At 38.8% G+C, this 67851-nt stretch overlaps 2 protein-coding genes across 4 annotated transcripts; one reads left to right on the top strand and one right to left on the bottom strand.

The window, feature by feature from the left end:
• Positions 1–5834: 5834 nt before the first annotated feature.
• LOC127353755 (zinc finger protein 771-like) lies at positions 5835–12195 on the bottom strand. The gene is made up of 3 exons (XM_051383294.1): positions 11962–12195; positions 9691–9813; positions 5835–7920 (listed from the first exon to the last, which is right to left on the bottom strand). Exons 1-3 carry the CDS (start codon positions 12131–12133, stop codon positions 7019–7021), a joined length of 1197 nt encoding a protein of 398 aa, XP_051239254.1. The 5' UTR covers positions 12134–12195; the 3' UTR covers positions 5835–7018.
• Positions 12196–40723: 28528 nt separating this feature from the next.
• On the top strand, positions 40724–67376 carry LOC127353745 (paired box protein Pax-6-like). 3 transcript variants are annotated; one of them, XM_051383271.1, is made up of 12 exons: positions 40724–40867; positions 47162–47215; positions 49804–49827; positions 57388–57518; positions 58541–58756; positions 59609–59771; positions 61836–61988; positions 63241–63323; positions 63824–63974; positions 64514–64623; positions 64829–64970; positions 66271–67376. In XM_051383271.1, the coding sequence occupies exons 1-12, from the start codon at positions 40855–40857 to the stop codon at positions 66354–66356; spliced, it is 1326 nt and encodes a 441-aa protein (XP_051239231.1). In that variant the 5' UTR covers positions 40724–40854; the 3' UTR covers positions 66357–67376. The 3 variants fall into 3 exon arrangements, with proteins under 3 accessions (XP_051239231.1, XP_051239230.1, XP_051239232.1); XM_051383270.1 differs by having other exon boundaries at positions 47162–47216; positions 49799–49827; XM_051383272.1 differs by lacking the exon at positions 49804–49827 and having other exon boundaries at positions 40725–40867.
• The last annotated feature ends 475 nt before the right edge of the window (positions 67377–67851 follow it).

The raw sequence follows: 67851 nt of genomic DNA, 5'->3' as shown, positions 1-67851 counted from the left end.
ATGCAGTTTTTCATTGTTCGTTTACCGCTAGCACATGCTAACCATTGTTAGCTACAGGAGCCTCAGTGAAGCTAACGTAGTAATTGTTTGTTAAATGTTTGTTAAATGTGTGCAAGATGAACATGAAACTTCTAAGGTGAGGTTAATTTATTAAGCCAGCTGGTGCAGATGTCTCCATATTCTCCTCTGCTGCTATTTTTTATAGAGATTCACGCAAAGTTTATGCCGTGAATCACCAGTCTTCGACTGCGGTCAAGCCAGCCGCAACTTCGATCCCCGTGGTCAACTCAGCCACATGTAAATTTCGACTGTGCAAGTATTCTCAGCATTACGGTGTGACGGTAGTCTTAGATGTGTATAAGTCAAATATACCATCCATAGCCAGGAAATATTGAGCAATATTATTTTACAGTAGCTCAAATATGGTCAAATATGCCACTTGGAGGTACAAATATGGACTTTTAATCTTAAATTTCTCCAAATTGCTGCAGTAAAAATGCTTGATATTAAGTATACTTGTAGTCTTAGATGTGCAGAAGTCAAATATACCACCCATAGCCAGGAAATATTGAGCAATATGTTTTTACAGTAGCTCAAATATGGTCAAATATGCCACTTGGAGGTACACATATGGAATTTTGTTCTTAAATTTCTCCAAATTGCTGCAGTAAAAGTGCTTGATATTGAATATACATGTAGTCTTAGATGTGTAGAAGTCAGATATACCATCTTTAGCCAGAAATATTGAGCAATATTATTTTATAGTAGCTCAAATATGAGAAAATATGCAATCCCTGGAGGCATAAATATGGGACTTTTATTTTGATATTTCTCCACACTGGCGCAGTAAAGATACTCAAGTTAGGTGTTTTTTATTCATCATGGGCGCATGAAAAACTTTAATGCAACATATTTTATTTTAAATGTTGGTTCGAATTATAGCTTAATGTTCATAATACCTTTATTTTGAAAACCGGAAGTGAATGTGCTGTTTCTCCGCCTTTATCGTAATGCTGAGAATACTCGCACAGTTGAAATTTACAAGCGGCTGACTTGACCACGGAGATCGAAGTTACAGCTGGCTTGACCGCAGTAAGCTACGTGCTGGGGGGGAATTGGTTCGTCTGTATTTTGTAGAACAGGGAAGATAACGTCAGTTAAGTTTAATTGTCTTTAACCTGGTAACTTACATATCTGCTGGGAAGCTAAGTATCTGTTCACCGTGTGGATCAATACAGCTGTGATCAGAAGACACCGTACTTGTACCGTGTATAAATTCAGCAGCGGAGGTCATTAGTTTGGTAGGATTGTAGCTTTGATTAGCACACAGCAGCTCTGTGATTTCACTGTTACTATAGTTACTGAGTCTGTCGGACTTTACGTTATAATATGAGTGGCAGTGTGATCGATAACCCTCGTTAAAAAACTACCAAAATACCGGGAGTGAGTTATGGTGATTCTTTTCTGTTTGTGTAACTTGCTAACGTGCTAACCAGCTCGGGCTAGATTCGTTGTTTTCTGTGTGTGTGTTACGGTGTGTGTGTGTTACGGTGTGTAAATGAACTTGATCTACGTGCACCGGAGTTAACGATAGAGCTACTGTGAGAGAGAAATAGTCAAACTGCAGGGATTCATTAGTTTAGTAATATTGTGTAACTTCGATGCTGTTTTCTGATCCATATATTTAGCGTTACTGCAGTACTGGTATTTAAGTGCACCTCCAGTGTAACATCTCATACTAGTATCATCTCCTATTGTATAATAAACAACACTGAGGCTCACTGCTAAATGTCTGTTATTGCACCAGCAACTTGTCACAACATCAGTTACAGTCACAGTAAATGTCCTGTGTGTGTATCTGCTGCCATTAGATAAACTAAACTCAGTAGCAGTGAGGAGCTAACTGGCAGCAACACTGAGGTGGAAGTGGGAGGGGCCGGAGCATCATACGCGTCATAATACCGACCAATCAGAGCAGACTGGGCTTTTCGGGAGGGGGGCCTTAAAGAGACAGGAGCAAAAACCAGTCGATTCAGACAGAGGCTGAAAAGAGGTGCTCAGCTATAGGCAGTATGAGAAAAATAATGTGTTTTTTGAACATTAAAACATCTAAACCTATTGTAGGAGAGCCACAAAATACAATTATGAACCTGAAAAGGGGCATAATATGTCTCCTTTAACTGAAGTACGTTTAAAAGCATTTATTAAAAAGATAAAGTAAAGACACACAATATGATCAAACTACAATGCACTGAATCAAACCATGCAATGCTGCTGAAGCAGAGAGATTGTGGGACGACCTGGAGTTTCCTTACTGCTGGTCAACATGTCATCAGAGAGTATCCGGTTACAGTCACAGGAAGTGAACATCATAATAAAAGTTAAGGTTAAATCACGCAAAAATGTGCACAGGAAGTCAATACAATCACACCATTGTTATGTTCTAGTTTTGATAATTGCATTAAATCTGCTAATCTTAAACTCAACTACAAATGTGTATTACTGTACATTTTACACTTTACCTTGTGTATATAGATATGTTTATATATATATTTATATATAGATATGTTCTTAATAATATTATATGTTCTATGTAAATATGTTGTATGTAGATTTGGAGTTGTAATAAAAGTAATTTACCCCTGGGATTATTAAAGTATTTCTGATTCTGATTCTGATTCTGAAATGCATACATAACCAGAGGTTCAAGCTTAGTAACACATGAAGAGTTCCCTGGCATCTTGGAAAACCTATACATTTAGAGACTAGTTTTCCAGTCATGGAAACACCAGGGAATTGATTAAAATGACCAAATATTGTGGAAATAATCACTCAGATCACCAATATAATTTTTCCATAGCTGTGAATAGGATTTTCAAGGAAGCCCAGTGGAATATCTACATGCATACACTCTATAAATGATCAAATTGGTTGCTGTGGCTGATAAATACATGCACAGTGATGTTAATTGTACGTACAACAACTTTCACTTTTTAGAAGATGGATTTTCTGTTTAAGAAATTAAATTCTATTTGATTTGAACGAGAGGAATTAGAGCAGAACTGTAATAAACTGTAGTCAATTCACAGAAGACTGCTCCGCTGAGACCGCAGAGGAAAATGTGTCCAATAAACGCTGGCCACCTACAATGTCTACCAGTAAATTATATGACAATTTGTGTGTGCCGTCCTGTACAGTTTAGAAACCTCTTGGAAAATTAAATATAAATTATATTCTTAAGAATGTAATTACCTGTTTTAAAGGAGACATATTATGCCCCTTTTCAGGTTCATAATTGTATTCTGTGGCTCTACTACAATAGGTTTAGATGTTTTAATGTTCAAAAAAAATTTTTTTTCTCATACTCGGGCCGATCGCGCCAATCAGATACCATCACCTGCCTGTCATCGTTTGACTCAATGTTAACTCGGTGTATTGTCATGCTGTGCCGTGCCGTGCCGTGTAAACTTAGTCCAGAGGTTGTAGCTTGATAGCATTATCATTCGCTAGCATGCTAGCTAACAATAGTTAACTGGTAAATCCTAATATAATATAATAATATAATCTATTGCCCCGTTCAGATACCATCACCTGGCTGTTAAGTGAAGAACAAACTCAAAATAGTGACTGTATTTCCAGCTAGCAAATGCGCATCTCTCTCCTCCCTCCATTGTTGTTTATGTTTGTGTCTGCGTAGCCTACACGTGAACTGTCCTCATGCTGAAAACGTGACTTGTCACACAGGCTACGTGACTTCACTCCCAGAGACGCAAGAAGAAAGCTAATATGTTTTTATTAAGGAAAATGACAAACATAGTAACGCACAGTGACTTGGATAAGTAACTTTAATCTGATTACCAGTTTGGAAATAGTAACTCGTGAAAAAAGTGGTCAGATTGGAGTAACGTTACGCTAAAATGAGTGGTAGCTTGCTAGCGGTTAGCCACTTAGCTAACAACTCGTACCTAGTCAGAGTAAACTACCACCAAAATCATACTTTTTTTTAAATATAATACTTCACCCAATACCTTACATTTCCCATGATTAAATATAAATCCTTGGTGGCCAGGTGCCGCACTTTCACGTCTTTCACCCATCCAGCCACAGCATACTGATAAGCATCGGTATTATTGCAAGCCTTCAAGCTATCCCCACTGTACGGGGAGGGGTTATGCACAAGATAAATGTGTATATCATGGAAAGCCAATTGGGGCAAACCTGGGGCAGATAATAAGGGACAAAAGAAAACTGGGGGTAACAAATTGAAGGTCTAAAATTGAAATTGTCTCCAGATAAATTTGGTTGTGTCTCATTCCGCATACTTCCGTCAGTACACTGCTAATGTGCACTGACCACTTACTGCCGTAGTGCCCACTTTCGATGGTTAGTATTATCCCAAAAGGAACACTTATGTTTGAACACTTACCGGAAATGACAAGCAGGATTAGCGTGACGAACGCAACACACGTGAACGCGATTTTCCAGCCCGCCAAAAATATATGCCGGCTTTTGTTTACAATCATTTTTCTGCACGTTCATTTACCGCTCAGTTCACAGCATGTGGAAACTACGTCGCCTCCGACACCAACGCAGGTTAGGGTAGCTAGGTAGCTAGGTAGCATTAACATGTAACGTTACGCTAATTAACTCGCCAAATGATTATGTCTGGCTTCAGTCAGTGTCAGTGAGGACATGTAAGTAATGCATTAGACGACAGTAAAACGTTTCGTATTACCGCTGTTACTGACATTAATACGATAGAGTTCACATTTATGGTCCCTAATGGTCCCTCCCCTTCTGCTTTTTTTTTTTTCACCGTTTTTAGGGGGGTCGTTCGCGTACTTTCAGTGCACTGACTTTTTGTGTTATCTACACTATATACATAAAACTAAGTGTTTGAAGTGTGCAAGCAGGCGGAATGAGACACAGCCTCTGTCTCTCTCTCTCATTCAAATGGGCAGTGTGGGCGGCCATACTGGGCGAGATCGGTCGTCAATATGGCGGCGTTCTATTTGATAGTGACGTAGGTGGCATCTATGAATAGCTGAGCAGCTCTTTTCAGCCTCTGTCTGAATCGATCGGTTTTAGCTCCTGTCTCTTTAAGGCCCCCCTCCCGAAAAGCCCAGTCTGCTCTGATTGGTTGGCATTATGGCGCGGTTCACGCGGATGACGCTCCAGCCCCTCCCACTTCTGCCTCAGCGTTGCCGCTGTTTTCGGCAGTTAGCGCCTCACTGCTACTGAGTTTAGCTGCATTTCTACCATCAATATAATTCAATAACTGCTTCTAAACCAAAAACTTCACCAGCGGACATTTTAGAGCGGGAGTCTGACCTGAAATCACAGAGAAATGAACAACATCAACAATCAGGATTACAGCTTTCTGTGACGTTTTCCTCAGGTAAATACTGCTATAAAAACCTCTATCTATCACATAATGTTCGTGTTTAGACCTTAACTATGAGAACCAACACTGTGTTTTATGCTTGTCTTTACAGGTACAGCAGTGAGCAGTGACCTACAGTCTACACTGCCCAGTGAAGTTAAAACATATTATATGCCTGGAATACTTTATCCTGTACAACATGTCAACATAACATAAATGTAGAATAGAATTTAAAATCCTCCTCCTCACCTATAAAGCTCTTCATGGTCAGGCCTCTTCATATCTTAAAGAGACACACACACCCTACATAATTACCCCTTAAATTGGTTGTGAAATGTGATGTAGCATTTTAAATTTTGTCACAATACAATCGAAAACCACTGATGAAAGATTTTTTCTGTATTTCCATATTTATTAATAGGTTACAGCATATAGTAAGTATATAATCGGATGAGTCATTGAATGTCTGGATCTTAAGTTATCAGAGAAACAAGCTGAGCTAAGGTTAGCAGCAGCTCGGCTCACAGCTGCTTTATTCAGTGTTTTCTCCAGTTTTAATCACCAGGTCCATTTGTCATGGAGAGGAGGATGCCTCTGTGGATAATTGGGCTCCTGGTAAAAACCTCCGGAACCTCTGGATCAAGTTATCAGAGAAACAAGTTGAGCTAGCGTTACACAGAACAGCATTGGCTTGCTAACAATGCTAACGTTAGCAACATGAGGTGATGAAAGGTTACCTATTATCCATTCCCGCTCTTTTCTCCATGTGCTTAATCCGCACATCATCAAACTGGTTCTATACACAAGTTTAATGTTACATACATTGCACTGCATGTCTAATTTTCGAAATACTTCCAAACATCACTGTTTGTGGTTGCACGTGCAGATATAAATGCAAGTACTCGATACATAGAACGAATACCAACGTCCTGAACGCAGCGAAACCTAAATATTAGTGCTGTCAAACGATTAAAATATTTAATCGCGATTAATCGCATTAATGTTATAGTTGACTCGCAATTAATCGCAATTAATCGCACATTTTTATCTATCCTAAAAATCCCTTGATTTCTTTTTGTCCCATTATTTTTTCTCATTTTAATGCTCTTATCAACATGGAAAAGTGGATCGGCTTGCTTTGTGCAAATGTTGTTTTTATTGAATAATCATCCATTGTCGCCTGGCTTTGTCGAGGGGGCGGAGAATTCGCATCAGCTGTGTGCTTGGCCATCAAGTTTCAGACTGGGCGTGCGGCGATGATAGCTCAGTTCACAACGACAAAACACACTGATCACTTTGGTCTTGTCAATGGAACCATTTGGCAACTTTTTAAAAGTAAACTTTCCTTTCAGAATATTATTGGCATCCATTTCGGCGTCTCGCGCTCGCCATCCACTCAAAACGTAACGTCTACTTCTCTTAAACAAGTGTGTGCAGCGTGCCTGTTGTTTTGTTTCCGGTCTAGCTAGATCCGGTGTGGTGTTGTAGTTTTTCTAACGTTACTAGTTGTTGCAACAGCATGTGAAAAAAAACTACAAAGTGTGTTAGGCCAAAAAGAACGTTAATCTTGCGATAAAAAACGCGTTTAACTGACACCACTACTAAATATCAATTTGAAACATAAACCAGGCAGCTTCACTTGTTACCGCTCACCCCACAGCACTTATGGCTTTTAACATGTGACAGCAGACTAAAATTCCGTCCACAAACACTGCAACTGTATGGTTTCTCTCCTGTATGAACTCTAATGTGTCTCTTCAAAGTTCCCTTTTCACTAAAACGTTTTCCACAGAACGAGCAACTGAACGGTTTCTCCCCTGTGTGACTTCTCAAGTGTATAACTAATGTTTTCTTCTGACTAAAACTTTTGTTACACACTGAGCAGCTGAATGGTTTCTCCCCAGTGTGACTTCTCATATGAGTCTTCAGATTGACCTTTGCACTAAAGCTTTTGTTACAGACGGTGCAGGTGAAAGGCTTTTCCCCTGTGTGGCTTCTCATGTGGGCGTGCAGATTTCCTTTGCAGCCAAATCTTTTATCACAGACGGTGCAACTAAATGGTCTCTCACGGGTGTGGGACTTATTATGATTCACAGTGCTCTCATTTTTCAGTGTGTCAGAACCGGACTCTTGCTCTCTTGTCTCCTTCCAATCATCATTACTATCCTCAGTCTCTGATTCACAACAGTATAAAGACAGAACCTGATGACTGCTGTCTGTCTCTCTTTCCATCTGTACAGCTGAGCTGCTGGCTGGAGGCTTTGCCTCTCTGTTCTCCTCAGTTTGTCTTTGATGGAGATGTGAGGACGGAACTTTCTCTTCATCATCTTCACTCTTCACAGAGACAGCAGTCAACGGGAACTTGGTGATATCATCCTCCTCCAGTCCTTGTATCTGCTCTCCCTCCTGACTGCTCCAGACCTCCTCCTGTTCTTCTTTAATGTGTGGGGGCTCTGGGTGCTCCTGGTCCAGACTGGTCCTCCACTCTTGCTGCTCTTCTTTTCTAACAATCAGTTGTCGGACATCTGGAGGCAAAACTGAAATACAGACAAACAGCTGTTAATATAAACCTTAGCAATACTTTACTAATTGGCAAACATGCTTTTCATTCTTATGTCCCAGGATGCTGTGCTGTGGCAATTGCTAATGGTTAAAGGTTCATAAAGCATAAAGACAGTCCTTAAGTGAAGAGCACCTGCTATCAACAAACTGATGTAGTAACATAGCCTAGCATGCTAACATACTCCATGGATGATTGCTGAAAAGAAAGAAGAGTATAATGCTTTCTGCAGTAAGCAGTTGAAAGCCACATATAATATTTACCCACAATGTTAAAGCTACAGTAGGTCAAATTTATTTAAAATGTTTTTTGTCATATTTGCTGAAACTTTCACTATATCCTGACAGTAGTACATGAGACAGATAATCTGTGAAAAAATCTGGTTCCTCTGGCTCCTTCTAGTGGCATTTTCAACAATGGGATGGATAATAAAACAGGCTAATAAGTTCTTGCACATATAGTCATACTGTACCCTGAAATATTAGAGCAGGTACTTATATAAGTAGTACTTTATACTTTGTTAAAATGATATATTCTAAAATATCCCCCCCAGTTCACACTGCCTACCTGAGCAGCATGTGACGGCTATGGCGCTGAACAGCTGTGTCTGGCATGCATGTCTACTGCAGAGCTGCTGCTGCCAGCCCTATATTTCTATACTGAGTTTGCCTTAAATACCATACCATAATAAAAGCTTTTTTAACATGTGAATGGATTCTGTACACACAAATGCCAGAGAGCTTTTAATCCGAAACAGATACAGGAGGTGTTGAATTTAAAAAATAAATTTATATTTTTTGTCGTATGCTAGAGTGTATATGTATATGTAGGGACGGCTGGTATGGGCTAACAGGGCTACGCCCGACCCTCTATCTTTTACAGTAAAGATGAAAAACTATTATTAAAACCTTAGAACATATTGTTTTGAATTTTGGCGAAACCTAGAGCAGCAATAGCACCAAACAGTGACAGGAAAAATCGAGGATATATGATATATCTTGGGTTTTTCCTGTGAAAATTAATTATTTCAGCCCAAGCACAGTAGCGTAAACTTCAATTCAATTTTGATTGACAGGCGTCGTGACACACCCCCTTCATATGCTGCCCATTTGGGCTAAATTCATTCAGCCCAAAGGCCAGTGACCTTCGACCAATCACAGCGCAGTAGCAACAGTACAGTGACCTTCGACCAATCACAGCGCAATAGCCACAGTACAGGGCTAGTTCATAGTAGAACGTGAAGAGAGGGAAGTGAACAACTGTAGTAATGGCAGGCATTAGCATGAACAAGAACGAAGTGGATTATTAACGTTCTAATACATTTTCTTTAATTTCTTTGGTGGAAAAATTGGAAGTGAAGAGATTGGGGACACATTATCCAAATGATGTTCAAATAACACAAAAGGACAAACGACAAAATCGTAACTTTTGTGTTACCTGGCTTCAGCGAAAGGACTGGCTAACGGCAAGTAGCTAGGAATTCACTTTTCTGTTTCCCATGTTTGCTTTTTGGAGGAGACACGGCTTGGACCCAACAAGGAATTGTGGATTTGAAACATTTATCCCACAAAATTAGGAAACATGAATGCAGCACGAGCCACATTGGAAATAGCGTAAAGCTGTCATTGCTGGGTAAAGTGAACATCGCCTGTCAGTTTAATGAGGGTCACTGCATCGCTGTACAGAGACACAACGAGCTTGTAAAGAAAAACAGGCATTCACTATCATGGATTGTGGACTGTATTACATTTTGTGGGGACACGAGCTTGCCCTGCGGGGGTCCGACGAATCTCCCTCTTCACTCCAGTGGTGCGTGTTTCTGGACCTCGTCGACCAGTTCTCTTTTTTAGACAGTCAATTGGACGATCACCTGTCAAACACACAGGTTGCAAAGTACACATGTAAGACCACAGATTCTCTCAAAATGAGACAGGCCCTGGAGAATTTTTTGTGCTCCGTATCTGAACTGAAGGACAAGCTGACCACAGATGACAATCAGCCACATCCAGATGCAGACACAGCTGCAGCCGCTGCACCGGGATGCAGCACTCTGATAATGTGTTAGTAGCCGCACAGTGCTGTCACACAATGGTCGAGCAGTCAAAGGCTCGCTTTGAGAAAGCCAGGCACTTGGTGTCTTTCGAACTGATTGACCCGGAACTCTTTCCGCTGTTTAAGAACACTTTCCAGCAGAAGCAGCTGGTCATTGCATGTGGACATTACCCAATGATCTGCAGAGAGAAACTGAAAGGTGAGCTGATGGTAACGCACAGCAGTGTGGAGTTTGCAGGCCTAACGTCCGCAATGTCACTTTTAAGGATGCTGACTGAGAACAATCTTCAGAGCACTTTTTCTGAAACACTGAAAGTAACGCAAATAGCCATCACAACCCCCATGACATCTGCAGAGTCAGAGAGGTGTTTCAGTACACTGAAGAGGATCCTTTCTTCTGAGTACAATGGGACAAGACAGGCTAAACGCACTGGCTATGCTGTCCATTGAGCGGGACATAACCTGTTTGTGTCACAGAAAGACTGTCGATGTGAGCTGCTGTTTAAATAAGGTATGCCCAAGCTCTACAACAACTCTCTCTTCTACAAATACTGTTATTTTTGCTTTGGTTTTGTAGATTTATTTTTGGTACATGGTGTTGCAAATTGTTGCTGGTACTTTTCTATAATGTAGTTGTAGCGCAATTGGCATTTTTTTTTTTGCATTTTTAGGCCAATCTTTTGGGTATGTCTCCCCAGTGTTGCTGTACCTTGATGTGATGCTGCTGTTGCTGCTGTTGCTGCTGTGTGACGTATTGATGAATGTTATGCATTTGTTAGCCCACCCACCAGCCGTCACTGTGTATATGTATATATGTATATGTTGCTGGTATAATGTCAGTATCACTATGAACAGACCATTTTTACTGCCTATTTCAGCTGGGAACTCGCAAGAAAAATAGGCGAGATCTCGACTCTCTAGTGAAGCACTGCTGCAGCCACTAAGGCAGGCAGTGTGATGGCTCTAATCTGTTAACCAGGGCGCCAAAAATAAAAAGCAAGACGTTCCGCCACGCAATGCTCAGGTAAGCAGTGTGAACTAGGGCTGTCACAAGAACCGATACTTCGTTACCAAGTCGATAGCATAATTCTGAAAACGTGATGGTACTCATTTTTCTACAGTACTATACCAAGGATTTAATTCTTCCAGACTTGACGGGGCAGCATATACACCTACAAATAATCAAAGACAGCGACAAGTGCAGTTATACAGGTGATTTACTAGTGGAACTTTGGTGCACAGCCCTCCATGTCTCTGTCGCTGTGCTGTGTGTGTGTGTGTGTGTGTGTGTGTGTGTTGCAGGAGCCCCGCCCCACCCACTGTGAAACATCGCCACGGGCAACGCAGAGTTATTCACCTGTATTATTAAGGAAAGTACAAGTACAGGATCAGGACTCTGTATCAGCAGATATTAAATGGGGATCGGGGGCGAACAAAACTTAATTGGGACATTTTGAACGTGGTATTAAATTGGAATTGGGAATCATGGATTTTTGCTGGTATTAGTAATGACGACTACATTTTTGGTATTGTGACATCCCTAGTGTGAATGAGCCATTACCGTCTTGTTTTGTCTGACCAGTCCAAAATCCAAAGATGGTAGAGATATACTTGGCTCCATTGGTTGTTTTCTCATGTACTACTGTCAGGATATAGTTAAAGTTTCAGGAAATATGAAAAAAGGTTATTTTCATAAAAGTTCCCCTCCTGCAGCTTTAATCTAGCAATATAATTACATTCTTTAAGTCTTTGCTCTGGCTCTGCGCTTTTATTGTGAAGGTCTACATTGGTCAACTTCCGACTTTAGTCTGTCTCATGAAACGCGGCAGCAGCAGGCTAACAGCCCTTCGCTAACAGACTGACACACTCTTGTTACTGCTGTTCAGTTAGCTGTTTGAAAGCAGTGTAAACGGTTTTCAGCTGACACTGCAGTGGAACCAGTACAACAGTGGAAGCATCCACCGACCTGCGGTGTCTGTGGGGGGGTCAGGCTTCACAGCATCCTCCAGCAGCCTGCGCTGGCGACCGAGCTCCTCTTCGTAGTTTGAAATGGTTGTTTCCAGCAGCCCGAAGATCTCATCTACAGCCGCACTCAGCCGCTGGGTAACGAAGGCTCTCAGTGTTTGGATCGTGGACATTTTCACGCAGTAACCGGCGGTTGGTAGCGGTGTCTGTGCGGCCGTCCCTCCCTCTTCTCTTTGCCGCTCCTCCAGCTGGGTCAGACGCCAGGAGCCCCTCCTTCCTCCTTCCTCCCTCGCTCCCAGAACACCTCTCCTCACACACACACACACACACACACACACACACACACACACACACACACACAATATACAGATGGGTGACATTTTAAAGGATATGTATTTCTGTGGATTAAAGCTGCAACAGGTAACTTTTATAAAAAAAAATATATATTTTTTTTTACATATTTGCTGAAACTGTAACTATATCCTGACAGCATTACATGAGACAGATCATTTGTGAAAAAATCAGGAGCACTAGGAGGAGCCAGAGGAACCTGTTTTTTTTTCACAGATTGTCTGTCTCACATACTACTTTCAGGATATAGTTAAAGTTTCAGCAAATATGTAGACAAATATATATTTTAATAAAAAATACCTATTAGCTTTATTTTATTTTGTTTTATTTTGAAAGTGGCCTTCTGGTTTGTTTATAGTCAGTGATTTTCAATCTAATTTCATTTAAAGCTGCAGTAGGTAACTTTCATGAAAATAACTTTTTGTAATTATTGCTAACATTTAACAGTAGTACATGAGACTACTACAAAGGTAGTTTTTTTGGGGTTTTTTAATATATATATTTAAAATAAACAATAATTACTTATTTAAGTATGTATGCGTTTAAAATGCACAAAACATATAATATATGAAATATATGTTTGGGGGAAATTTGCTTCCTGTTCATCCCCGCTCTCGCATCTGGGGCAATAGAAACTTTGCCCACTTCCTTTTAGCACCCAAATCCAAATCATGTAATAAAATCATCTCAAGAATGTATTATGGCACTCTCCAGTCCAAATCTGAAAATACACTGTATATAAAAGAGAAGTGGGAGAAGGAAGGGAATTTGAACATTTCAGAGGAGGGCTGAAGAAGAATATGTGAAGCACAATGAAATTCAACTACTTCAACTGAATGGCAAGAATTCTGTTGGAAAAATAGTAATAGTAATTGTAAGGTTCTTTAACACACCCCTGCAAACCGACACCTGACTTCCATATTTTCTGGAGCTGCCAGGTTATTGTGCCCTATTGGCAGGAAATTCATAAACACATTAATAATATCTTTGGTGCTAACATTACAGGAAAAGGATGGAACAGCTAGGACAGGAGAGTAAAAAGGCTGTCACAAGGAAGTGGCTAAAATCTGAGCTACCCACCATTAATGGAATGAATGGATACAAAAAATACATGAAATATATAATTCTCCCCCCAAAAAGATTTTTGGGATTTGGATCAAGTGGACTGAGCAGCTAAAGCCCTTAGTGCAGACTTTAGTTAACTTGATAGAATAAATGAGTGGAAATCTAATGTGAATTATACTATTTTTCATCACACCTAATAGCTCACTCTTTATTCATTTCTACCTTTATTATTTTTCTTCTCTAAAATGAAAACTTCTCATGTTTAACTGTAAATAATTAAAACTAATGTTGTGTAAGAAAACTAGTGGCAGAGCTGAGCTGTAAACTGATTTGGTGCACTGTAAGACTGAATCTACCACTTTCTACTCACTTTATATATGCTTCACTTAGGCAACATTATTAGGAATCACTCCATTAACTTTCACTGTTATGCAGATGATACCCAGTTATATCTATCAATCAAACCAGATGAAATTAATCAGTTATCTAAATTACAAGCATATGTCATGTGTTTTCGTAGCTTTCATTGGAGTTGTTGTGAACTGTAGACTGATGTAGACTTGAGCATTTGGGAAATCATGTGATCAAATTCAGGTTAAAATGTGATGTATTAAAAAGTCATGTGATTAAAACCCAAGTTAAAATGTGATATATTTAATATCATGTGGGTTAAAAGTACAGTTAAGAAAAGGGGTGTATTTTAAAAAGTATTCAAGCTAAAAGTAATTTGATAAATGTGATTTATGTGTATTTAAGAGGTAAAAGCTGCTAAAGATGGTTAGGTTAAAATCATCATTGAACAGTGCTTTAAAATGTATTTAATTTATTTTGGGTGCTTTAAATGTTGGTATTTTCTACTTATTTTCGAGGTTAATTTGTAGTAGTTTAAAAATTAAGTATTTGAGTTTGAGTTATGGTGATTGATTCTGGTTTCTTGGGTTACATTTTCTTAAAGGTCTATTTGTGTTTGTATTTTAAGGTTTTTTCACCTGTTATTGGCCTCTGCAACATTCTAAATAAAGAAAAGAAAGAAAGCTGAATCTTGGTCATTGAGTGAATTCCAGTCCAATCTTCTGAAGCAAGCTGCCTTTTCAAGTGGGGGAAGCTGCAGGTCAAACCTCACAAGAGTGAGGGCAACTTGGCACACATGGTCCGAAGCGGTCAGCCATCTTTTCCAGTTAGACAAATGTAGAAAACAGCATGTTACGATTTCTCTTTTCATCTGACTCCATCCGCCTGTGTAAGCCTTGGAGAAGCTTTGTTTGTGAGTATATTAATTAATTTCTGTTTATAGAAATTATCACTACTCACATTTATTATTATTATTATTATTTCATATTTATTTGCGGGTTTCATAGCCATTTTTGTATTGGTTTGTTTTCAGTTTCACACTGAAGCTACTGATGCTACTACTGCTATTACTACCACGTGGAAGCTCTGTAACTGCAATAAACGGACGTACAAGTGCACGTTGGCAACTTATAATGCTCCTTCAAGCTACCTTGGGGTACATCAGTCAAGTCAGTCAAATCAGTGTTTAGCTATCTGGTGATGTGTGCCTTGCTACGTGCTCAGGTGCCAGAATAGGTGTCGTGGGTCCAGAATGTGACAACTGCCACAAATGGTTTCACAACTTGTATGTCAGCTGGTAGGAGGAGCTGGACAAAGAACATTTTTGGTGTTTTTGGTGTCTCGATGTTTGATTTATTTATTATTAGGGCCCGAGCACTGACCAGGACCTATTGTGTTTGCTAGGGTTATTATTATTTTAGTACCAAATTAATCACATTTTTGGAGGCCGCAACATGCTCGAAAAGTTACGAAAGTCTGCACACGTGTCAGTCATGGTGAAAAATTCCGTATTGTATGGGTCTCCACTATGACCATGGCAAACTTCTTCAATCTCAACGAAACTTCACATGTATGATAAGAGTCCCGTCCAGAACACGTCTACATGATAATATTCAGATAGTCATAGCGCCCCCTACTGGAAACAGGAAATGCCATGTTTCATAGTTTCATGTTCTAGTCCTAGCAGGTTGATCATATCCAGCTGAAATTTAGTTAGAAAACACATTGTTGATGATATTTCACATTGTTGATGATATTTCATGATTGTGGTGACTGTTTGTTGAGTCATTTGTCTTTTGATTAAAGAATATAATTTCATTCAACATTGATTTGTTATATTATACTATATACTAACTCTGCACTGAGTGTATTACAGGTAATTGTTATATGTGCATACAGCATATGTGTCTATAATTGCTAAATTAAATGCATCAGCTTGTATTTTTTTAAGTGATTGAAACGAGAAGTGTTTAACAAAATATCCAGTAGGTGGCGGTATAGCTTTACTGCATAATTTAGAGTTGTTGAAGCATTGTATCTTATTTTGAAGGAGGGAAGTACGGTCTCGGATGAGTTGATGTTAGTTTGTCTGACTCAGGAACAACTTAATACCCCCACAACACCAGCAGCGCTCAATGTTTACAGCAAGACTCAGGAAATGCGCACGGCTAAATCACCAGCGATAGCGTCCTTTTACCGACTCTAGTAAAGAAGTAAATGGTTAAAATGATACATGGTTAGAAAGGTAAGAACTTCGTCTTTACTTTAACACCTTTAAATCAACTGAAACCATTAAGTGATCATTTATATTAGTAGTTAAAGGGAATTGCTAATAGAATGTTAGCAATAAAAGTGTCTGACTCAGGACACATGTATGTTACTTATATGGTATAGAATGTGGATAGCCTAAGACTAATTAAAAAATAAGTCATCTTTGAAACATTACCTTATCTTGTGCCAGGCTTATTGGTATCACACAAACTGCAGAATGCCGGTTGAATCCTCAAAAAGGACAATACATTGTAATAATAAATAAATGAACTATCATTACACTAGGACCTGGAGTGAGTGGACCTCCCCAAGCACCACTAAACATGAAAGGTATAGAACATATAACACATAGGCCTCAACTGACTTTACATGTTTGAAAGGGAACAATGATAATGTAATGTATGTATCAATGTGCTGTGCAAATATATATGTATTTATATACATTAAAAAATATATAAGATCAAAGGCATAGAGACACGCTTGTCAATCTGATCCAGTAATCAATTAAACTTAAAAAGGTTAAAATATAATAGATTTTACATTTTAGACATCTGGATCCAGCTTCAACAGCATTCAGTGGCTTTATTTCAGCTACTTCACAGAAACAGTGTTAAAAGAAAAAACGGCATCTGAAAAAAAAGGACAAGCAGGTACGCTGTGTAATATCTGAATGACTGACAGTGCATAAAAATAACTTTAGAGTGACGCTTTGATATGAACTGAATGAATTCGAACATGTAATGAATTAAACAGAGAAGAAGACAGGAAGGCTCAGCGTTTAAGTTAGCTACCTCTTCTACAGAGTTTCCCTGATCTCCAGGTGAGCAAACTCAGTTTTGACTAAACTTTAGCTAAATAACATTACAGCATAGCTAGCTTTGTAATAGCAGTTAGATGACAGAGCACATTAATATGAAAATATAAGGACATTGAATAACATAATCTGTCACAGTCGCATAGCAATAGTGCTACAGGTCTATATACCATTCAGAATCATTACCACTTTTTCCATAGGTACCGTTAACAGGTGACTGAAAAAAAAATCACTATATTTAAATAATTCAATTAACATTATAAACGTTTGACAACTATAGGCTTTAACTAACAACCACTAGTCGACTTGGAAAATCTTTAGGGCAACAGCCAAGCGCAGCACAAAGGCGAGCTAAAGTGGAGTGTCCGATATTCCTTATGAACCCTGCATCACTAATTGTTAATGCTAAGTCACCGGTAAATTATGTGACCAATTGGGAGCAAGTGCTGTCCTGTATTTTAAAGAGAAACTCCTGGAAAATGTCCTGGAAATGCCCTGGAAAATTATTTCTTAAAAGGATTGGGAAATGTTGTCTAGGTGCAACCCTCTGGAGCACACCAGAGTACACATCAGTAGGCTGGCACAGGATTAAATTATTCTGTTGTAAAACTCTGTAGTTCTCATTCTGCCAAATCAATCACTAATTCTTACCCGTGTTGTACATACATGTACTTCTCCTTTAAACAATAAAGTGACTTCGCAGAAGATTGCGAACAGTGTTCTGTGGCCCTGCAGGCTCTCTAATGGCTGACCAGCCAACAGAAGTAGTAAATTTCACTAATGACTTTCCAATGGTCTTTAATTCTCCATTTAGGAGAAGAGGAAATGCCAGGGCCGTTGGAAAGGTTAATGTGACTTTCACCCACTAATAAACATGCCTTGATCAAAGAACAATGCAATTAAAAGCTTCTTTATTCACTGGACATACACACACACTCCCTCACACACACATGCATATGAACACACACATATGCATACGCACAGATATCACAACGATTTCCCAATTAGATTTTCAATTTTGAACTAAATGGATGAAGTTAATGAAATGGTCTTTTAGAACAGACTGATTTTCAGTGTGAGAGAGGGTGATAAAATGAAGATTACGGAGAGGAAATCAATGAGATTGGCCTGAAAATGTAATATATTTAATAAGAACAGCAGATTAAAGAGCTGATGTTAGAGATTGGAAAATGGAATGATCACAACAAAAACAACCACAGACTGATGAAGGCGCTGATGATGATAGTGAATGCTAGATAATCCTGTTTCTGCAGCTTTCTCAGCCAGAGAAGCTAAATGAAAACTGGGTTTTATTTTTATGATTTTGAGACATTGAAACAGGCTATTTTGTGGAAACCCAAAAGAAAGAGATAGGCTTGGGGTTTTGGATCTAAAAAGACAGCCAAAATTATTTTCTAACTTCCCAGGCTCAGGGCTTTAGGGTTCTGGAAATACTGAGGTTCGAAGCTATCACACTTGAGACGTTTTTTCTATTGTCTCTGACTAGTCTTGGACTCGGCCATTGGCTGCCAAATATTCTAGTTGGTCTCAACCAAGCATTCTCAGTCTTTATCCCTTTCATTTGGACTCGGGCTCAGCTTTTCCCGTAACATATCCAGTACCCACCCTTGATTTTTACTATGTATTATTGTCTATATGTTATATTGTCTCTATGACAAACACCTAGCAGTGCTAGCACAATTTAGAGGTCCTTACCCCAGTAACACTTTGTTCAAGGACTGGACCAGAATAAGATAAGAGGAAAGAGAGTGTGTTGTTATTGCTGACTACAGACTGAGGCAAGCTGCTGAGCTGTTCCACGTCAACTGAAGCATGTCATCCATTTCCCCACTATACAGCAAAGACACATGCACACACCCTGAAACCCTGAAAACATGCAGTTCACCAACCTAGGGACCGCTGGAGCAGCTGGAGGCCCACTGACCCTGAGAGAAGATAGGACAACACAGAGATGAGCATGATGCTCTAGTCTGGGACAACACTTCATTCATAAAGGAACATAATTAATTGGTACTTAAAATTGGTTCTTGCCTCATTTAGTTACGCTGATAAATGCAGCTTTCATGTGGCTCATATTTTTCCTGAGAACTTAGAAGCAGTACCTGCTTGAGTTCAAACTAGCTTGTGAATTGGGTTTTACATTAGCTGATTGAAAATAGTGTCATATTGGGGTCCTGTTAGTAACTATAAAGCCACATGGATTCTGCCCTTGCTTACAATCCATCCTTAAGCGGGAGCTGTGACAGCATTCTTGATCAAGGATGTTCTCAATGGGTGTTGGACTCCACCGAGGCTGTCGGTTGTCTTCAAGTCAAGGATACAGGAGACTGCTGAAATTGCTGCAGTGCTGCAGCTCTGGAACTGGTGACCACTGCTCATAGTTGAGTTTATCAGCTTAATAGTGAGGAAAAAATACTCGGGATCTGAAACAAGATGCAAATTTCATTATCAAGAAATTAAAATATCCTGTTTTAAAAACTTAATACGCTGATCCTCTCCAGCCGACTCTGTTGGTTGATGTGTGAGTGTGTACTTGTGTGTGTGTAATAGTAAATTGCTGACTTCATTAAGGCAGGCCTCCTATCCTCACTCATTTAATTACTAGAGAAAAGGTTAGTGCCACAACGCAATTTACCAAATGTGATTTCTTAGCAGCTATTAACTGTGTGTGTGGGTGTGTATGTAGAGACAGAGAGGAGGAGGGGGATGGTGGGTCTTATTGTGCTCTCTGTGGATGTTTGTGAGTATGTGTGTGTGGGGGTGCTTCAATTCGATTCAAATGCTATCAAGTTCACAGGGCACTGTTAACTGTTGTAGAGGATTTTTTTAGTTTAAGTTCCATGTAGGATGCAGGCAACTTAGGTAACCAATACCTGTTTCTGTGGACAATGTACATGGACCTCCGCTCTGTAATTAATCCACCTTGCAATATTTTGAATTAAAGAAAACCCACAGGAGCACAGCCAATGAGAGGGTACCTGTGATGTTTAGTGCAGACAAAGTTAGGAACCTTAAAGATCCAGTGTGTAACATTAAGGAGGGTCTATAGTCAGAAATAGAATATAATATTCATAGGTATGTTTTCATTAGTATATAATTACCTGATTATAGGAATTGTTGTGTATTCATTAAATTAAATTAGAATTCTACAGAGTCTGCCATGTTTCTACAGTAACCCAGAAAGGACAAACAAAATAAATACTGGTTCTAGAGAGGGTTATATATATATATATATATATATATATATATATATATAAACACACACACACACACACACACACACACACTGGAGATCAAAATTAGAGAACAATCAACAATTTCTTAAATGTCAAGTCCTATTTGAAATGATCCAAACAGGAGTAAAAGAGCAGTATTTAAGCATATTTAATATTACATATGTTCTGAAGCACAGTATAAAAAACTTAAATGGGATATTTGAAAAAGAACATTGATCAAAATTAGCTCAGCCAGGACATACTGATAATAATAATAATTTTTCTTGAACAAAAATGTCAGCATTTGGATTTAATTTACTTGCTTTTTTGGAATTGTTCCTTTCCAACAAAGGGGGGGGGGGAATCTGTATTTGGTTGCACATACGGAAGACCAATTACAGACAGCCGGCATTTGACCTCAGTGAAATCACAAAACATTTTCACCTTGAAGTATTTACTTGGGAACACTGGATAAATGTGGCAAACTCTTTATTCACTGCATCAATATTTGATTTGAACACATTAATGCTTTCCATACACCTTTTAGCTTGTTTACATTCATACATTCATCAAACTTTCTGTATTTCGTTTATTTCCTCTAAAACAAGCAAGCAAACAAAAGAACAAAGAAAATCCCAGTTCCTTCATGCCTCTCCTGCTCTGGTAAATAAAACAACAACATCAGACCACCCAGGTGCATGCTGGTCCTACAGTATGCTTGCCTTCCTACATATAACCTCAAGTGCCCAGTGTTACCCAATAAACAAAAAAAACAAAACAAATTATAACACAAAATAGTTTGTTGGGTCTCTGTAAATGTTATAAAGAGTTCTAGACCTGCTCTATTTGAAAAGTGTCCTGAGATAACTTCTGTTATGTATTGGCGCTATACAAATAAAATGAATTGAATTGAATTAATTAAACCAAACACATAACTAGCAAAAGGAAATACTATCAACAATCTAAATAAAGCAAACCAAACAAATAATACTACCTACTATTGATAAAACAAATAAATAGCTCCTTTTGACTAGTTAAGAGAAGTGAGGAGTCAGCAGGCGGTATACAACAGAGCAGTCAATACCATTGGTTTGTCAAAGACTGTGAATCACTGCAACCACAAAAGGCCCTTGTGCATACAGTCATAAATGTGCACCAAAAATATGAGACTGATGGCCGCCAAATGTGCAAAAAACACTAATGGACCTAGGGGCAGTGGTTGGTTAGTCCGTTCAACATGGCAGATTCCATGGCCTTCAGATAAAAACAGCTCATTCTAAGGTAACAAAAACACAAAGATTTCAGGTGATTATACACTAATGAAAACATACCTATGAATATTATATTACATTTCTGACAATAGATCTTCCTAAATGTTACACACTGGACCTTAAAATTGCAATCACATAAAATGCTCTCGAGCTATCTCGCTGTAAACATCCTGCATTTAAAAAAACATCAGTTTGAACATTTTCTGTGATGTGGCCCCTCAGCCCCCTTCTCTGGTCCTGTTAGTGTGTCACGGTCTTTATCAGCTAATTGTTAATCACTGACCTGCAGTAAGCCGTTAATTGAGACTCTGGGAATTAAAGATAATAGTCATTAGAGCGAGCAGAGAGATCACCCATCACACTGAGACAGGAGGTGTCACAGCTCTAAAGAAGAATGATGGCTCTCAGTGTCAAGAGCACGACGGCACAGACCATGAAATAAGGAAATGGATTAAAATGGCGGCACACTGTTCCAGCAGCTTTTCTGAAAGAAGGTGCAGCATATTGCTAAATGAATGTCCTGTGCAGTAAAATAACTGATATTAAACGGTATTGCTCAATATAAAGCTTTACATGTCCACATACCATTTTTTTTATTGCCTTGATTTGAATTCTCCTCCATTCAGCCATTTTACCTAGTGCCTTGTTTTTAGGCTATATTGTTTTTTTGGTGTTTTATATACTTTACACGGTTACTTCTTCTTTAGTTGTCAGTCATCATCGATATAAATAGAACCTACATATATAAAATACATGATATTGCCTAAATATGGGAAAACGACCATAATGCCAAACTCAAGACTTCAAAGCAATACTCCACAAACCAATGGGTGGGACTGACTGCTATGTGCTTTGACCTGGTGTAAATCTGATATTTAACATGTTAATGAATGTTCAACTTATTTTTGTGATTTTGTTTCGCATTTAAAAAAAATAAAACATCAATTCACCCATTTAGGCATGACAAATATATGAAATAAAACATTTAGATTATATCATGTGTTGTCCATTGGAAAAAAATCAGTGGGGCTTTTCTTAGTCATTAATGGGTTCACTACATCTCTGTTAAGGCATATTCTGCTGCCATTTTTACACTGCACATGTGTCTCTGTGTGGATATAACAAGTCAAGTCAAATTCAGAATAAAACATGAACATGGCTGTATTTCCTCACCTACAGAAAAATACAGGCAAACCATGATTACATTAAAATGAATCCAACATGAGTGATTCAATTATCTAAGCCCCCTCTGTCGTAATGATTTGAGGTTATTTTCATGAATGATTTTCATTTTCTAAATGATGGTATATAAATCCAAAACTGCACTTCTTCAGCTAACACCAATAACCAATTTACATTAATGGTCCAATCTGACCTCGAGTGGCTCCTCTTCATAGTCACACAGACTGGGTTTAATGCACCTATTACATCCTGTTTTCACTCAGGAGGTATTAGCAACACTAATATCACATAAATTATATTAGTAATTGACTGGGTGATTGTAGGGTAATCCTGTCTACATTTTCAAAGATGGGACCAATAATCAAATTACTTCTCTGGGTCAGTTTGACTTGATTAGGCTCATATTTCATAGATCTTCAGGAACACCATGAACGTCAATATATATGTTTCTAACTGTAAGACATTAAAACCTGGACATGAAATATAGCACTGCATGTAAAAATTTGCACACAAAAAACCCTTTATTAAATAGAGAGGCTTGATTTTCTAATGACATTGCTGCATAATGTGATAATTGTATAATAAGTCTGATTGCATTTACTAGGACACAAAAGAGCCAATTATGATATTTTTACTTTCATAATTGTAGTGTTCTTGAAAGGATGTAGGATTGCAACTCCCTCGCTTTACCCTTCCCTTTTAAGCATGAAGGAGCCAGTGTTTGGTTTGTCTGTTCTGGGCTAATGTAGAAACATGGTGGTTCAACATGGAAGGCAACCTGCGATGTCTGCAGATAGAAACGGCTCAATCTAAGGTATCTTCTTGTTATGTTAAACAGAGGAACCCACAAGCAGAACACAAACTCGGTTGGTTATGATTACCAGAGACAGGCTTTATTGAAAACCAATTTATTGAAACGCTAATGTGAACCTCCTGGGTTTATATACTGCAGGACTGATGAGTTGATGGCTGGCAGGTTTGAGCAGTAAGACAGGTGAGCAGGTAATCAGGGAGAGTGGGAGGATTCCATACACACACACACACACACACACACACACACACACACACACACAGAGAGAGAGAGAGAGACAGGGGCTGCATTTCATTAGTCGTTCAACGCGCCCTCGTTCACTTGCCCTCGACACTTGCCCTCGGGGGAATCCCCGCCACCATCATAAGTGTTGTTCCAATTGTCTGGAAAACTGAAGTGAACTTGGTGAGATGGACCCTCAGAGGGCTGAGGGAGCGAGTGAACAACGATGGTCACTCCGAGCTGGATATCACCAACAATGCATTGCAGTTTACGTCATTGCCGCTATAACGCCGAGTAAGGGCAAGTGTGTTTCATTTAAATCCCCCGCTCCTCCCCCGCCCACTTTCCCTCCACGCTCCAAGTGGCCTCCGTGCGACGTATGCTGTTACGTCATACCAAGGGCTGAGGGTAAGTGAACGAGGGGAAGTGGAACTACTAATGAAACGCAGCCAGGGACACCAGGGAGGAGAAAACTCTAGCAGCTACTGACCATAACACTTGTATAAGATTCTTTTTTTCTTATTAGTTTATACACTAATGAAAGAAATGAGAGAAACTTAGTATGTGTGCTGTAGAAAACTAAAAGGAACCTGCACATTATGAAGAACTCCAAAAGCAAAATGTATTATAAATTATATCAATTATAAATATTAATAATTATTTATTAAATTACATTTTGCATTAACAAATATATTTTTTGTTTTATTATGATGGGTGATTGATACACAAGTTATATGTAATCATATGTTGTGACAGAACAGTACAACACCGCATTGTGAAAAAATGCATTGCTGACACAAAATGCTTTATATCATCTGTAAAATGTCTCATGTAATTCATGGATGAGTCTTCAAGTCCCATAGTCAGCTCTTACCACTGACCATTCAACACCGTAAGTCTCTGCTGGTACAACCTTGTATGACATCCAGAGTGAGACATACTGCAGGGTCTCGGACCTAATTGACACCTGTAGGACTTACTGAAAACATCAAACTCAGTGATAGTAATAATAATAATAATAATAATAATAATAATAATAATAATAATAGCATAGTGCATTTATAATGACTACAGAAACATTTTTTTTATTTTTTTTATTGCATATAGAATGTTTAATTGAGCCTTCCTAAGTCCCACCCCTTTTGGAACCTCGGTCAACTTCCTCCTTTATGTGCCAGGCTCGTCTACGTCGAAAAGACAACCACATTCTGAAGATGATTAGAGTGTAGGATTTAGTGGTATCTAGTGGTGTAGTTGCACAGTGTAACTCACTCACTTCCCTCTCACTTTCCAAGCACAAGGGAGAAACTACGGTGGCTGCAAAATGCTCAAAAACCAAGAATGGCCCCATTCTGTGGAAACATAACGCTGTCTGTAGCTAAAAACGTCTCATCCTAAGGTAACAAAAACACAACGATTCCTTTATTCAGGTGATTATACACTAATGAAAACATACCTATGAATATTATATTCCATTTCTGACAATAGAGCCTCCTCAATGTTACCCACTGAACCTTTGCTCAACTGTTATTGGAGCACAGAACAAAAATGGGAGGGACTTAGGAAGGGTAATTGTCTGGTGTTTTTGTGTCAGATACTTGGATCAGTTGTGATATAGACCTACCCTGCTTTGGAAGGACTGCACATAGTGTGGGACCTCCCCGATTGTTGTAAGGCATTTCCTCATGACGTCACATGAAGAACATATAACAGTTAAACAGCAGCAGAAACGGACAACCCCAGCTATCTAAAAACATCAAAACCATGCTTCAATTGACTGGGAAAGGGTCAAAGTTCATCCATCAGGAGTCAACAGACGATCGAGGAAGACATTCACATCTGATACGGCAAGGGTCACCATCTCTCCCTGAACATGACAGGAACTTTCTGCAGACAGCATGTTGAGGGTCTAAATTGACTGAAGAGACGTGTCCAAAAGGCATAGGCGTCCCCAACATGCAGGGAATAAACGTAAGTGAAAGAAGTGTTCCTAAAAGTGACATAATCAAGTAGTGTGTGTGTGTGTGTGTGTGTGTGTGTGTGTGTGTGTGTGTGTGTGTGTGTGTGTGTGTGTGTGTGTGTGTGTAGGTATGTGCATTGCTGCTGGGTTAAGGACTTACAAAAGCAAGTCAAGGGCTAGGCTCCAACTCACAATATTGTAAAGACAAACTGCAGCCCCTCCCTCCTTGAAGTAATTACTGTCCATTTAGATGATTACCTGTAATTACTTGTTAGCTGTCAGCATCAGACAGAAACTCAGCTTCTGAGACACAAGGAGGAGGACGGGGAGGACGGGGAGGACGTGGAGGTGGAGAAAGGTGGGATTGGAGGAAAAGTTGGAAGGGGGCAGAGGTGGGAAGGAATGGAGATGACAGGAGGAGGAGGAGGACAAAGAGGAGGAAGTAATGGTAAAGGAGGAGTAGTGTGGTGGTGGGGGTAAAAGGAGATGGAGGAGAAGTAGCGGGGGACAAAGAGGAGGAGCTAAGGACAGAGAGCAGAGTGTTGACATGTGTTTCTGTCAGCCAGGGTCAGGCAGTTGCTGTCTCTTCTTTCAGCTGCTGTCCATCAGAGAGTGCCAGTGAATTAATCTCCCCTTCATTTGCAGACCTCTGACAGCAGAAGTAATTGCAGGACTACTGATCTGTTCTCTGATGACAGTGATGCTACTTTTTCCACAAGTCATGTGACAGTCAGGCGGTAATGTTAGGAAGTGGCACACTTATATCTTTCTGTTGCTACATGTACTCACTGCTGCGATGTTGCTGATGCCTATGCTCCTGTCATTATTAGTGTAATAAATTCTCACATAAAAGCTGGTAAACTGAATTCAAAGCTGGTAAACAGATAGGCCTAACGATTGGCCCCTTAAAGCTTGGTACACAATGGGATTACTTCTAGATTTAGCATAATGCCTAATTTCATCCATATGAATACTCTCCACTATGCTGGTAGAGTTTACATTTTTACAGAAATCGTGTCTCATTCAGTATTTCGTCATCTGTGTGTGTGTATCTGTGTGTAGCTAATTTTACATACTTCTGGACCCATCAGCCTAAATTCTTTTTTTAAGCTTAAAAAATACATGAATAATTTACTGCTGTTTTACACTGCCACTGAGTGCTGACTGATCACACCTCTTATTGAGACAGTAGGGGCGCAGTTTTCACCATTGAACATTACATTTTATGTTATTATTTTAAAATATATAGGATATAAAAAACTGTATTTGCCATGCCCATCTTTCTTATTGCCTGCCAGTCTAAACATCCGAGAGAGACAGAGAGAGAGAGAGAACAGAGGTAATGACAGAAGAAGCTGATGTTTGTTCAATTGTTCATTTTTCTGATCAGTTTGCTTTTAATTAGTTATTTGAAGCTATAGAAAGGAAGTTTCACATCATAGCCAGGCTTATATCAGGTATCAATACCGCGACGCCAACCCTGATCACAACTGCCCAGACTCTGGTTCAGAGTGGCTAGAGATAGCAGCAGCTGTACCCGGGAAATTTTGGCCTCATTTTTGTACAGGAAGTGGAGACACAACATCCACCTTTTATATGTTGATGGCACCAGACCACACTAGCTTGCTTGCTAGCATTTAGGAAAAAAATAGAAACATTTTTGCAAAGGAAAAGACCTAATGAGCTATTTCACTTCCTAGACACAAACACACAGAGACACAACGACCGTTGCTGTAGTATTGTCAATAGGTTTTTAAAGACATCTTGCAAAAGGGTAGCCCCTGTAGCTTTCCATAGCTATAAGCTAATGCTATTTGAGGGGCCTTTGCATGGAAAGGTTTGGCAACCCCTGGGCTAGGCTGAAAGGCTCACGCAGTCTGTTGCACATTACATTTTGGCCTTTGTCTTGGCTCAAAAACTGACATCCATATAAACGTTTGGTCTTATCTTGAACCAGAGCATCAGACCCAGGTGTGGCCAATTTGCTGAGAACCCTCTGCCACGGCCACTTCCTGTACCTGCACAGAATGCTACTAACAGTAACAGGAAGACAGGGCGGAGAGGGTCGTCAAAACTCTAGCCCTTACCAGTGTGCTCACTGCATCCGTATATAAGAATATGTGGGTGCGCAAAACATTCCTTGCATAAAAGGTAAAGCAGTTTCACTGCACTTCTTGTGCTGGCTCTATCTTGTGCACACAACTTAATAAAAAAAAAATGTTGTGTGATTTTATTAACCTTTCAGTAACCAACCATGGCAAACCTAGAGTATGTGCTGTGTGACCACCTCATAGCTGGAAGAAGGGGTAGAGATATCTTTGCATAACAGATCCTGATGTGGGGACTAGCACAAAGCAAGGATGAATTGACAGAGGGAGGGAGTGATGGAGGAAGAGAGGTGGGAGGGCAGAGAATGAGGAGGGAGAGAATGCTGAGATATCGCCCTGTTACAGACATGAATTTAAAGACATTAATAAGACTAATAGAGAACACAGGACATGCGTTTAATGTTCAGGTCAACAGCATCTGATCATACATTAGCCTCCATCGCTTCATTCCCATTCACTGCTGAAAGACAGGCGGCTATAAGGAGGCCACATCTGAATGTGTGGCTGACATGAACTGGCTAAAATATGAACACACTCACAACTGCCAATTATAGTAATGCTTTTAACGCTGCTGCTCTGAATTGAATTAACCACAGGGCCAAACCCTGGCATATGCAAATGCTGTGTGAATTAATGTGTTGCATTGAGACTGCCCTCCTATAAGAAGAATGAGGAATCAGTAGTCTCAGCAAGTGCCCCTTAAAACAAATCCCTCTATTGGCCGTAGTAATTATGACAGGAAAAAGAAGTAAGTCAGTTAAAGTCGTCCTATTCTGACAAAGTCTGTGTATGGCGAAGGTTGGGGTGGGTAGATTTGTCAACAAAATGTCAGACTTTAACACAGGAAACCACTGTTTGTTTCCGGCTTCAGATGTTAAAAGTGCCCTCAAGGGTACCCTTCCAGTGGACAAAACATGGTAACCCTAGCCCCATCAAAGCTGTTTCCCACAAAGGCAACACAAATTTTGCCTTTTTATTTTTTTAAACAATCCATTAGAGCAGACTGAGTCTGCCACTACTGGAGGGCATGGAGGTCATGTTTCTACAATAGCCCAGAATGGTCAAACCAAACACTGGCTGTAAAAAGGGCCTTTTGCATTTTTGGTGAGTTTCACAGCCACCATAGTTTAGACAGATACACATGTGACCAAACTCATGATAAAAAATGTGTTCTGACCATTGGTCTCAAAATGCTAATAACAAGTCAATCAGCCCTGCAACACAATCTCAGGTGGTTTCATTAGTATTTCTCCTCCCAGTTTCCATAGTTATCTATTGAGCTATACATTTAGGATGAGGTAAGCACAGTGTACTGCAGGAGAACCATCTGTGACAATCCGAGCGTCAATCCAAGATGTATGGTGTAAACAGCATAAAAACCTGGAGGTGTACTCACTCAAGCGGTGTTATGGCAACCACTTTGGAGCTATGGGCTGGTTGCCTTTAAGAGAATTGATTGCTGAGTCTCATTCCCAGGGTCCTTTCTGCCCAGGGCCGGTGGATTCCTGCGAATGCTATTAGGAGCACATGTCTACTGTCAGGATATAGTGAAAGTTTCAGCAATTATGACAAAAAAATGAATTTATAAAAATGACCTACTGCAGCTTTAACACACACACACACACACACACACACACACACACACACACACACACACACACACACACTGTATACTTTTTATACAAACATATATGGTTACAGTTATAAAAGGTGCAAGAATAGTATAGTAGGAGAATTTTCAATTAATTAACCCCTGAAAGTGTCATTGACCTTCAATAATCTTTTTTTTAATCTTTTCTTTTAAATTGAAGGTTTCACCTGTTTGACTGCTCAAACCTGCCAGCCATCAACTCATCAGTCCCGCAGTATATCAACCCTGGTTATTCATCCACTCTCCGCCAGATCGTCCGCCAGATAAACCTGTAACAGCAGTCCATGTTTCTCTGAATGTTTTTCACTCTTGCAAATTAATTAGAATCAGTGTTGTTTCTTGGGAGACAGGTTTGGTTCCTGAAGACCTACCATGCTACCTGCTGCCACTGACATGCCTTCTCCCCTCCAGGTCCAGCACTAGAGGGGTGGCATGGAAAACCCCAGTTTGTGTCAAAGGCTGTCAAATTGAAGAGATGTTCTTAATGATCTGTTATGGGCACATTTTAAGTGACATGTTGTGTTTCCACCAAACATTGAACAAGATATTTTGTATTTACTCACGTATTCACCCTTAATCTGGATATGGTGGTATGCACACAGAATAAACTGATTTTGCTGAGATTTAATTGAAATAAACAGATCTAAAGAATACTAAAATGACTACATCATGATGCCGATTTGCTTTGGTGGGTTCATCAACCAGATCTAAGCCAACTACCAATGTTTCAGTTTTCTTGTGAGGACAGCCTTTGTTTCATGACAATACAGTCAGTCCTATAAATAGTCTTTTACAGGGCTGACTGTATTGTCATGAAACATCAAGGTAGAATATGTGATTAGTATGAACAGGTAGTAGAACAGGTATTATTATTCTGTCAGCTATATGGAGACCAGAGGGAAAACTTATATTTAAATTGAAGGTGAGTTAAATGTTTAAAAAAAAAAAAAAAAAAGCGCTTCTGACATGAACTTAAATACTCAGTTCCAGCAGAGAATGTTAAGAAGAAATTCTTGAATCAGTTATTCAAAAAAAGAACTGTTGAATTGAATGTGTCACTACTGAAATTCCCTGAGCCACACATAGCAACAGTTATTCAAGAAAGCTTCAGTAACATTCCCCCTTTAAAATATTTTTTTAGCCTGACCAGCACAAAAACTTTTTGGTCAAAAAATAAATAAGACAGCATTGTAGTTGCATTGAACTACATCTTTTTGATAAGTTGCATTTACAATTTATTGAGAAACATGGACTTTCACGGCGGCCATAGCTTCTTCTTCACGCTTGGAAGGGGAAGGTTAAACAATGGAGTTGCTATATGCAACTTCACCACTAGATGCCACTAGATGGTCCTTTAAATTAGCATTTTTAAATGTCTACCCCCACCAAAATGTTCCAAAGAATCTAAAGCTTATTAAACTACTTACTGTAACAACTGTCATGGTTGGTGCACATTTCATCCAACACCATGCAGATAAATAAATAAAAATGTCTCACCAAAAATTACATTAAAACTCCTTATATAACAATAATTGAATAAAGTTGTACGCAATATGCACACATTTGCATAAATAGCCTAAATAACATCCTACATCAGTGGTTTCCATCCTGGGGGTCAGGACCCCCACAAGGAGTCACCAAAGCTTCATGGGGGACCACAAGGCCTTCTTGATTTTAAGGCATATAAGAAAACTTTAAGGAGGCTTATTTCGCAGCATTTGGTTCACTTCTGTGAAAAAAAGTATACTGTAATAGGACAATGGCCAAGAATCAGGGGGAAGAAAACTTGTGAATGAATATCATGAATTTGTAAAAAAAAAAAAAAAGAATTAGCCTATCAAGTTTGTATGATTGTTAAAAATAATTAAAAAAAAAAATACATAATACAGACACAATTGTATAAAATGTTCCCTAAACAGGAAATAATCTGCTTCATCCAAATCATACATTTTGCACAAACAGTTCTGAATATATTATGAAATATTCAGGTTGAACAAAAGGGGTCGTCAGTTTACTAAATGATAGAAAAGGGGTCCATTAGGGAATAAGGTTGGGAACAACTGTCCTACATCATCATAAATGTGCATTACATTAAGTTTGCAAAGATCTGCATTCAGTGAAATAGACAGGCCTTGCACTGGCCCCCATACGTCACTTTTTCTTCACACATGTGTGTCTTATCCCACGTCATCATAAAATTAGTATAGTGTGGTCCTTCAATTACCATATTTGCATTAAACTATCATACATTTGTGGAGAAAAAAGGTTAAAAAAACCTTATTCCTGAGGTTTAAGTTCTACTTCAAGTTCTTTATAGGCACAGCAATCACAGTGAAGCAGTCATTCTTTGTTCTAAGGTTCCCTCCAATGCTCATACAATACATGGAAATATTAAAATTTTAAAAATAGCCATTGAATTTACAAGTAAGCTGTAAATGTAAATAATCATAAAATAAAATTTTTCACATGAAACGACAGTTAAAATACATTTGCAAATATATAATTTTTTCACACATATTTACAAGTTTAATACTGTTTCTGAAATTAGTGACAGTTATTTTATCAGTGTATAAGCATTGGTAAACTGGTAAAATACAGTTTTTGTCACTGAAACCAATATTTACTGTAATTTCACAGATAATGACTTTTATTACAGTTCTGTAACTATTAAAATTCAGATTGAAATAAGAAAAATCTATATTATAGGAGTGCTTGCCTGTATTTATTGGTAATTTAATTGTTTTTACTTGTGTAAGTATCTTTAATTAAACTATAAAAATCCCAAAACACAAAATTTTGGTACTTCAGTTGTAGAAAATGTCTGTATTTTTAAGAGTCAGTTATTATCAGTTATCTTACAGTATTTTTTGGCAGCCCTGCTGCCGGAATAAGATAAAGATTAAGATAAAAAGATAAAGTAAAGCAAGATTGAGACATAAAATAATACAGTATTTAACATATGATATAAAATATATAACATATATACTATAGAATAAAATAAAGACAACATAGAAATAGTGCAGCATACTGATGAACAGTAGTGATAAAATGAGCTGTAAAGTAAACACGTTGTGCAGTGTGTAATGTAGTAAATGTGTATGCTTAATGAAAACTGGTTATGGACAGGTTAGAATGCACATAAATATACAGCTTGTAAACAGTAGTTTAAAATGTTTTATGTATACTGCAATGTCTGAAATCAAAACAGGTGGGACTGAGACATAAACTTATTTGAAAATGTTTACTGAAGTAAAAGATCAAGTGAGAAAAGGGGTCAAGAGGGTTGGAAGCTGCCACCCATAAAAAACGCTGTGCCACCCAGTTTGGTGTCAGATGCTGTCAAATTTAACTCATTTATTTAGATTAATTACAATGTTAAAAAACTGAAATTAATTTAATGATCCATCATGGCCACATTTTAGAATCAGTGATAAGGTTAAATGAAAAAAGACTTTGTAAGTATTTGGGATGTCTGAAGATTTGGAAATCAAACAATGTATTGATTTATAGATGAGCCCTTGTATATGCAATGTAAAACAACAAATAAAAACATTTACTCACATGCTTTGCACTTCCATTTATTTATACATTTCTACATTTATTTATTGGCCAAAACCTCTGTTGGACAGCAGCAGCATGCAATGTGGGATCACATGCGCATAGGTGTTGTTAAATGTGCTAACTTGCAATACTACATTTATTTGCGAAATTTCGGTACTAGTTCTTTATCAGGCATATGGTACATGACAATGAGAAGCCATCTTAAAGTACAGGCAAGAGGCCATGTGTCGCAAACTGCAGTAAAATCCCAAATAACACATATATTCCGGATGCTGCATGTCCAAAGAATGCTGCTAACTAATGTCGGCATATCCCACATGGCTTAATTGGAAAATGCTCCATTCAAGATAAGGCCTAATTAGGAATATCCAAATGGAATATGCTGTCTACAGGACCCTTATCAAATGTGGAATATTGTCATATTTGGAATGATAGTGGAAAATTAGTCTGCATGTAAAGGTAGTCAGTGTCTCCAACTCCCTGAAACAGACAATCCAGCAACCAAGCCCACTTTAGCCGGTGTGGCCAGGTGTGTGGAGCAGTGAAAGGAGGCAGTGTTTGGACTTCTCTCTCAAGCTCTCTGTTTTCATTCTCACACTGCTACTTTTTTCACTTTTCATGTGAACAATTAAAGAGCCTAAGTGTTATCACATTTTGCTGTCATTTATGGTCGTGCTTGTCTGTTGTCTTCTCTGCAGAACAGAAGGTCAGGACTCAGCTCCACACACACACACACACACACACACACAAAAGACAGACAGCAGTGCAGTGTACTTGAGTTGAGATTAGCAAGCGTGCTGTGGTTGTAACAACAACTACGAACAAAACAGTGGAAATATCGCTTCTCTATTTTCCTACTTTATACTTAAACTGTTGTTAACTCGAGTAGACTGCTCTGCAGCATTTCTGCTATCTGTCTGCTCCCTGTTGGCTATATAGCCTTAAGATTACAACAACCATAAATGACAGCAAAACGTGGTAACAATTAGGGGCTGCAGCCTGTATATAAAATTATGATTATTATAAATGTTATGACAATTAATTATTTTCCAACACGCAAGTAATTTAGTTTATGTAAGCCTCTCGCCACTATTATAGCCTGTTAACTGTTGAGATTCTAGATAACTGGAGACAAAAAAATCTACTAAAAATAGAAATAAATAAAACTAAAAACTATCCCAACCACGGGCCAATGCGGCGTCTATGTACAGTCATGTGAAAAAATTAGAACACCCTATGAAAACATATGTGTTTTTTAACATATTTAGACATATGGATATTTAATATCAGTTATAACACTACTGAGAGATTCAAGTAATATAACTAAACAAGTAAAACTGAAGAAAATACTTTTTAAAACTTTCTGTAAAATGTAATAAAATAAACATGGAATTTCTGGTGAGGAATAAATTAGGACACACCCACATTTTTTCCCACTTAAAATGGCTGAAATCACACACAGGTGTATCACATCAGGTGCACATGATTAGAACATTGTTACTCAGCATTTTGAAGGAGGCTTGCCCTATTTAAACCTCAGACATTCAGTTTAGTGTGCTCCTGACTGTTGACGTGAGAGTGAACACCATGGTGAGATCGAAAGACCTGTTTGAGGCCTTCAGAAAGAAGATTGTTGCAGCTTATGAGTCTGGTAAGGGATTTAAAAAGATCTCAAAAGAGTTTGAAATCAACCATTCCACTGTCCGGAAAATAGTGTACGTAAGTGGAGGACATTCAAAACAACTGCCAACATGCCCAGGTCTGGCCGTCCAAGCAAGTTCACCCGAGAGCAGACCGCAAGATGCTAAAAGAAGTCTCCAAAACCCCTAAAATGTCATTGCGGGACCTACAGCAGGCTCTGGCGACTGTTGATGTGAAAGTGCATGCCTCTACAATCAGAAAGAGACTGCACAAGTTTAATTTTCACGGGAGGTGTGCAAGGAGGAAACCTTTACTCTCCAAGAGAAACATTAAGATCAGACTGAAGTTTGCCAGAGAGTACGTAGACAAAGAACAGGACTTCTGGAATAATGTTCTTTGGACAGATGAGTCTAAAATTGAATTATTTGGAGACCAGAACAGAGAACATGTTTGGCGCCCAACAAATACAGCATTCCAGGAAAAGAACCTCATACCAACTGTGAAGCATGGAGGTGGAAGTGTCATGGTTTGGGGATGCTTTGCTGCAGCAGGACCTGGCCAGCTCACCATCATAGAATCCATCATGAATTCTACAGTAAAATTAAAGCTGAAGCGGAACTGGACCCTGCAACATGACAATGACCCTAAACATACCAGTAATTCCACCAAGGACTGGCTGAAAACTAAGAAATGGAGAGTCCTGGAATGGCCCAGTCAAAGCCCAGATCTTAATCCCATTGAGATGCTGTGGGGTGACTTGAAACTGGCTGTACATGCAAGAAACCCCTCAAACATCACACAGGTTAAAGCGTTCTGCATTGAGGAGTGGGGCAAACCTTCCTCAGACCGATGTCAGAGACTGGTAGAGGGTTACAAGAAGTGTCTCACTGAAGTTATTTCAGCCAAAGGGGGTAACACTAGGTATTAGGGGGTAGGGTGTCCTAACTTTTTCCTCAGTTAGAATATGCATTTATGTTGTCTTTTGTTTAATGAGTAAAACAATGTTATTCTTTGCTGTTTACCTGCAATTAGATCACTTTCTTTTCCAGAGATAAATAAAAACAAGATTAGACATTGATATGTGAACATTTCTTAATGAATAACTGAATATTTAATGGGGTGTCCTAATTTTTTCTATGGTTGCAGCCACTGCATGTACTATGTACTATACCCATGTACCAAGGTTCAGTCCTTACCAGCTGGGTTTGAGTTGAGCCCAGGGGCCTTATAACATAAAAAAAAAAAAAAAAAACATCTCTGAACATAAAGTTATTATGTTGTCACCACAATGTAATGATGAAAACAATAGTAATATTGTAATAGTAATACACAAACGTAATTTCTAGGAGAGAGGGTTGGCCACCAGGAGGAGTATGACAGCAGGCTTTTCATCTCACCCTCCAGTGTGACCATTCAACCTCTTCTAAGCCACAGTATGTTGTACAACCTAGTTCTTTTGAAGGATACTGAGAGCTTATGCTCAGAGGCAGACCCAGTGGAGAAATCGTGCCTGGCTACCCTAGCTACCTCCCCAGTTTGGTGTCAAATGCTGTCAAATTTAACACATTAATTTAGATTCATTTAAAAAAAGAACGTGTTAAAAATGGATATAATTGAATGATCTGTTATGGCCACAGTTTAGACTAACGTTTAAAGCTGCAGTAGACAATTTTTATTAAAATGTGTTTTGTCATATTTTCTGAAAGGTATCCTGACAGTAGTACATGAGACATATAATCTGTAAAAAAGAAAATCAGGTTCCTCTGGCTCCTCCTACACTGTAAGAAAAGATACACCATATCTACTCAATAAAAATGAGGCAACAGATTATAAGCAATATCAACTTTCAAATTTCACAATGTTTGGTATTGAGTAAATATTAATTAAATGAGACCCTTAAAAGTTATCCATTTAATATGAGTAGATTCAAATAGAAAACAGTACAGAATTAATTATAACCTAAACAAAAATATTGAGTTGATTTGAAAAAAATAACTCCTTAATGTGTAAATAGTACTAATAAAAATGTATTTAATTGAATAATAATCATCTACATTAATCTGCACATTGATTTGAATTTAATCAATGCAATGAATTAAATCTAAATATTCTTCTTTCTTAGGAATAACTATGGCCCAGAAAGTACAGAACTTAACAAATACTTAAATAAGAATTTTATTAACAATTCACTTTTGTGCTTTCGACACATTGTAGCACATCAGTGTACACTGCAACCACAGTCTCATTTCAAGCCAGAAGTTGGATCTTGCATTTCAAACCAGACATTTGGAAAGGACAGAACGCTGACTTCAAACTATTTTGTAAAAACAAAAATAAATGCCATATTACAGAATGGTGATGTGTCCATAAACATGTGTTTCCATGCTTTCTCACCTTACTTAACCACTAAATTGGATCAATGATGACCTTAAAGAAAAATCCTCCAGAAGTGCATGTACCAAAACAAAAGCAGAAGTGTAATTTGTATGGAGTAAAAAACATTTCATACTTTGAACTAACCACAATAGAAATGTCATTGACATTCGTGGGACAAATCAGTGCTAACTTACAAACATAGCACTTTCAAATGTGCAATTCTCAAGCTCTGTAGAAGCTGGACATTGTGTAGCACAAAAGTTTGCACTTTTGGACTTCCACGCCCTCTATGACGATTCCAATGTTCTTTGGCCTGTTGCTCCAAGCTCCTCTCCTGTGGAACCAGCTTCCAGTTGTGGTTCGGGAGGCAGACACCCTCTCCACATTCAAGAGTAGGCTTAAGACATTCCTCTTTGATAAAGCTTATAGTTAGGGCTGGATCAGGTGAGTCCTGAACCATCCCTTAGTTATGCTGCTATAGGCCTAGACTATCGGGGGATTTCCCATGATGCACTGAGCTCCTCTCTTCCTCTCTCTTTCTGCACTCATTCATGTTCCATTAATGCATGTTACTAACTTCACTTCTTCCCCGGAGTTCTTGTGCTTTCTCGTCTCACAGGTTCTCATGGATCCTGGTGGAGCCTCCTGCCATGGTCCTGCTTGACCCCCACTGCTAATATCACTGATATTATTGTTATTATTATTATAAGTATTATTATTGCTACGGTTACTGTTGTTGCTGTTGTGACTGCTCATTGTCCCCCATCGTTGCTGTTGTCATGTTCATCATCATCAGTCACTTCTAGTGTAGTTGTTGCTACTGTTGTGTCTGTCTGTCTGTCTGTGTGTCTCTCTCTCTCTCTCTCTCTCTCTCTCTCTCTCTCTCTCTCTATCCCAACCTAGAGCCGAAGGATCTGTCCTAGGTTTCTGCCTTTTAACAGGCAGTTTTTCCTTGCCCTTGTCGCCAAGGTCTTGCTCATGGTGGTACTGTTGGGTCTCTGTAAATAATGTTATAAAGAGTTCGGTCTAGACCTGCTCTATTTGAAAAGTGTCCTGAGATAACTTCTGTTATGAATTGGCGCTATACAAATAAAATTGAATTGAATTGAATTGCTTGTAGAAGCTCCAGGCTTTGGGGTCACAGTAATGGCCATTATGAGCTGTTCAAGTTCCTCCAAGTTCGCAGTGACAAATGTGTGCGAAGGGCACTTAATGTTTTAAAGGAGCATGGACAATCATAATCAAGACAAGGTACCGAATTTCCAATCTCAAATGTCCTGTGCTGTAGTCTGTAATGCTGCAGAAGATCACCCCTTGTTGTCGCTCTGAATCCACAGACTTTACACTGCCATCTCATTTGGCGGCCCCTTGGAACACAAAGTTTTAGATATGAGAAGTGCCTTTCAATTTCACATTTCTACAGATGAAAATCATCCCCTTGTGAAAATTAAATGAATTCATGCAAAATATTTACCTATTTATAGAGCCTGGATTTTTTAATGAGGGAAAAGGAGTTGATGTCATTTTAAGGATTTTAATGATATAATTTAACTTATTTTGTGGAAAAACTTTATAATGTCCGCTGAAGGCGCCAAAAGTACAGAAGTACAGCCACTAAGTCTAAAGTCATGCAGAACTCCCCAATAAAAATACACAAATTGAAATAAGCCTTCAGGACGAGCAACATGATGATAAAGAATAAAGTAACGGTAGGGGCCACTGTTTGATTCGGCAACTATTTTGTGGGTAAATGTGGACTTATTTCGGTAAAAATTTAACTTAAATGACTAGTTCGGCGGCCGGCTCACGAAACTCCAACTATCAAACTAAACACCGCTAATCAGATATGAAACAGTTTTCTGTTACTAAAATGTTTTCAGAAACATTTAGTGTACGGTTTATCTGTAAAATGAGAACGTTTGTGCCATGTTAAGCTTCCTCCCCTCCTGCTAACGTTACGTTAAGTGCTGTGGACGGACATTAGTTACCACACAAAAATGAACAGATTTATGCATGAAAAGAAATCAAATTACAGCTCTAAAACGTAGCACTGTTAATAGACTGACTTCACGTGTGTTTAGGTAAGTTACCTTCACATTTGCAAGTTGCAACAAAACAGCGAAACAACAGAGAGAAGTTACGTTACCTGCCCGGGAAGACGAGCTCCACACACAGGAAGTAAAGCCAACGGAAGGGCGGCAAGTGCTTCCAGATAACCCCCAATATTTCTCTTTATGGAAATGTGTCTAACCTTAACATTAAACCCAATGTACTTTTTCACAATTTCATAAAAACATACTGAGGATATAGCAACACGCAAAGGACGTAGGAACCATGATATGCTAATGCTAACCCGCATCCTTCAAAATAAAAGCTTGACTTTGATACATATGAATTCTTCCAAAATGTATAATGCTGTGTTCATATTGTAGTGCAACAAAATCACACTACTACATTAATACATAGCCTTGCCAACAGAAGCCAACTTTGTGTTGCTGCTGAGTCTCTTTTTCTGTGATAGCTCATTTTATATTGTAATATACCACTACACGCGTTCTTCATACTAGCCCAGTGATAACAAAAGAAGTTTTCTTACCTTAGTCAACCAGTTACATTTTGCAAGATGAGCAATGTTCACTGTCTGTTCTCTCTTCAAATGTCCTGTGGCTAGATGATAGCCTGCTGCATTTAAAAAAAGGCGCACTTTGACAGGGAGTGCTTTTCAATTAAAATTTGCCTGATTACATTAATTTGAATTCACTCAATTTTCTCTCTATTTGGGATTAGATAAATATAATGCTTATGTTTTATTTAACTACAATGGGTGGATTTTATTACAAACATTTTTATTTGAACTTTAATTAAATATTTGCAAAAACACCATACATTAATTCAAATCTACATGACCACAGAATCATTTCTTACAGTGTAGTGCTCCTAATGGTATTTGCAAGAATCCACCGGGCCTGAATGAAAACAACCAATCAGAGCCAAGACAGATAGTTGATTGCTGAGTCTCATTCCTGGGGCGTCAAATACATAATTAATAATAATTTGGGACCCTGAGAATGAGACTCAAACAATGAACTATTTTCAAATCTCCAAAGCATCTTTATATCTTTCTAGGCTCTAATTGGTTGTTTTAGTTCAGGCCCAGAATGGAAATATTTTATTTTCAAGATTTAGAAATAAAACAGTGTATTGATTTCTAATGCCACCTTTAGATATTTCTATTCACTTCTTTACTAATGTGTCACAATAGTGTTGAGTAAGAGTTCAAATATAATCAATGGGGGGCTTTTCCAATCAAAGATTGATATATTGTTTATATACTGATTGTTTCAGATTAAATCAGCAGATATTTCTGCCACCTCTTAAAGTCTCAATGCCACCCTCTGGACACCCCATAAATATTTCTCTAGATCTGCCCCTGCTTATGCTACCTGGCCCAGACCAGGAAAAACAGCATACTGTGTCTTATTACTGTTAATTACTTGAACTGCATCAGTATTGTCTAACCCTGAATATTTGCCAGTTTCATGCCAATAAACTCAGTGAACTGAACTGAAGCTGAGCGAGGGATGAAGTGTGGGAGAGTGATCACAGTCTCTCTCACACACACACACACACACACACACACACCTCCCTCCCTCTCTCTTTCTCTCTCTCGCTCTCTCTCTCTCTCTCACGCACACGTACACCTCCCTCTCTCTCTCACACACACACAGACACACACACACACACACACACACACTCTGAAACAGACTCTTAGCTCTCACCAATCTAGCTCAAACCCTTCACCCCCTCCCCTCCCTCTCTCTCTCTCTGTGGCAGTCCCTCGGCCCTCCCACTCATTCTCCCTCCCTCCATCCCTCCTCCCTCTCTCCTCCCTCCTCCTCAGAGGAGCAGCTCTGTCTCTCTCTGCACTTGTCTCCTCAGTCAAGGAGAAACTAATTGGAGGAAAGAATAGAAGAAAGGAGCTGTTGGAAAACTAAACGAACCAAAACTTTACTTCTCTACAGCATGCCACAGAAAGGTAAGCTTGCTCTCTCCTTTCTCTCTCTCTCTCTCCCCCTCTCTGTCTCATCTCTCCCTCCATCAGCCGGAACGTGGAGTTAAAAAGTTCACAGTTTGTTCAGCAGATGAGGACAAAATGAAGACGAGTTGGTGATGTGGAACAAGACTTAGAAAGAAAGGGGAGACAAAAATGTTTGTATTGTAATAATTTAGCAGCTTTGAGAATGAGAGGAAAAGAGGATGACAGAGGAAACAGATTTCAGGTTTGAAGAATGGAGTGACAAAAAAGGACAGTTTTGCATCACTCCTTCTGCCTCTTTGGTTTGTTTTACGAAGCAAATAGAAAAGGAAGAGGAGGTAGAAAGTAGAAGTTTTGATTTCATCGTCCTTAAATGATGGAACTGATTATGTCTCAGTTGCATTATTGATAAATTCAAGATTTCCTATCAAAATGTAAAATTAACGAATGCTTATGTTTATGTTTATGGGATATGCTGAAGTCAGCCTGAATGGCAGGGTCCGCCATGAGAGAAAAGTACAAATAAAAAATCAATCGCTGCTTTGTCCAATCCTCTTTCCATAACATTGGCATTGGCAGCCATGTATAAAAAAAATAATTAATTAATTAGTTAATATGGGGATTCTTAGTCCTGTAACTGAACTGAACTGGCCTCAGAAATATACAATTTTGTTGTATCTGCAACTTAAAAAGTTCTTAAAATATATCAGGTACAAACTCAGTCACTGACATCACTGCGTGTGTCTTTCCCGGCTCGAGGCCGGAGGGCAGCGCTTGTTTTCGGGTTTACGTTGCCCCGCCAATCCCGGGTACACTGACAGACACAAGCGAGGACAGACAAAAAACAAAACAAACAAACAAACAACCCTAAAAGCAGCCGCTTTGACGCTCGTGCTGAGAGCGCGTGGTGATGCCGCGCGCTCATTCAACAGGGACTGATGCGGATTAACCGTCAACTCATTCTCGTCCGGGTTGTACCGGCCGGGCAGGAGGAACCCGGACCGCGTTCAGTAAGGTTTGTGAAAGCTCCGCGTGAGGAAGCGGAGGAAAAGTGGGCGCGTGCTTGTGTATGCGAGCTACTTTTATAATTACGTACGTACGTAAATAATTCAAAACAGCGGGTATATTCCCTGCTGCACTGTCCTTTGAGTCAGATTCTTTTAAATCTATTTGTTTGTCTATAAAGTTGTTTGACTATTGCTATGACAAGTTTGAGGAATGTCTGTCATGTCCTAAGCTGACCTTGTCTTTCAGGGACCATTTGTTACACTGAACATGGCAAAATTCACATTTTACAACTGGCACGAAATCAGCCCAACAAATAATAAAAAAAAACAACAACAACAAAAAACCCTTCAAGTAAAGACTGTTCTTAAACTCATTTTCAAATATTGTGGACCAGCCAGTCACTTTGTGGTTAAGAACATTATGAAACATCCAAATTGATTATCTTAAATGTTATATGTAGACAATGGAATGAAGAATGTAATTCAGTTATTTTTTAAGTAACTCATTCATTTAAAGCCATCATTTGTAACCTTAAAGAGCTTCATATTTTATTAGACAGCAAACAAAGATTTTGTTTCTAACTGACAAACACAAAATAATAATTCCTACAAACGCAGTTCAGCTGATTTAAACCTATAAATGAACAGAGAAGGCCTTCCATTATTGTAAGTTGTTCTTTATGAAGGCCTACAATGAAAATAAGTGAAAGGCCCGCACGGTGTTCAATATCCTGCATGTGTCGGAATCACATTCATAAACGGCTATAGATCAGAAAATGCTCCCGGTGTGATATAAAACATGCTGTTTGGAGTTTTTAAAATGCAAAGCCGGCATATACAAGACGATAAAGTCCGTCTTAATTGATGATCTAATTAAGCCAGCTGTTAATTAACGTCTTAATTAAATCCGAGCCAATTAACTGCATGATTAATCAGGTCAGAATGAATTCATCCAACATGTGAATTTCAGTTTTTGCGTGCGCGTGTGGGAGGGATGGGGACACATGTTCGGATGGAGAGATTTACTGCACGTCCACAAACGCCTCTGTATCTACCTTACTTTTAATTTCTGACCATATAGCGCAGCAGTGCCAGCCAGCATGTTAGTATGTTTTATTATAATCCAGAAATCAGAATTGATGCCTTTATTTTGACATTTCCCCATTGTATTTGAGTGACATTAGAAGCTGATATTTGTCTTCATCTGTAACATTTATTTCTTCATGGGTACTAAAAAACAAAATGTTATCAAATACTTAAATTACAATATATATGATGTTGGAAGCATCAGCAACAACGTTTAAAACTTCATTAAAATAAGTAGGGGCGGATCTAAAGAAATATTCATAGGGTGTCCAGAGGATGGCATGAAGACTTTAAGGGCAATTCAAATCAATTCAATTTTATTCAATTCATAACAGAAGTTATCTCAGGACACTTTTCAAATAGAGCAGGTCTAGACCGAATTCCTTATAACATTAATTACAGAGACCCAACAGTACCACCATGAGCAAGACCTTGGTGATGGCGGCAAGGAAAAACTGCCTTTTCCTGAATGCTGATTCACATCATATTCATATTCACTTGGCCCCAACTTAAGACATATATATATATATATTACATTATTTTGGCACATTATAGTAAAGCATTTAATAAAATATCTAAAGGTGACTAGGCTATATCTAAATCAGACCTGTCTTTTCCTGATGAACTTAAAGCTGCAGTAGGTAACTTTTGTAACAATAACCTTTTGTCATATTTGCTGTAACTTTCACTGTAACCTGACAGTAGAACAGGAGACAGATAAAAAATCTGCTTCCTCTGGCTCCTCCTTGTGCTACTAATGGTATTTACAAGAATCCACCGGACCTGAACGAAAACAACCAATCAGAGTCAAGAAATATGTGAAGACGCTTTGGGTTGACAGTTTTCCAAATACAAATTCTTTTTTCTTTGAACTTAGTCTAAAATGTGGCCATAACAGATCATTAGATAATTTTAATCTAAATTAATGTGTTAAATTGAACCTTTTAATCGCGACTGGGCTGTAACAACAGCGCATAAGCCGCAAATAGAGCTGGACTTTATTCCACCATTGTTTTTGTACTTTATGTAAAAAGTTGTTTCCCCAGTGATTTTTTTTTTTTTTTTTTTTTGTCTGTGGTTGCCTGAACCTTTTCTACTATTACAGTAAAAGGTACTGTTGAGTATTAATCTATATTTTACCATATAAACACAAGTTTTTACAATCAAAAGAAAAGTTTTGCCATATGAAAATACTATATGAATGCTATGACAGTGTGCAGTTTACAGTCTGTAATATAAAAATCCACTTTAATCCGTATAAATTCCTTCCTATATATAAAGGTTTTGCCATGAGATATCACAGTGTTTTACTGTTACAGAATTTTTATAACCTATTTGGAGTTTATGGTCTCTCACCGTAAAATCTACCGACATTTTTTACAGTGTTGATAATGCAACTTGGTTTAATTCTGTTCACTATTTATTCAGTAGAACTTAATTCTACAGATTTATGCCTACCAATGTATAATTATATCATTTTCAGCGGCAGCAGTAACATTAACTCAAACTGTCAGTGTATACTGAATTATTACAATTTTAAAACAAAACATATTGCTTTTCCTCCTCACTTCATTATTATTATTATTATTATTATTATTATTATTGCACATGCAGTGGGACAGCCTGAGATAAACCAGCAGCAGTGTCTCGGCAGCAGCTCTGTGTCTCTCGGCTCTTTTCTACTCATATCAGCGCGCTGAATGCTGCTGAATGAAACTTTTATATTGTCATCAGTGTGTTCAACAGAACTCCTTTATGTCAGTTGCACTGGTCAAATTGGGCTCCCCGCCGCGGTTTTGTGTCGCGGGTTTTTTAACGAGCCGCAGCTAACGAGGCAACGACACCAAAATCCCGCGGACACACAAAGGCCGGCGGGTATTTACCGAGCAGAGCCGCAGCTCCGCTCCTCCGGCTCTTTGTCTCCTTTCACTGGGAGAAAGGCGCTGAGTTATAGCGGGGACAAGGTGCCTATAGCCGGGCCGGTGTGTGTGTGTGTGTGTGTGTGTGTGTGTGTGTGTGTGTGTGTATTTGTTCCTGTGTGGAGCTGCTTCATGTTCATTATGCAGGTTGTTAATGACAAGAGCTTCAGAGAAGGGGCTGCTTTGAAGCCTTTATTGGTTAGCTTTTTATAAGCCAACCTAAAGAGGCTTTGGTTGAGAATATAGGGATAATGAATGTCATGTGCTTTCTTTCTACATGCATTAATGACAACAGATTTTTTTCTTTTAAACTGCTCATCTTGGTATGCCTCATCATCCTTCCATAGCAGTGCACTTTATTGGTGGCAGTTATATTTATCAATATATGTGTTTTGGTCTATTGAGGGCATATTGAAAACAGGGTTCCTGGCCAGAACCGAACTGGGGTCTGGGCACTCACACTTTAACCATTCCACTAGGACACCCTTACTTAATTATCAGTATTTCTGAATTATTTATAAATTGCGCAAAATTCTGCATCATTGTTAATTATTATAACTTAATTCTACAAACAGCCTCATTTAGCAGTAACTCAGTTTGAGCTATTTTATATGGAGAGCCAAATTGTTCATAATCCAAGTTAGAGGATATTAAATGACTAATCATATGAACAAAAACAGACAAAATAAATGTTTTACTTCATTATAGTAGTTTTTTATTTCAAATGTTCTATGTTCATGTTTTATTTAATTCTACAAACAATATAATTTAGCAGGAACTCAGTGCTGCTTTCCTCCCTTTTTAATCACACTGATATGGAGAGCCAAACTGCTCATAATTGAATTGAACAAATTCAATTCAATTGAACAAATAAGACGATATTAACTGACTAATCACGTGAACAGACAAAACAAACAATACAACCAGGCAATTGTAAAACTGCTCATTATAATGAAATAGTATTTTATCCTAGGTATATATTTTTAAGGTCATTTTTGCTTCAGTGGGGCTTTTTTTCCCATGTCTGTTTTTTATTTCACAACAATAATGAATAATTTCAAGCTTATATTATTCAGGCTATGTTGTTTGTATCTGCATATGATTATTTATGTAATTTTGAACACTTCGGGTGCAATTTCAGGACCAAATTGGCTGCAATCCTTCCTATTCTTTTGTCAGAGCACGTTATTGGGTGTCTCTGAGGCTCCGTAAATGTCTGTGGATATGAAGCGTTTAAAGATATCAGTCCTGTTTGGTTGTGTTCGATCTGACTCGGTGTGGCTCCTGCTGATCACATCGGCATCTTTCGATATTCAACTCCTGCATTATGTTTGTTAAAAAAAAACATGTGTTCTGACTGTCTTCCCACCATCTAATGTGGATAAAGTTACTTGTCACTATTATTTGTTGTTGTTTATATTTCTACTTGCAACATACCCTCCCTGATTTTTGGGGGGTTTTTAAAGATTTTTTTTTTTCTGGCCTTTTCATGCCTTTATTTGATAGAGACAGCGTATCGACAGGAAGGGGGGTAGAGAGGGGGGTCGGATTCGAACCCAGGCTGCTGCAGCAACTCCGTATATGGGTCACCAGCTCTACTGACTGAGCTAACCAGGCGCCCCCTGATTTTTTAATATTGTACAACAACTGTGCTCAAAATCCCACAATGTGTTTTTATCTCCCTGTTAATGATCACAGGTTAATTTCAATTCATCTGGAGGCTTTATGTATATTCTGTGAAGAAATGGTTCAGCTGCATACGTAGAAACACGTGAGTGCATTTCTTCAGCAGGAGTGAACAGCTTGTGACTGATAAACAAAAGCAATCCTCAAAATGGTCAGATCTGTTACAATACAGTAAAATAAGAGAGCAACAGTTTTATGTGTATAAATATATAAAAACAAACCTTTCACCGTGTTGGATGTGTTAGTTTGGGACAGCACACTGGACCCACGTGTGAGAGCCTGACTCCCAGAGTGGGACTTAAGTCTGTGCTCATAACTTTATGGACATTAGCATACATTAGCATATGAACCAATCACTGGATGGTTTGGCATTCAGCCATTCTGTCCAGACAGTGTCTAGGCCTTTTTTTACCCATCTCAACATTTTTTCCATCTGATCTTTCTGGCTGCTGCAGACAAGAACTGACCTGTGGAGATCCAAGAGGATACTTTGATTACTCACTGATTCTGTCCAGGGAGAGATGTGTGTGGTGTTTTGCCTATGAATGTCCTGTGCATTATAACAATGTCAAAAAAATATTTCTCTATTTGTGCAGATTTCAGAAGTCAAACAAGCTGGGAGACCGGTGTGGCCTCCATGATGCAAAACAGTGAGTCACATCTCTAAAGTATATGTTGTTTAAATGTGTTTTAGATCTTACTGTATCTATAGCTAGAAGTGTGAATAATTCTCATCAAAACCAGGGTTAACAAATAAGACAAAACTATTTTTTAATAATGCATTGATATACCAATCCAGATAAAATATTCTGAATGAGAACTACTGCTAGTGGCTTAGGTCAAATAAAATCAAACCTCAACAAAAACAACTTCCTTGAGTTGGTAAGCAAAGGCAGAAGATTCTTAAAGACAAAATTCAATTCAATTCAATTCAATTTTATTTGTATAGTGCCAATTCATAACAGAAGTTATCTCAGGACACTTTTCAAATAGAGCAGGTCTAGACCGAACTCTTTATAACATTAATTACAGAGACCCAACAGTACTGCCATGAGCAAGCACTTGGCAACAAGGGCAAGGAAAAACTGCCTGTTAAAAGGCAGAAACCTAGGACAGATCCTTCGGCTCTAGGTGGGTGGTCGTCTGTCTCGACCAGTTGGGGTGAGAGAGAGAGAGAGAGAGAGACAGACAGACAGGTGCACAGCAACAACAGTATTGGCAATGGCAATCTAGCAGGACCATGGCAGGAGGCTCCACCAGGATCAATAAAAAAAACAAAAGTCAAACAATAGCATAGCTCCAACATTCAAAACTGGAACCTCTGTACATCTGGCCACATCTGTAATTCTGTTAGTGATGCTTTCTGCTGCTGTAAAATATTTGTTAACACTAAAGTTTCTGGTTTATTACAGCTTGAATATTAAAGCAGCTATAATTGATATTTTTATGATGACAGTGTATCATAAAGCAGGAAAAGCTGTACATTGCCCTCCACTCAGAAATATCTTCCTTCTTGTTTGAGCTTGACTGTGCAGAATGCTGTCTGTGCAGAGTTTGACTCTAGAAGGATGTTTTCACATTCATCTGTTGAAAGTGGAAAGTTTCTCTGTGCTCATTGAAAATCTGATTTTAAGGGGCGGGGCCTACCAGCATGATTTGTGACATCACAAATAGTCTGGAAGTCAGTCCTGGTCCAGTATCAACTTGTACAAAGTGATGTAGAAACTTGAAGCCACCAGTGCACATCCACTGAGAATGGACTTTACAGTGAAGTAGGAGACATCTTGTGTCCAGCAGCAAAACTTTAGAAATCAACAACATTTGCATATTCAGAGATACTGGATTTCTTAATGAGGTAGAAGGAGGAGATTAATGTGGAAATTATACTTTATTTGAGGGCCCCACTTTGGGAAGCCTTGCTGTAAACAGACACAAAAAAAACCCAACCTCAAACTCACCAACCTATCAAACCTCACAGGATAGGAGCACAGTGAAGACCTGAACACAAGCTATATTCACAGACTCTTTGCTCTCTGCTCAACAGCCTCATATTAGAAAAGAAGTCAGTTAGAACTGAGAGTCAAAAATGAGAAAATCTATTTAGACAGAGAATTGTATAAGTTACAGGAAAACTAATCTCTGATCAATGTTCACTGGAAATAATCTACTAAAAATTCATGCAATTGTACAGTTTATCAGTTGTTTTCTACTGTCATTGTTATTATTGAATATAGTATGAAACATTCATAAAATATGTCACTTAGTCAGTTTACTTAGTGATTTTAAATTTTGCAACACAATAATCCAGTAGAGACCAAAAGTATTGATATGATATTTCAATATTGATTTACAATGTGTGCACAGTAACCATGCTGATGTAACTGTATCTTTAATAGCTGACTGGCCCCTTGCCTTAGTTATAATTGTATGTCCTAACTAGTTAGGTTATGTCCCAAGTATTCGTGGTACAACCAATTTTAATACTTTTAACTCTCATTTTTATCAGTAATTATAACTCACCAAGTTAACAGCTGACATTTAGGAAAACGGCAATATCACTTAAAAAGGTCTATGGGGCAAGAAACAGGACCAGTCAGAAATTTGTTGCCACTGTGGACTTTGTTGCAGTGATGATGTTCTTTGGTGAATAGTGTTATAATCACTGATGCACTGTAAGACCTAATAGCCTATCTTGATAAAAGAAGTAAGTTAACCAAACCCTCAAAAAATTTGCAGTCCATTGAATTATTTTCTTTAATTTGACTTTATATCATTTATATAAAGTATCATTGATATAAAGTCAAAGCTGTATAGCTCAGGATTATTTAATTTTCGTTTTTATTTCAGTTTATAAATCATCTTATGCCCAAGTACGCATCCAAATGAATCTTAATAATCCTACACAGTGTGAAGATTTGACCATAAAAAGCAAATGATCATTGATTTATTGTAAATTGTAAATTGTTCCTTAAACAGTTTGAGTCAGAATAACTCATGTAATGTAGAAAGGATGGACAAAAATAAGGCCCAAGTTGTCATTACTCTCTAATGATTGGTGTAAAACACAGATCTTCCATCAATAACACCAAGTCTTTACTCATGAATGTGAATGTAGACACGCATCAAAGTCACTGATTGGACCCTTCATTGTAAATTATGATGAGTTGAGTCAAAATGCTGGGCAGGGTATAAGACAATGAACTCCACCTTGATTTCTTCTTTCTTACTGCGGGACAAGAGGTCCACGCTCTCTGCAGTGAAGGTGTGTGGATTACTTCTCTCTGTGTGTCTTTGCTTGTTTTGTTGTCCTGCATCTCTCCTCTGACCAGTACCAATCCCACACTGCACTGCTGCTACCCCTCGCATCCATCTCACTCTGGGTGTTACAGGATGATGCTGCTTGACATCAGATTTTAGCCAGGTTTCTGTTGGGGCATTAACACTGGGTTAAATGTCAGACTGCTGTTATCACATCATCAGCAATTTAATAAATTCTAATTCCAAATAGTGAAAATGGAGCAGCTGGAGGTTGGATTGCTGAGGAGTAAGTGAAGGTGAACACCAATATTAATTTGCTAAGATCATTAGTGAATGAAGCACAGGTTACATTAGGAATTGGTTGAAATGAAAGTGGGTTCAGTCAGTCTGCAGTGTGCCATTCAGCATCTAACTCTATTTTCATATGTGTGAGTCTCTGCATGTGTGTGTGTGTGTGTGTGTGTGTGTGTGTGTGTGTGTGTGTGTGTGTGTGTGTGTGTGTGTGTGTGTGTGTGTGTGTGTGTGTGTGTGTGTGTGTGTGTACAGTATGCCAGAGGCATTTTATACGCATAATGAAATCTGATTATAAGGAATGACCAGGATTTACTAGCCCGTTCTCACTCCCAACTTGTCAAGGGTTAGGGTTACTGCTACTTGGTCAGTGGCTCTCCACTTCAAAATATGTCACTGTAGGTATCCCATAGCTTTTTTTACAGACACACCAGTCTAGTGTGATGTTTTTATGTGCTGTAAAAGTCGGGTTACAAAGAAAGCAAACAAAGCATAAAGAGTGAGAAAATTCACATGTGAAGCAGATTCAATCTAGTTTTTTATATATATAATAGGATGTGAAGGCCAGAACCGTCCAACAGAGTCCACTTATTTTGCGAGGATAGGGGGCTGTAACATACATTCAGCACTATTAGCTAACGTGACAAGTCCCTCACTAGCTGCCCAAGCAAACAACATTCTTTCACATAGACTTTATAAATATGCTGGAAAGTCATTTTGGCATATGCAACATGAATTGATTGTGTGTTGTGTTGTGCAAAAATATTGGAATGGCTGTGTAACATATTTGTGATTGGCCCCAGTGCAAATATTTTTCTTGTGCCCTCCACCCCTCACCCCAAAAAGCATGCTCATGTACACATGGGCGTATAGACACACAATGACTCCACGCAATCACTAACCTGCAGCCTTTGCTCCACAGACATCAGACAAATTGTCAAATCTATCAACTCAAATCTACCAGCCTGCCCTGGACTCCAACCACCACAGCCTGCAGTCTGACACTATCAAACAACTAAAATAGCTTTAGCCAGCCTACAGTAACAAATCAACACAAATTAGCTTAGCATTCAAGAAAAGCACAGCAAAGTCATAAACAACACTGTTCAAGCCCACATTCCTGCTCTGCTGTTCTCTACTGAGAGTATAGCCAATCCTCTTCTTGTCCCATGCTGCTCGTGCTACTAGTCCCTGCTCAACACGATATGTGAAGGAGCGAAAGGGCCCACCCACAGACACTAGGCAATTGTCACTGTCCCTTGTGGGCCCTTATAATCAGCTGGGCCCCAGTGCATTATTAGTCTGTTTTCAAATTTTTTCCCCATAATGTTAAAAGATAAACGGAAGTGTTGTCTGTACAGCCATTTCCTTCCTTCTCCAATTTTATCGACTTTGTCTAAAAATATTCTCTCTGCTAACAGCACATGCATTTATTCATTTTAATGTAATGTGTGATTTAAACTAGACAAATTATGAATCTCCGCTAACCTTACTGAAGCAGTCATTTTAACCCAACCTAACCATATACCATGAATCTCGGTCAGTTAAAAGCAGGGTCTCAATTAGAAGCAGGTCTCCCTTACTAACCTGGTGTGGTCACACATTTTGACAAATAATGGCAGGTCTCAATTACAGGCCCGGTCTGGATTTTATATAAGTTCTTTGGACGTATAAAACCACTTCTCCCTCTCGTTCTAACCTCTGGTTTGTAACCTGGTTCTCTCTGACTCTGCAAATGGAGAGAAAAACATATGCAGTCTGCTAACGCTATCTCGACCAACAGATTAGGTTTTTACCATTACCTCACTAATCGTAGCAAAGATGCTCGCTAAAGTCAGGAAATAAAGTTTATTTTTGTTCATTTTACAGAAACCATCAGTACCAAATGATCAGATGATCAAATGCATGGTTCCCAATTTATATATTATTCATTAGAAGTAATATTCATACTAGTTTAAATAGATAGATAGATAGATAGATAGATAGATAGATAGATAGATAGATAGATAGATAGATAGATAGATAGATAGATAGAACTGATGAACAGTTTTATAGAATTTTCCATCTTTTCAGAGCAAGAGTTATGTGCAAAAGGCCTGTGCCATATAGAGGCCTGTCCCAAATAAAGGCAGGTTGAGTGACTGAAGTAAATAAAAGCAAGGGCTATTAATAGAAGTTTTACAGTAATTTTTATGCCTAAATCTAATCAAACCGTAACCACAGTGTGGTCACAGAATAAAACAGATTTATTTTCAGCAGTGATTAAAACAGGAACAGACAAATGTTGTGGTCGTGCTGATAGTTGTGTCAGATCAGAAAATGTGCAAGGACAAACACCGTGTTTGGCATTTAATTTGGAGAATGTATTATATATATTATGTAGTATTAATAACAGTGAAAGTGGTTGAAGTGAAAGTTAATTCAGTCAGTGTTCAGTGTGAATGAGCTGATTTAACGTGAAAGCTGCTGAGCTGCTCCCAGGGGCCCGCTTTGCTGTGTGTGTGTGTGTGTGTGTGTGTGTGTGTGTGTGTGTGTGTGTGTCACAGAGGGACCGCAGCCAAATTGACTCCATATGTCTGTCTATTAATTGTGTGTCAGCAGAGGAAAGCCCCAGTGTGTTCCTCTGGGAAATGACACTGTGATTAACATTTCTTCGGCGAAACAATCGACCCCTAAACAGAGTGAGCACGACGTGAGGCAGCATGTGGGAGAGTTAGAGGGTGACATAATCCACCGTCAAAGTCAACAGCAGCTTCTACAGGGGCCGCGACTCCTCCTATAATTTAATTAACCAGAAGAGAAGTTCAAAGCCGTGACAGAGTGAGGTGTATTGGAAGATAAACCCTCTGTGATCCAGGTTATCCATCTGTTTTTGTAGTGGAGTGGCTCTACTACCAGGGGGGGGTTGCCTGCCTGTGCACTCTGTCCTCTATACAGTATATATGAATGAACAAGGAGACCCAGAGCAGTGCTTTTTAAATTGAATAACTAATCATTTCATTAATCGCTAATTAAAGGAATGATTAGCAATTACAAAGACATACAGGAAATAGATTACCTTTTACCTTTAGCTCAGTTTTACTGCTGTTATACTGCTGCTGCCAATGAACATTCTGTCACTGTATATTTCCTTTACTGCATACGCCAAATAATGTATACTCGTCTCCTGTGTCTTCCATCACCACTTTGACAACGCATGTAGCATTTAGGTAAAATATATGCAAATAAATTAACACATTCAAAAGAACTGTACCCCTAACCCTAACCATCAGCAATTTGCCAACACATATAGACCATTGTCAAAATATGTTGTTCAAGTTTTCTGATCTGACAGATGTCATTTGTCAGTATTGTTGCAAAAGGCTGCTACAAAAATGTTGGGTATCATTTGGGTTTTTCTGATAGCAATGCTAAACGGTACCTGAGCTGATACTATAAAAAAAGTAGCACAAATGACTGAATGAATTTGAACTTGAAACTGACAGTATATTAACTGTTAACAGTTTAAAGTATACTTTATTCATTTATATAAGTAAATACCAAACCCTTAAATTTACACAACAAATTCATCTAATAAATAAAACCTAACCCAATCACAATAAATTAACACTAAATAAGTACTAATAACAGCAAGATTGTATTCTTATTTTGAAGAGATATTATAATATTTATATTAACCTGAGCAAAGGCTGCTGTCGTCATCATCAATGGTCTCTAAATGGCAAGTCATTATGACACATCATATCTAGTGATTTATATCTCTGTGCCACATCTCCAGGGCCAGGGTGGCCCACACGCTGGGGTTAGCTACTAGCTACATAGGCAACCTGCTGCCAGAGCAATGTATGTGTTGCTGTAATGTTAACTTGCGATGGCACACGTGTGCTGGTGCCTCTATTGCCTGTAAGGTCCTCACTGGAGGGCAACTATCTCAAAAGACAGCTCTCAGTCTGGTAGATACCAGTCTTATAGGAACCAACGCCATATTGGAAACGTATTTTGGTACCCAATGCTATTTATATGACTGTTTTCAGATCTGTTACCCTTACTGACTGTGGTTAAAAGAAACCAGCGTTGACTGTTGGCAGAAAATGTGAAACAAACAGAGGTCTTCCACATCCAAAATGATGTGCTTTGTTGACTTGATAACCATCCACCCAAACTTCTGCCCAAATACTTCCACTAAATTCACATCGTCATTAGAGACTGATAGAGTCAGGCCATGAACACAGGTGATATTTTAACCTCATGAGGCAGTTGGACTTGAGAATTCATCTTGTCAGGCTTCAAGCCTTGTGTCCAAGCACAGTGGTTTGGACCCATCAGCGTCCTTTGAGGAACTACTGGCAGCTATAGCATAAGCTAGGGTGGTTTAATGCTAGGTGTGTGAGAGAAGTGAGTGTTAGCTTGAAAAAAATAATGGTGTCAATTTCTTCATCGACAGAAGAGCAAAGAACGGCACTAAAGGCTTTTCTCCATGGAAAAAAATGTTTCTCTCTTCTGCTGACTGTATACAGTAAGAGATTGACTACGCTATATGGTTCATTGATCTCATTGGTGGAATATATATATGCTGATAGATGGTTTATCACCTGCGTATTGTATTTTTTTTAAAGTGCCTGCCCTTTTATATAGCTACCAACACGGGTGCTTATGGTTTTTAAAATTTTTTTAAAAAAATTTTTTTTTTTAAATTTTTTTTTTTATTTGTTAATTTTTCTGCCCAAACATTCTCAGAAGTGAGAATCTGGTTATGAAATAGTAAACATTTTTTTTTCCATTTTTGTTGATTGTGATCATTACAGCGCTTTGCTTTGTGGGACACAGATGCATACTGGAAATTTCTTTCTACTGTGTGCATACTACATGTTAGATTTTAGTCGGTCAGTACGTACTGCTAGTATTAGGCCGTTTCAAATAAAGATTCACTCATCTCTAGAAACATTTTTGAATAAGCTGATGTCTATATTCATATAGACATCAGGTTGTAATATTCCTCCACTTCTTATATTACTATACTTCTTAAAATAATGTTTGAATGTAATGAACAGATGATTAAGTGGTGATATTTGCAGTGTGTTTCTCACCCTAAGGAATAATATATAAGCATAATAGAATACTATATATTGCTGTGGTAGTCATTACCTGATGATGACTCAATGGAGCATCTATAGTGAAACCTCTTTTGATTTACAGCAGCTCCACATCACTGCTTACAAGTGTGTGTGTGTGTGTGTGTGTGTGTGTGTGTGTGTGTGTGTGTGCGTGCGTGCGTGCGTGCGTGTTGGCTGGTTGTATGATTTATTAATGTCCCGTTGAGAGGGTTATAAATCTGCAATATGCTTTCCCCCACAGAGCCATTAACAGACAATAGACAATTGATTCAGTGTAAATCCCTACTTAACCTGCACAGTGTCACGGCACAGGCTATGGTCTGCTGTTGCCGAGACAAACATGTCAAGACCTGCAACGTGTTGATCAGCAGACAGAGCGTTTTAAGCTTCACACAAAAACCTACAGAAGTGCCAGTCTGCAGACTGATGATTTCCCCTCCCTCTCCCTCCCCCTTAAAGCTGGAGGTTCCTGTCAGGGCACAGTTTTTCTTCTTCTCTAGAATTAGAGCTACAGTAATAAAGGACAGTGCTGTTGGTGTGTTAATCTGTGGGTGTGCCATTTCCTGGTAATTCCTTAAAATGTATCTTAACTAAATTTAAACAGCAGTAAAAAACTGATTTGGATTCAGTCTGTATCCATAAAGTTAAATTTGAAGTAATAAATGAACACATCATCTGTGTTTTTGATGGAACTTCTGAAAAAGTCATATACATTATATTCTGTGTACGTATGTAATGGACAGTAGTTTGTCAGCTTTCTGAATGAAATTGATTTATCTCAGTTAAAGATATAATTTATAGTTGCCAGCAGGGGTGTGTCCAGACGCATTGGTACCAACCATACCATGCTAGCATGTGCAGAAGGGGGCTAATTAATTCTCCAAAGTTAAGCTGAATGTTGGTAACAGAGAAAGTGACATGGCCATTTTCAAAGGGATCCCTTGACCTCTAACCTCAAGATATCTGAATAAAAATTGCTTCTATGAATACTCCGCTTGGCAGACATCCCCACTTTATGCTAATTACATGCAGGTTTTTTTGCATGGGTATTCAAATATTCCTGCATACTGGGGTTCATAAACAGTGTTGGAATGGTATAAATTTGGAATGACTGGAAAGGTCAAACACATACTTCATGCCCCCTCTGCATAAGTCAGTGCTACCCTATTAAAAAAGTCTGGACATGCCCCTGGTTGCCAGAAAGCTCAACAGATGTAAGAGCAATGTAAGAGATCACATATGACAACTGCGTAGAGGGGGTGGGCCAATGGCATCAAAGCTTCAGTTAACATTGTTGTAATAACCAGAGTATAATAGTCCAATAGTGACATGTAGCGGTGTAGTTGGGAGAAATTACGGTGGCTGCGAAAAAGTTGTGTGTGTTATGGTGTGTTTGGTTGTCTGTTCTGGGCTACTGTAGAAACATGGTGGCTCAACATGGCGGATTCTAATAAAGGCGACCCACTCCCTCTGTAGATAAAAACTGCTCATTCTAATGTAATAAAAACTCTCCTTCATTCAGGTGATTATAAACTAATGAAAACATTCAATTCAATTCAATTCAATTTTATTTGTATAGCTCAAATTCATGACAGAAGTTATCTCAGGACACTTTTCAAATAGAGCAGGTCTAGACCGAACACTTTATAACATTAATTACAGAGACCCAACAGTACCACCATGAGCAAGCACTTGGCGACAAGGGCAAGGAAAAACTGCCTGTTAAAAGGCAGAAACCTAGGACAGATCCTTCGGCTCTAGGTGGGTGGTCGTCTGCCTCGACATACCTATGACTATTCCATTTCTGCCAATAGATCCTCTAAATGTTACACACTGGACCTTTAAAATGTTTTTCACATCTTAAGAAACCTAATTATAACATATTAAAATGCTAAAACCTAGCGTGTACTGTAAAGATGGAAAGATCTTCCATAAAAAGACATGTTTTTGGCTTAAGATACTCTTCATCTCCTCTAACCTGTGTTCCCTGCTGTACTCCTTCCTCTCCTCTTGCATGTGCTTGATCAGTGTTGCTTCTTCAGTTCATTGTGGTTAAACTTTAAAATGATTTAAAAATCATTTTAGAATAAATATAGCTCAGTTAAAGAATCCCTGAAAACCTTTTTATCTACTTTCCGTGTGTGTGTGTTTGTGTGTAGGTCACAGTGGCGTAAACCAGCTGGGAGGTGTGTTTGTGAATGGGAGGCCTTTACCTGATTCTACCAGGCAGAAGATAGTGGAGCTGGCACACAGTGGAGCTCGACCCTGTGACATATCCAGAATACTACAGGTAAACTCATCATGCTGAGGAGTGGCCCCTCAGGTACTAGTCAAGTTATTTTATATAGTATGTTTAAAAGAACCAGAGTTGGCCAAAGTGCTGTATGGCATAACAACAGTGAGCTAAATTAAGTTCTAAAAAGAATTTACAAATGAAATATTAATCCATCAGTAAGTATATCATTTAAAAATACATTAAGGAATTCAGAAATAAATAATGGGATTTAAATATCTATTTGAAAATGCCATTTTAAAATAAATAAATAATAATAAACTAGATTCACAAATTGAATTAAGAATACATATCTTCGTCAGGTATTGAAATGGCAATTTCGTTTTACATTTGCATTTCCTTACTGCTTTTCATTTAGCGTATTCTTTTAGTCTCTCTGTGACGCTTTGAGCCGTAAAACAATGCATATGCACTTTTTCTAACTACACCTCAAGATTTAAAAAAAAAAACATGTCAATCAAACATGTCATCCTTAGCCCCACCCAATGGTGTAAGTGACATCACTTGAGGTAATTTATCAGATTTTGCACAGCTCCCTGAGCCACAAAGGAATTTAAACAAAATGTTTCACATAAGCAGTAGTTCTCCCCAACACCTGTAACCAGACTAGAGTTTTGATTCTTTACCCAAATCCACTGTCACAGATCGGGCTCGGGTTAGGCTCGGACACAAAATTCGATTTATAAATGTAATTAATAAGTGAATTTGTTACTAGTTTTGATAATAATTTGCACTAAATTATATGCACAATGTAGTTTACTTTAGCATTTAATAAACAATTTTTATATTATTTTATAAGTTATTTATTTATTTTAAGCAGAAATTCCGGTTCGTGTCGGGCTTAGGCCCAAAACTGCTTCCATTGTTCAGGCTCGGTTTGGGCTCGCACAGAATGTTTCCGTTTGACCATTGTTGTGATTGTTCCACAGATCATCTACCAAACAGACACTTTTTGGATACCATTTTTTTTTACCCCCAGCCCCAATAACCTGTGTGATGTGTGCTGTTTTTGTGTCCAGGTGTCTAACGGCTGTGTGAGCAAGATCTTGGGCAGGTACTACGAGACAGGTTCAATCCGTCCTCGGGCCATAGGAGGGAGTAAACCCAGGGTGGCTACTCCAGAGGTGGTGGGAAAGATCGCTCAGTACAAGAGAGAGTGTCCGTCCATTTTCGCCTGGGAGATCAGAGACCGACTGCTGGCAGAGGGAGTCTGCACCAACGACAATATACCCAGTGTAAGACTCTTCTATTCTTTAACCAAGTCAGTCAGAGATTTGGGCAAGGCAAGCTAGCCACACATCTAGACTAGTAGGACAAACCTTGTACATGATAGCTAATGTAGTTGTTGCACTGACACAGCAGGCTTGCAGGTGGGCTTGGTACTAATAGTTTGTGGTAGTGAGCAGGTGTGGCACAGTCCTAAAAAACATACAGAACCCTTGATAGTGATCGTATTTAAACTGCATAAAGTCCATACAGGTGTGTACCAAACTATACAGTAAAATTTAAATCAAACAGGAAATTGACATTTGGTGAAAAGATACTTAAGATCTGTGGAATTTTACAATTTTCTACTTTTCCTTGCAATCGTATGCCTGGCAACCAAAACTCATCTCAACTGCAATGGCAAAAGCATTCTTTTTTTTCTGTCTCTGTCTTGACTACTCCTGGACTCGACAAAGGTGGTCTTGACCACAGCACTGGTGAAACATTTACTCTTTAGTCAAGTTTAGGATCAAAAGTTAAGCTAAGTGAACTTGTGTAGCCTATGTTACTTAAAATAAGTCAATACTGACTTTTGGTTTCACACTTATAGGTGTGTTTGTTCCATCTACCCCACCATGACACCATAAAACCGTTAACGTTACCCAGCGACATGAATGTAACAGACCTCAATAGGACCTCTGTAGAGCTTCTTTAAATAGACATTCTGAGGCTGGCTGAAGGTTGACACTGGGTCATTTATGCTTTCGGTCAGATTTGACAATGTTTTGTTCCTTAGATTCAGTCCACATAAGTATATCCGGATTTACATATCCGACTAAATAGCTGCTCTTGTGTAATCACGTTGTTGTGTTTATCACCAGGTTTCATCAATTAATCGAGTGCTGAGAAACCTGGCCAGTGACAAGCAGCAAATGGGCACAGTGGGAGCTGAGGGGATGTTTGACAAACTCAAGATGCTCAATGGACAAACCACCTGGGGAGGACGCTCAGGGTGGTACGCTGGGACTACACTCACTACCACTGGTAAGACACTATTAATAACTTAATAATAAATACACTTAAAGCTGCAGTAGGTAACTTTTATAACAATAACTTTTTGTCACTATCTTGACTGAGAATTTTCACTATATCCTGACAGTAGTACATGAGACAGATAATCTGTGAAAAATCAGCTTCCTCTGGCTCCTCCTAGTGCTCCTAATGGCCTCTGCAAGAATCCACCGGGCCTGAACGAAAACAACCAATCTGATTTTTTTTACAGATCACACGTACACATATGTGTCTCTATGTGCTGGTCAGTGTCATTGCTTTAAATTATTCTTTTCTTTTTTTAATTAGCAGCTATAGTAGATTTCCCACATGCAAAATTTACCCCAAATTCATGGAGCAGAGGACACATTGCACATAGAGTTGACACAAGCAGCTTCCTTTTCTTTTCCTTTATTGAGTGTGTGTGTGTGTGTGTGTGTGTGTGTGTGTGTGTGGCTGAGGGCCCCATTTGCTGCATGGAGTAGACTCATATGCTGCTGCTCCTCCTCCAGCGTCCTGGGATTACAACAGTGAAACGAAGTCATGCTATACTACCACGGCTGCTGCCTCCTCATCAGTCTACAGCATGTTTGTGCCTGTGTGTGTGTGTGTGTGTGTGTGTGTGTGAGGGGAGGGAGAAGGGGCGTCTGCTCTCATTTGTGTCTCTTTCTGCCTGACTGACTGTGACACTGAGCAATGGCTTCATTCTGTTTTGCAGTCTCTGTCTGCTGGGGATAATGAATAATTAGGCTAGCACCACAAATAACATGAGTTCCACGGGGAGCTGGAGTCAAGCTCCCGTCTGCTTGGAGATCACATGATCCAAGTGCCCTGTGCCTTCACTCATCTTCACCTCACATGCATGGTTTAATATAATGGACTATATTGTCTACTACGATCAAGGCTTGGCTTTTAGTGAAGTACTGTATACGGCAGGGGTTGGTGTTGATTTTGCTAATATCAGGGTTCCTACGCGTCCTGGAAAACCTGGATATATTAGGGATTAGTTTTCCAGTCATGGGGTCACCTGGAAATTGATTAAAGCAGTGGTTCCCAACATTTTTCCTAAAGGGACCCCTTTTATACCATTGAGTAAACTGACGACCCCTGACTAAGTGACATTTTCTATGGATATTTCATATTACATACCTGATAACTGTACAAAGAACCCAAACAGTGAACACACTAACTGCAAGAAGTTTGAGTAAAAACAGCAATTTGGATGATTTTCTGAATTGGTGATATACATTATATCTATGCAAACAATTTCATTTACTTTTCTTCACAGAAATTCGGAGATATATATTTTTAAAAGCAAATATTTGTAAAGTGTTCTTACACCCCTTAAAGGCCTCACGGTTTTTCTTGACAATACAGGACAACAATTGTTCACAATAGTGGTCAGCATTTATGGGACACGTAGCTTGCCTTAGCTTGGTTTTTTGGCCCGCTCTGCTATTCTCAGCACAGCCGATTTTTCCACATATGAAAGTGGCCTAAATCAGAATTGAAAAGAAAATCCGATGTGAGTCACATACACTGACAGTAAATCACATATGAGCAAAAAAATCTGATTTGGGTCAACCCTAACCCTAACCCTAACCCTACAGCTGCAAAGCAGCACGCATATCAAACGTACTAATCACTGTGATTCATACATGTAAACTTGAACCTAACCAAAACTCCAGAAGATTTAAGTATGTAGTCCTTTTCTCTTCAGCAGCATTTAACCTTTTAACTAACCTTTTAACATTTTAGTTGCCTTAACTTACTGTTGATTTTAGTCGGCTACAATCCTATGATATTTAGTCAATCAAAACATTTCAGATGGCTAAAATATGACTACAGCTAAATCAAAAATTGCTTTCAAAAACACCTGCTCATAGGGGAATAGTGCTATTTTTACTCACCATAAGATATGAAAACTTCTTCGACCCCAGCTGATGGTGTTTACAAGCTTAACAGTGACTGGTCTTAAACCACAGTATTTGTTTGTTCCTTCCTTCCTTTTCACTACTTCCTTCCTTCCTTTCTTCCTTCCTTCCTTCCTTGGTGCAGAGTGTCCACAGGCTGAAGGAGGGGAAAACACCATATCAGTTAGTTCCAATGGTGAGGACACAGAGGAAACTCAGATGAGGCTTCAGCTGAAGAGGAAACTGCAAAGAAACAGAACGTCTTTCACACAGGACCAGATAGAAGCACTGGAGAAAGGTACAGCATACGTACATTTACAATGTATGGGTGAAGAATAACCGCTGTGCAGGGCTGTTTCCTGTGTTAATCTGTATTCTGCATGTGACTTAAGTGTGGAAAACAGCCACTTTACCCCGACTGAGCGGGGTCCGATTCACAATGTACCAATCAGACAATTATAAGACATGGCCTTCTTCTCAATAGCGTGCTTGTGTGTTTCTGTAGGTCATATAGAGGCATCACTATTAAATTGAGACTGTTTCATAATTAGTATAAGTTAAAAACTCCTTGTAGTACGTTTAAGGCAAACTTTTAAAATGTCTCCATAACAGATTTCCACACTAAAAATCGAGACCAGTAACAGCTCAGCCAGGTTTTAATTCATCCAATCAGGAATGGTCCATGTTGATGTCTCAGTGAAGAGGAGAATCATCAGCCATGTCCTTTCTACTGTCACCTAGCACATGTTGTCGTGTGTTGCTGTTTAGCCAACTGTCATACAGTAGCCTAATATTAATCATTATGGATGTTTAGTCGGCTGTCATGTAATTTATGTTGTTGATGATTGCATGAACTCGAAAACATGCTTTTTGTTGTGGAAATTTCTTCTAAACCAACCAGTTGTTAATCATGCAAACATTTGCTGATTGGTCTCGGCTGACTGGGTTGAACTAATTTACAGCAGATGTTTTTCAGACTTCAATCATCTCACTTTCTGCAGGAAAGCATATTTCCGGGATATCGAACCATTCTTTTAATCACTATTATCTATAAAGATCCAATGCATTAATAAAGCCCTGGAACAGATACAGGACACCAGTGTATAGGATTTAGTGGCATCTAATGGAGAAGTTGCAGATTTGAACTAACTGAACACCACTTGTGTCCATATTTGACGACCTGGGAAAGACAATGGGATGTATGTGTGTAGGAGAAACTACATTGGCCACTAAAGGAGTAAAGGAGTCACACTAATGAAAAAATGATTACTATTTCTGCCAATAGAGCCTCCAAAATGTTACACACTGGACATCCAGAAATTATTCATAGGAGTAGCATAACAGGATCTACACCCAGAATTTTATTATACAACCTTGCTTGTAAAATTATATATATATATATATTATATATCCTTGTATCCTTGCATATTTTGAAGCATGGGGCTGCTGACCAAGTGGCAATATTTCATGAGTTGGGAGTGAGAACGACTGCAATTAGACACATCACAACTTATGTTACCATGTAAGGACACCATTTGTTTTTGTTCCAGAATTTGAAAGGACTCACTATCCAGATGTGTTTGCCCGAGAACGCCTTGCCAACAAAATAGACCTTCCAGAGGCAAGAATACAGGTAGGCTCTGTTATTTGTTGTTTTTTTAGGCTTAGTGTGTGTGTTTTTGTTAAATAACAACATTATTAATATGCAATTAGTGATGATCAGTCAAGAATAGGTTCACATATTTTCAAATCTAATACTGACCTGTCCATGGTTGCTGTAATTGTTCCTCTGTCCACATTGGCTGTCAAGAGATCCCTTTTTTTTATTTAAGTGACAAAATCCACATTCATTGTTCTGAATAAATTCCTTAAGCAGTGTGAGCTAGACAAAGGCATAGATATCTTGCAAAGTTACACTCTCTTTAGAACAAATCAAAATAACTTTTTTTAAATTTGTTTTTGTACAGAACAAAGGCACAAAAACATTTTGTCTCCCATCACTGAAATTTCTATAAGAAGGGATCTCTTCACAGCTACTGTGGACAGGAAGAACAGTTACTGCAACCGGAGTCATGTTTTAAGATTGATAACCTCTATAACAACCGATGTTTTTTTCTATTCTGTCATGTGCAGGTTTGGTTTTCCAACAGACGAGCAAAGTGGAGAAGGGAGGAGAAGTTGAGAAATCAACGTCGTCAGGTGTCCAGCTCCTCCAGCCATATTCCCATCAGCAGCAGCTTCAATGCCAGTGTTTACCAGCCTCTACCACAACCTACTACACCAGGTATTGACAAGGACATTTACCACAAGCACACTACCAATCAAAAGTTTGAAAGGACTACTCTATATTTCGGAATGGTGAACCAGACTAACTAAGGACTTACATAGGTGGTTGTGAGCAGTAGGATTGAACCACTAAGCCTACAATTAATAAAATACCTGCTCACCTGAGCTCAGGGAGAGTATCACAATTTGAGATTTACTTGCAAGCAGTAACTTGGACCAACTATGTCTCTGTCTGTAATAGATTGTATTTTAAGATAGACTGCCTGGGATATAGGGGTGTAAGAAAATATCCATACATATGAGTATCACAATATTTTGTTTTGTGAGATTCTATCAATTCTCAAAAAAACACCATACATTTTTAATCGCTATATAGTAATCTATCGCATGGCTTACAATATCGCAAAATATCGTAATATATTCAATGTAACCCCTGTATCATGATATGTAACATATCGCCAGATTCTTGCCAATACACAGCCCTAATACTGTACAAATCTCTTTGTTCTCTGCATTTTCTCATCCCTGTCTCTCCAGTGTCCTTCTCATCAGGATCCATGTTGGGAAGGTCAGATCCAGTTCTGTCCAACAGCTACAGCCTACCAACCATGCCCAGCTTCAGTATGGCTGCGAGTCTGCCTATGCAAGTAAGATGATTTCATGAATACCTTGAAGTTAGAGATACCATCTTTGTGTGTCAGTATCTGACTTCAGCTTCAGACTTCAAATAACCTTGATAGTTATAAGGCCTTAGCATCACTGTTTATCTTGCATGACACATACCCAATGGTGAATCACTCATCCTGATGTTAAATTCTGCTTTTAATGGGTAATATTATTTTATGTTTCCAGGCTTCCAGCCAGACATCTTACTCATGCATGCTGCCCACCAGCCCCACTGTAAATGGAAGAAGTTATGATACATATACCCCTCCACACATGCAGCCACACATCAACAGCCAGTCAATGACTTCCTCTGCAACGTCGTCAACAGGTAGGAAGTTGCTCACTGGCTACTGTTTGATACTCTACATACCGTCTTCTCCCCTCTACCTGCACGGACAGAATGCATGTTGACTTTTTAAATGAGAAATGAGTGACAGAAATCTATACTGATTTTCAATTTTGTATCCAGTTCCATCTAGTATCAAACATGGCATCTTGGGTTTGAATATTTCACAGATTGTAAAAATGATATTCTTGGACTAATAAAATTGTGTAAACTTATTTTAAAGGGTAAGTGACTAATGGGGGACAACAAGTTTTCAATTTGGTCCAGTATTGAGTAATAGTGCTGCATCCTGCAGCCGCAAAATGGATTACAACGCAATATGGGCAATTACGCATCCTCAAAGTACATTCATTAAAAGTGTTGTTTTTGCTACTGACTGGCTCAGATTGTTTTTATAAGTGTCTGACAACAAGACCTTACAGAGAAATTAAATATTTTCTGTTCCTTTCGCTTGATCCACTGTGTTTCTAACCAAGTCTTGCTCAAGGAGAAGTCTTGTCAAGATTGTTCAATTGCCCGCAAGGATTATATGATTCAGGCTTTTTTGTGCCATGTTCTGGACCGTTTCATCAAATGGAAATATTGTAAATGTGTTTTTATTATTTGCTATGTTTGGTATTTTTGGAAACCTTGGAATCTGTACTAGTGTGGGTTTGGACAATGTTCAGCTGTACCATCTTTGTAAATATTGACTGTCCAATGTCGGGCTGTAGCCCTAGTTTTTGCGGGGTGTTCTGAACCATCATCCCTTGTCATCCCTCATCTGTGGTTTTTATGGCCAACTGAGCATCTTGAATCGGCTTTAACAAATCAGTACACAAAAAGAGAAAAGCAGGTGGGGGAAACAAACAACTTTGCCAAAAGAGCACACATGAAAGCATAATCTAATTTTTTATCTTATCCCATATGATCACTCAAATATACAGATATTTTAACAGCTGTTTCATAAATCCATCTGAGTGAGAGCAGGCAAACCTACAACCATAGGGCTGCTTCTGTTTTTATCCGCTGTTCATTTTTGAAGGACGAATGCAGACTACTGCCACCTGCTGTTATAGAAAGTTATCACCTCTCGCGCAGGCGCACAGCGTACAGTATATGCTAGTTTATTTACTGTAGTCGGTGTAGTGTGTTCTAGCGTCACTTTTTGGCCACAATATAGGCGACATGAGGCAACGCAACAGTTGACTTTTGTCGCAGCTTCTTCTTTGATGTCGGATTTGGTGTGCCATGTCTTTGTTATAACTGTACTCTAATGACCTCTTTGTTGTCCTGTTACCAGGTCTGATTTCCCCTGGTGTCTCAGTTCCAGTCCAAGTTCCAGGAGGTGAAGCGGACATGTCACAGTACTGGCCACGCCTGCAGTGATGTCATTTCTCGCGGCAATCGTTGTTGCCTGTGGTGACCTTCAACTGGACTGTGTGGGACATCAGACCCTGACCTATCCCTACTTTACAGCTTGAATGTCAAAAAGGACCTGTCATTGACTGAAACAGACTGTACTGCAACAAATGAATATGAAGAAATTGCTCTCATTATTGAGTGTGAGAAAACCAAATTCTGGAGAAAAGCAGGACAGAAAAAGGTTTGAGAACTCTTCCAGTTAAAGGATTTTAATATTACTGTAAACCAGTGCAGGTTTGGCTGCAACTGGATCAAAGTTCTTGGGGAGTTCTCTCTCCACATCATCTCCATCAGCTGCCATTCAAAGTCTGGCAGGGGAGGACACTCTGGCAGTAGCCCAGAATGAAAAGCTCTAGCCTGAGCTGTACTCAGGGAGCTCAGGAAGCTGGACCGTCCTTTGGCAACAATAAACTCCAGACAGGAATAAACTGCTCAGTGTCCATTTGGACACTCTTTGGGAAGACATATTACCTCCACTTTCAGTTCCTAATTTATATCATGTTGGTGTATTTGTAGTTGACTGAAACATAAAGGGACAAACTTAATGAAACTTGAACTTAGCTGTCTGCTGTGAATTTGTTTCATCAGCAGGTTCCAAAAGCACCGCCCTGGAATGTGTATAGAGTTTCGGAATGTGGATTCTGGTGAAACGTGTTTGGTATTGTAAAAACCTCGACCTGGATGTGATCTGCTAACTGGCATGGAGTGAAAACCTGTCTGTTTGGGTGGCTAAATCTCAGTTTGTTTTAATTCCAAAGCTCCTATGTCCAGAAATTCAATAGTAAACCAACTATTGAAAGACTGAAAGCAGAACAAACACTTGCGCTTATAAAAAAGTGAACATTCGATTGTGTCTGGGATGTAAATCTGTTTCTAATTTCAAAGTGTAAAGTATTTGTCCTCTCCAGTGATCTGAGAGGGTTTCCATAATAAAGTTATTTCAATTATATTCCTTTTTAGGTTCTACAGTATGTTATCAATGTATTTATAGCGTGTTTTTTTTATTTGTGCACCTGAACCAGAACCCTTACAGCTGCATTAAAAAATTAATTGCAGTGGAATCTAGTCTCCATCCCTCTAGCAGGGGTGTTTCCAGAGGGGTGAACTGGGGTGTGACTGGCCACCCCATTTTCCCAACCTCTTCCACTCCACACTGTCTTTCAGAGGCTGTAGCAGGCTCTGCTTTGAAGCTATAGTGAATATAATGGTATCATATGAAACTAGATACATCCATTCATACCAGCCATGTCATGCTAGCATATTGGGAAGAGAGCTAAATAATGCGTCACATTTTGGCGATGGAAGAACAGGCATTTTCAAAGGGATCCCTTGACCTCTGATAATATTTGAGTAATACTGACCAATCACATTTGAGCAAGCTTTGGTTGCATGCAGGTAAACAGTCCATGTGGAGAGCAAAAGAAGTACAACGCAATGGCTGAAATGCAATCTCAGAACC

This window comes from Dicentrarchus labrax, unplaced genomic scaffold (assembly GCF_905237075.1).
Source record: "Dicentrarchus labrax unplaced genomic scaffold, dlabrax2021, whole genome shotgun sequence".
Lineage (NCBI taxonomy): Eukaryota > Metazoa > Chordata > Actinopteri > Moronidae > Dicentrarchus > Dicentrarchus labrax.
Note: the sequence above shows the minus strand (reverse complement) of the source record. Positions and strands in the feature narration are given on the sequence as shown.

Excerpts from the sequence above, each read along its gene's own strand:
- LOC127353755 (XM_051383294.1), bottom strand. The coding sequence starts at position 12,133 with ATGTCCACGATCCAAACACTGAGAGCCTTCGTTACCCAGCGGCTGAGT. Across the intron at positions 9,814-11,961 it reads CCCCCCCACAGACACCGCAG|GTGATCGTCCAATTGACTGT; the intron begins GTCGGTGGATGC and ends TGTGTTTGACAG. Across the intron at positions 7,921-9,690 it reads AGCTCGTGTCCCCACAAAAT|TTTTGCCTCCAGATGTCCGA; the intron begins GTAATACAGTCC and ends TCTGTATTTCAG.
- LOC127353745 (XM_051383270.1), top strand. Across the intron at positions 63,324-63,823 it reads TTCCAGAGGCAAGAATACAG|GTTTGGTTTTCCAACAGACG; the intron begins GTAGGCTCTGTT and ends TGTCATGTGCAG. Across the intron at positions 64,971-66,270 it reads CTCTGCAACGTCGTCAACAG|GTCTGATTTCCCCTGGTGTC; the intron begins GTAGGAAGTTGC and ends TCCTGTTACCAG.